The sequence below is a fragment of the Leiobunum rupestre genome, chromosome 3 (genome assembly GCF_980474605.1).
Source record: "Leiobunum rupestre chromosome 3, qqLeiRupe1.1.hap1, whole genome shotgun sequence".
In the NCBI taxonomy this organism is placed as follows: domain Eukaryota; kingdom Metazoa; phylum Arthropoda; class Arachnida; order Opiliones; family Sclerosomatidae; genus Leiobunum; species Leiobunum rupestre.
This window is the reverse complement of record NC_143386.1, coordinates 66,071,015-66,143,103: the sequence shown is the minus strand read 5'-3', so window position 1 is coordinate 66,143,103 and position 72,089 is coordinate 66,071,015. Positions and strand designations below refer to the sequence as shown.

The 72,089-nt window shown below is 37.4% G+C and overlaps 2 protein-coding genes across 2 annotated transcripts; one reads left to right on the top strand and one right to left on the bottom strand.

Moving 5' to 3' along the window:
- Positions 1-34,043: 34,043 nt before the first annotated feature.
- On the bottom strand, positions 34,044-36,171 carry LOC149954399 (huntingtin-interacting protein K). Its single transcript, XM_090170330.1, has 3 exons — positions 35,980-36,171; positions 34,308-34,415; positions 34,044-34,174 (listed from the first exon to the last, which is right to left on the bottom strand). The coding sequence occupies exons 1-3, from the start codon at positions 36,148-36,150 to the stop codon at positions 34,079-34,081; spliced, it is 375 nt and encodes a 124-aa protein (XP_090026456.1). The 5' UTR covers positions 36,151-36,171; the 3' UTR covers positions 34,044-34,078.
- A 302-nt stretch (positions 36,172-36,473) lies between these two features.
- Positions 36,474-62,582, top strand: LOC149954398 (receptor-type tyrosine-protein phosphatase R-like). Its single transcript, XM_090169046.1, has 16 exons — positions 36,474-36,599; positions 38,067-38,257; positions 39,214-39,318; positions 39,684-39,875; positions 41,896-42,033; positions 43,699-43,931; positions 47,347-47,424; positions 48,955-49,054; positions 49,115-49,193; positions 51,910-51,986; positions 52,302-52,439; positions 53,072-53,185; positions 59,361-59,524; positions 60,037-60,150; positions 61,201-61,286; positions 61,644-62,582. Exons 1-16 carry the CDS (start codon positions 36,494-36,496, stop codon positions 61,697-61,699), a joined length of 1,971 nt encoding a protein of 656 aa, XP_090025172.1. The 5' UTR covers positions 36,474-36,493; the 3' UTR covers positions 61,700-62,582.
- The last annotated feature ends 9,507 nt before the right edge of the window (positions 62,583-72,089 follow it).

The window sequence follows — 72,089 nt, the reverse complement described above, 5'->3', positions numbered from 1 at the left end:
CATAGTTCTTAGTTACTTCTATGTGTTCTTGATTTTAGTATAAAGTATGTATAGATTTCTGGGGGAAGAGAAACAGTTTGTATTTTTATTTCGACTCGTGCCAGCTTCTAATTGGTCGCACTAACACTTGTGAGCCGAAATATTGACGAGGCCTTATCCAAAAATATATACTAATTTAATCGTAAATGTTTAATTTTATTATTATATACTAATTTACCCGAATTTTTATACCATAACACGTAGTTATATTTTTCAGTTGGAAAATGCATTTTGAAATCATTCGATACCTGTTGCGTTCGCATTCTTAAGTCTCGAAGGTTCTGCAACGTCTTCGACCTAGATTGCCAGGTTCGATATAAACACTTCGTAGCGTTGCCATGGCGACGGCATCGAACGACGCCTCACGCTACCTAATATACATGTATGTCGAGGAACGTTTGTCCAAAATCCGTTTTCCGCGTTATGTCTAACCGAGCTCGTCGATACTTGGGTGAACTGTAGGAGAGCCAAATAGGTAAATACATATCACTGTAAAAATAATGAACTTTACATACTCCTTAATACAATACACGTCTTAAGCATTTCGTTATCATATGCATGGGCGAAGGAAAAATTATTTTAAAAACTGATCTTTTGTTTTGAAGTTTATAGATTATAAATCCTTTAATTGGAAGACGCGAATCTGAAATTACCATTAGTTAGTAATATGCTTACAAATTTGCTTATGAGGTTACTTTAATACATTAAGGATAATATTTTCGGAAAGTACATAGCACTTCTTCCGTGTGAAATGGCTTTTTACGGATTTATTTCAAAATTTAAATATATTGTTAAGCCTAGTCAAAGGACCAAAATTTTCCATTGTCAATTTCCTGTAGTTGGTTCAGTATCAGTGGTCAAAGTTGAATAAAACTTATTACAGTATTTTGTTAAAAACAATTAGTTCGCGTTGTAGTCTCGTGCGTTGCGGGTTCAGTTACATTACTTAGTTATCGAGTTATATCATAGTGACTGTGACGTTTGTTTCATTCCTATCAGTAGGTTTCCGAAACAGTTTTCTTTTATAACACATATTCCGATTTTTAGTAGATCTTCCATTTTATATTTTCTTATGGAAAAATAATTCCACGTACGCAAATTCATCGAGTAATAAGTTAAAATGAATGAAAAATAGGTATCGTAATTTGAATTTTAAATATAGCAAAGTTAGTATGACAGTCAACCTGAACCCGCGACGCACGAGACTACAACGCGAACCAATATACAGTTAATTGTTTTTATCCAAAATACTATACAAGTTTAGTAAAACTTTGATCAATGATACTGATCAAACTATGCTAGGGAAAATTGACAATGGAAAATTTTGGTCCTTTGACCAGGCTTAACAACATATTTAAATTTGAAAAAAATCCGTAGAAAGCCATTTCCCACCGAAGAAATGCGATGTACTTTACCGATATCTGGTCTACGGGTTTCTCTGACATGGTATTTTATTCATTATAATATCGAGATTGAATAACAAATTGCACGCGTTATGGCAGAAGTATGACGTAAAAATGAAACTTGTACCTTCGCCGACTCGAGTCACTTTTACAATGAACCTGATTTTCCCGACTAACTGCGGAAGCGTAGACCGCAACAAATGTACTCTGCCTAACGATGGAAAATGGGGGGAAAACGAGAGCCTGCGAATGTACATGTTTCAAACGAATAACTTTTAAGAGATATATCGTGTACTTCTGGTTATCGGTAATCGATTGACATAAAATGTGAAACAAAAATTCGATTATAAAAAAGTTACATTTTTTATTTAAATATCCAATCCGCTTTTTAATTCGAAAATATTCGTTAAGATTACCATAATATTTAACGATAATATTCAATTGTGTGGGTTTCGGTTCACCAAATAAGCATTGGAATTTACCAAAAATCTAAGAATTTGATAGAACAAAAGTGGTTTGCTACTCAAATATAACTCTCTTGAATTTGACCAAATACGTCCAATCTTTTCTCTTCGAGAAAATTGTCGATTGCGTAGTTTCATTTCCAAATAGACTTCATTTAAAAGGTCGGGATCTAACGTAACAAATTAACTGAAAATTGAAATAATATTGAATTTTTTCAATAATTATCAAACGTACAATGATAAAGTTGAATTCATTTTCTTAATTTTAGAACTCATTAAAACTGGTTGAATCATCTCGAGATAAAAATATTTTATCAATTTTGAAGTCTCCAAATTTTGCTGTTCCAATTTTAAACGAGTGAATTGTTGAATTTAATTAAATTTAATTTTATGGGCATCAATTACCTCGTCATAGTGCCAAATGAAACTACCCCAACTGGGTTGACCTCTTGGCAATAACGGTATAAATTTTCGCGGCTTCTGGAGAAAAGTCTAGTTATGGATTCTTCTAATCCTGAATGATATTGCAAATTCGCAAAAATTGGGTATTTTATGGGGAAAAAATAAATAATCAAAACTTGTTACTAATTTTACAGATATTTATCATGAAATACTTAATACTTTTGCTAGTTACGGCATATATAGCAAAATTAAATTGCCAAACAGTTACTGACATCGAACAAGGGAAAGTACTAGGAACTGTTAATATTTTTGAAAGTAAGTTACTTCTTCAATAAAGCTGTTAATTACAAATCACGCGTAATAGCGTAACTTCACGATATTATCTCCTTAGCGCGAGCAGTTGGTCGAGTGCCGATGTAAATAAGTTTGCAGAATGCCTATAATTTAATCAAATCGTTAGCCGCATAAAAATAGTAATTATTTACAAGTATTAAATTTTATAACTGTGTGAAAATCTGGTCTTCAAGTTGAAAATTAATAATAATAATAATAATAATAATAATAATAATAATCAGCTAGGCTAGTACCCAAGACACCACCTTAGGCCTAAGTCATCAAGCGACTTTTGAAGCCTTTAATTCAGGTGGCCGGGTTACAATGCGTAGGAGGGTGGTGGCAAGCCCTGCATGCCACGCGAGCCAACAGCTCCCTACACTAACTAACTAATTATTCCTGGAGTCTTTTGTAAATGGTTTTTTGTCCTACTTGAGTTAAAAATTTCTAATCGAGTCAGACGTGATTACAAAATATATTCCTAAGCTGTTTTAAATAAAGAAATTATTTTTAATTTCTTTGAACTAATTACTGAACTAATTACTAAATAAGAAATTTAACCAATTTAAAATGATTTAAAAAATTTAATTTTGTGGCCAACGTTAAAAATGGCCTAGAGAGCTTTGCCATAGAACCCAGGAACGAGGGGCTAACCACTCTTAGAAAGTCTGTACACCGGACTACGCTTAGATTACCACTGCCAAAGGCAGGGACTTCAAAGATTACGCGTAGTCCCATTAGTACAGTCAAAGGTACGGCTCTGTACACGGATTACGCGGAGTGATCAGCCCCTCGCCCAGGAATACCAAAATGGTGCTCTAGAGTCTAGTAGTTATTTTTCTGAGCATGGATAATCATATTATCGGAAAACAAATCCAACCTCTAATTTTTTGTAAAAACTGCATCCTCAATTTATAGCTTAAAATGTTTTTCAAGCATATTCTGCCTTCATTTAATAAGAGGTGTAACTCTTTTTATAATTTAACATTGTAGGTTTGTTTTGAGACATTTGATAATGTAGTTTTGAAAACAGAAATGAAGACAATTTAGTAGCATTTAACTTAAGGCTAAGTCGTTGGTGCGGTGTTTCTCCAATTGAAACTAACCCCAAGGCAACATTCTTAGAATGAACAAAACCTTCTATTGGTTCGTGTACAGTTTTACTTGTATCTTTAAACCTTGGTTTACCTAAAAATAAATAAAATTTGTTGCCGCGTGTATGCGTATAAGCCAGGGACGACTGATACTACGATTTTAATAACACTAATTTTCGGACGAATGCTTAGCTCTCTTATTGCGCACCTAACCCCGGAACCTTCGACGTGACTTTATTATCTAGTGTTTGGTTGGAGACCATGGAGAAGGGGGGTTAAAGGTACTAAACATGGACGCGCCTAAAACAATGTTGCAATAATCAAACATAACATGAAAAACTCATCCGCGAACAGGCGCTACGATTTGTTTGAACGTCACTATCTCCAGTTAGAACTTTATAATCCATTTAAATAAGAATAAATAATGCATTTCGAATTTTGACGCGGGCAAACTACGGATATGTACTTTTACAATAACGGACATGCAATCGACTGACAAGAGCTCCGTTGTATCTCTTTTGCATTTAGGATGTAAAGAGAAGAACGAAGAATGCAACCAGACTCAGTGCGAAGACGTGGCCGTCGAGAAGGCCATTTGCTTCTCATTCTCGAGGGTGTGCGGAGACGCCTTCTGCATCTGCAAGTGCGACACCGGAAGAGACCGCGAGAGACTCATGGCGGGCTACTACGGCATGTACGGAGGCTACGGCGGAGAACGCAAAGAAGTTGACGTCCGCGAAAAACACGAATTTTACGCCGAGAACGTGGACATCTCTAGGGTGCCCGAGTTGGCGGGAGATTGCGGGAAACTCAAGTGCAAAAACGGCAAAAAGTCCAAATGTACCAAATATAACAACATACCCATCGAAATGGAATACTGCCATTGTCCTGGGATAATGTAACTACCCGGAATGTTTATCCTCCGTCGTAAAGAAAAACCTGCCCTGATAACCATTCGTAATAAGCTCCTGCGAGCTCTTGATATAACTTTGGGAAAAATGTTTGAAATAGTATTTGACAAAAATGATCATAAATAGAATTAATTTTTAAATTTTGTATTATGGGTCCTAAAATAATTTTTAATAGCTAACTCGGTTAAATAGGAAATCGTTATTAACATTATATAATAAAAGTACTCACCGGCGTTCAAAAAACGATGAAACACCATTGCATTCTTAGAGTAATATTAAAATGCCAGAATGACCATATTTGGAGGGAATAAAATACGTACTAAATAAAAAAAATTGTTAAGTGGTTGAAAATTATATGATAATGTCTTTCGAATAAATGATGTACTGTACAAGTTGTGTACTCTCGATTGCAAGAGTGCACGCAATATGTTTGAAATGCACCAAAAATGATCAAATTTACATTATGTAAACCGCACAAAACCTTCGATGTAATGAATGCCTACTTTTTGATTAAAGGTTATTAAATCGGTTTTGGCGTTAGTTACTGAATCTTAAGATATTTAAAACAGCAAAATTCTTAATTCTTACTTAATATTAATCTAATGAAATATTTTTGAAAACAAAATTTATTTGTTAAATAAGTAAGATATATAAGGAAAAGAAGAAATATGTGAAACCAGAGGGAAGGACTAATCTCTCTACCCTGCTAATGTTATGCGTTTGAAACATGCACCTTCGCATGCTCCCGACGATTTTAAAAAAAATAGTGCTTGTCGAAATTCATCATTTAACGAGTTTTTAAAACAATTACATCGGGAAAATATTATTTATTAATTAGTAGATATTCTTATGCAGTGTCATTTTAACATTTTCGTGTCCAATGAAATCTGTGTCAATCCTCGGTAGATTTCCTTTTGGTGGAATGTGGCCTAGATAGTATAAACATCTGGTGAAACTCACCAAAAGATGTTGAAACAATTTATTAAATATTTCAGTAAGAAAACCTTTACGAGTTGAGCTTTATTTTACAGTATTTACTGAGAAATTTCATAAAATTGTGGTAATAAATCAGTAGTCAATATTCGCTAACCACCAAAACCTTAAATTATAGTATGAAAACTATGATTAAAATCGTTAATATCACTATCAGTGTTTATTTTAACGCAAGAATTAGGTGAATTTCAAGTATCAAATTGGTTTGATGAAATAAAATAAAGCAAGAGAACCACTTAATGTGTAATAATTTCGTTTTTATTAAAAAGCGACGACTAGTTTCGCTATCCCATTCGGGATCTTCATCAGGTCTAACTCTGGTGCGTCATAAAGCGGTTCTCTTGCTTTATTTTATTTTTATGTGCAAAAGCCGTCGAAAGTTTTAGATTGTTTGATTAAGTGATCTCTTTTGCGTTCAGGGTGTCAAGAGAAAGACGAAGAATGCAACCAGACTCAGTGCGAAGACGTGGCCATTGAGAAGGCCGTTTGCTTCTCGTTCTCGAGGGTGTGTGGAGACGCCTTCTGCATCTGCAAGTGCGACACCGGAAGAGAGCGCGAAAGAATGATGCACGGTTATGGCATGTACGGCGGCTACGGGGAGCAAGAAGAAATTGACGTCAGAGACAAACCCGAATTTTACGACGAAGACCCGGAAATCTCAATGGTGCCAGAAATCGCGGGTGACTGCAGCAAACTCAAGTGCAAACACGGAAAAAAGGCCAAATGCGTTGGATACCACAACATTCCCATCGAAATGGAATACTGCAAATGTCCTGGAATGTTTAAATAAATATTACATTTTAAGTTAGGCGGTAATTAATGGTTTCTTAAAAATTAGATGTTTTATTTTACTAAACTTGTGACGTCATTTCCCAGACGAACGTTGTAAAACGTGTTGCAATTTATGTGCACGACCACTTTTGCTTTGGGCAATAATTGTTAGAAGATGATAATTACGAATTTTTCGATTTAATTTCGTTAAAATAGAATTAAGTCTCAGTTTAAAAAATCATTTGCTTTAATTCGCTCATGTAATAGACCGAAAACGTTTTTTCAATTAGAAACAGAAAGTTAGAAATTGACTGGGAGATTAAATACCAAGTTCAAAAATTTTAAATCTTTTTGTTACGGATCAATGACGCAAATGAAAAAATGGCGGCCACAAGGGCGAGTTGTCTAAGCAGAATATATGCTATCCCATACAACTGAAAAACCTCACGTGATTACGCGTAAAAATCACGAACTCACCAAGACAAATTGATTTTGAAATCTTGTACTCTTTCGAAGGATTTGCTCGAGCAATCGGGTGAATTTTTAAAATTCATGGGTTTTATATTTTTATGTACAAAGAAAACATCGTTTAATTATCCTTTCTCAAATTCAAATTATTATCTAATGAAATTTCCATATTTAATTTTAAATTTAATGAATTTCGCCCCCTACTCTGAAATCATTTCTTTTTCAACATGATGTTAAAAAAAAATATTATCTATGATTACCTTAAGAAACTTTTGAATTTACGTATCTCATTTCGATGTGCTCATCTTGCACCAAATGAAAATAATGTAATTTTAATACAAATATATATATATATGTGTATATATTCTTTCTACTATCTGCTTACAGCAGAATTGTCTTTGGAGGTACATATTGGATTAGATTAGATTAATTTAATGGTTAAGCTTCCCTTTAAATGTTAGTTCCTCTGTATGTGTTCCTTCATGGACCCAGTGAAAGCCATGTTAATGTAAAACATTTTAATTTTCAATAAATATAAGTTCAGTCAAATAATCATTTTCATAATTATTTCACATGCTTTAAAATTACTTCCGAAATATAGGAAAATTCAAATAAAATATATTTGCCTTTCGAACCGAAACATAACCACAAAGTTTATAAAATTTTACTCTTTTTAATACTTAGAGAGCTGCAGCCTAAATTTTAAAATTTTAAATCAATAGAATTACTTTGGAATAAATCTCTTAGATGTTAACGAGTAGTTGAAATAAATATTACAGTTATATTTTGACCTTTTATTGACCTCAATGAATAGGGAGGCTATTCTCTGCAAATCAAATATGACAAAAAAATCATGATCCATCAAAAATGACAATGCGCGTGTGCCATCTGAAGAGGCTGCTATCGAAATATCAAACTATCGATAGTATTGGTCAAATTCAAAATCAAGGGGTCTGTAATTGATTTTAAAGAAAGTCTTCGATATACGGTCGATGGTGCCAATTTAAGCCTTGGGCACAAAAATAAACAGGTATTTTACGTCCGCTTAATCATTTAGTTTATAATTTGACTAAAATACCGGATATAGCGTAACATACTGCCACTACTTAAAATTGAACTTACACAATCTATAGTTTGATATTTCGATATCCGCCCATTCTCCACATGCGCATTGCCATTTTTGATGGATCAAGATTTTTTTGTCATTTTTGATTTTTACAGAATAGCTTCTAGGTCTACATTTATTCGCAATAGACGCTTCAATAAATCATTCTCCCAAGAAATCGCTCAAAAGTAAAAGTTCCGAGAGCCAGGACCTGCAAGCCACTGTTTATATAGTGCTTGTTAAAATAATGGAAATTTTTCACCGCAACAAGCGGTCCCCATGGCGGTCCCTTTTAACCAGGTAGCTTTAAAGACATATTAAGGCTTGGAAAAAACACGACGTTCTGTTTACAGGTGATAAATTTCCATTATTTCCACAATCACTATATAAACAATAACTTGCGCGTCCTGGCTTTCGGAAATATTACTTCTTGGCGATTTCCTGGGAGGATGATTTATTTAAGCGCCTATTTTGTCTTAATTTTGTAGAGCTTGTGCAGAATATATTTTTAAAAAGAGCATCGAAAGTGGGCCCGAACACAAGTAAAACACTAATTATGGGCCCAAAAGAGATTATTACTTAAAATAATACTATGTTTTAAGAGAGAAGGGAACAAACCCGAGCCCCAAAGGTTGCATGGTCCTGGTCATAGATAACTTCGTATATAGATAGGAAACTTCAATGGGGCAAACTGACTCTCACGAGATTGCCCTGACATCTATAGTGACTGCGCCATGCCAGTTGGCTGTGTTCTCAAGAGCGTAGAAAGTATCGAGGAATTTGAGGTCGGAGTTTTGTGAATAAACGTATTTTGCAAGGTAAATGTTTTCAAATATACAAGAAATAGCGTTTAAAACAAACTTGAAATCATTACTGAATGCTATTTCGTTTTTAGAATTTACTCTCAGTTCAAGAATAAAGTACTTTTAATACATATAGCTCGCTTAAGCCTTTGCAATTTTGATTGCGTTACACCAAGGTTCTAGTACGGACTTCGTGTAGTGCGAACTTCACCAAATAATATTATTCGGGTGCCGCCACCAGATGTCGGCCAAAATTCTGGCGTCACTTCTACAACATGAAGTTTCCTATCTATATACGAAGTTATTTTATCTATTTTCCTGGTCATTTGTACTGCCTTCCGCACCGATCTCTCTTCGGGTTTGGGAATCGGTAAAACTATACTATTCAAATTCCCTTTCCAACGAAACGTGGCATAAATTTAAAGAGAGGCCATTGTCACAGATAGCGTAATAATAAATAGATCAAGCCTCTACAGTAAAACTTGATTAAAGGGAATAGAACCTCCAACGCGTTCTTTATGGAAGACCCCATCAATTTCCTTTATTCCCTTCACAACTAGCGATTATCAGCGCCGCAGGTGTGAAAAGCCGTGGGAGGCAGCGGACAATATTGGAACCCTCGGAGGGCGACAGAAATACCAGAGGTTATATTCCCTTTAAGTGTATGCATATTTGACTACGTGAATGCTTTTATTATGATTATTTACTTTTTTCAACCCTCACGTCCTTTAAACATGCTTTCTTGTACAGGCTTAATGCATTTTAATCATAAGTAACAGAAAATATGTATTACACTGAACCAGATTGGTAAATGATAGACTATCGCAGATTGATTGCGTAAACGAAATTGGAAAGTAACTCTTTAATACACTCTTTGTTGGCAGCATAATCACTGTTTAGTTAGTTTGATGGCGATAAAGATGAACTGAAATGAGCTTAGAATATTTATGAGCTAAAAGAGTTCACAAATAGACAGAACTAAACATTTTCCCTTATCTTAGGAAAACGTTTTGTTCTGTCTATTATCCTGAATTATGCAATAACTATTTCGATTTAATATCCAAAATATATATATGATTTCTGATTTCTGTTGTCATTGGCGAAACCGACTATCATGAAGCGTTGATAGAATAGGATGATTCATACTAATAACTTCCGTTACTGATGCTATTAAGTATTCCACTGTACGGAGCACGATAGAGAGATTAAGAACTCGGTCTAAACGATCGCCAACATTAGATAAATAAGCTAGATCAGAGATATTTCTTGACGTCCGTTCATCCTACCGAACCTCTGTCATGGCACGCACTAGCACTGTTCAATTTGAAATATAGATTTTTGGGGGAAGAAAAAACGGTTTGTCTTGCTTATTTTGCCACGTTCCCGTTTGCAATTGGCCAAACCACGCTAGCGAGCTTACGGTAAGGTAGCTCGTAAAATAACTTAGTGCGAAATAATAATATTGTATTATATTAAAATGTAATTGTAATCGTAAGTGAGGTATTTTCGGAACATATAAATTAAAATGAACATATAAATATCAAAAGATTAATAAGGAAATAAATTTAAATCTGAGTGTGCATAATTATCTCTACGCCGAATCCGTTTGAGTGATCACGTTGCCATGGTAACTACATATAAAAAGGACGCCTTCGCATGGTGGGCTCAAAGACACGTTTCCTAGGATGCAATCCAAACGAGCAAGATTCTACCTTTTAAAACATTGGAGATATAATTAGGTAAACAATGTTCAAAAATAGCACACATTCCTGAAATAAAACAACTCATTTTATTACCACAAAGGTATCATTAATGCATGTTTACTTTCAAAGTTACCACGTTACGTTTAAAGTATGAAAGAAGCAGTGGCGTGATTTACGGGTGTCCCCCGACCGGGAAAAAAATAAAAACTTACACAAACTAGAGACTATAGTAAGTAGCGCACAATGATGTCCGCCCCGGGTGTCACCCCATGCTATGATATCCTCTCCGGGTGTCACCCATGCTAGCTACGCCACTGGAAAGAAGATGTTCTTGCACGAAGTCATATTGATTTTTGGTTTTAGTTATCAAAAGCTATATGATTACTTTATTACCCAAAGAAATAACTCGGTGTTATATATTTATTAATATTATAATTATTATTTTATTGATTTTAAAATAATTTCTCTCAATTTAAAATGCAAAGGCGGAAATGTTTTAAAGTAGCTTAATTTTTCAAGACCATTAATAATCACTACTGTAAACTCAAGTTTGGGATCAATACTGCTTGGAAACAATCTCGTGTTTGGCGATGTTAACCTAATTAAAAAAATTACCATGCGCGTTTAAACTAAGTTACCTTTAATAAGTGTTTCCAGAAGTATATAAATATATATATATAAAGTATCTCAGGGGTTCGTTTACCACACAACTGCTTAAAATAAGATAATTCTTTTAACACTGTACCCTTCTCTAAAAACGTTAAACAATACAGTACCTAAATACAGAATTTGGCAAATTATCTTTTAATAGGCCGTTAATTTATTCAATTCAATTAATTTTTTTTATTTAGTTATCAAGTTACAATGCCTCAATACAAAGAGTTGAGGGCCAAGTCAATAGTGACTTATATCATAATTTGTCTACCATGTGTTATTCCAATAACCGAAATAAGATTAATTATTTCCCAATTTTAAATAAAATCTATTGCAATTTTTTACAGATATTTTACTTTAAAATGCAATTGAAATACTTAACCATTTTGTTAGTTTTGGTGGTTCTTGTAAAAGTAAATGGTCAGACGATTTCTGACAACGAACAAGAAGAGTCATTAGGAACTGTTGATGTTTTTGAAAGTGAGTTATAAACTTAAGCTACAGTAACAAGCAGTGGCGGAGTAACTACCACCCGAGCCTCTAAGCCTGAGTCCTATTTCGGGTTTAATTAATCCAAGCCCACAAACTACATATTTTACTATGACCCAATTAAACAGAACTTACTATATTAATAACCCAACTTTAAACTGACAGTTCACGTAAGGGTAATAATAATAATCAGCTAGGCTAATACCCAAGGCACCACCTTAGGCCTAAGTCATCAAGCGACTTTTAAAGCCATTAATTCAGGTGTTCGGGTTACAACGCATAGGAGCGTGGTGGCCAGCCCTTCAAGCCACGCGAGCCAACAGCTCCCTACACTCCGTTAACCTCTACAAGTTTTTATGGAAAGGGAAACCGAAGAACTCGGGGAAAACCCCTTTAATCAGTGGGGAGATAACTTAATTGCATACTCAGCGCAGATGGAGTAGTCAAATATTTACTGAGAGCCATTTATGGAATGACCAGACATTTTTGGTGGACCTCAATCTAAATCCTTAGGCGTAATACGTACTCTTATTCCTTGTCCTTCACGTGTAGCTAAACATAGCAACGGTTTCCAATTTTCATTGGATAAAAATACTCTAGCAACTTTAAGTCATTTTTCAACCATAAGACCTTAATTTAACCTAACCTTAAACTAGTTCTAAACCTTAACCTAAACCTAACTCTGATCTTAATTAATCAAAACAGCACAAAATACTAGGTCTAGCCCGAGCGGTCTAGCCACCGATTTGCGAATTTCATAGACCCCGGAAGAGAAACAAGATGACGTAATCCGCAGCCAATGAAATTGGGAACTGCTGTTACGTTCAGTCCCTTCTTGTCGTTATAGTGAGCATGTGCTGATAGCAGTGTCGAGGCAGTGGGACCGGCGAGTAATAATTGGTTTTAAAATTGACTAATTTTATCGCTAGAGGCGTGATTTCAATCCATACATAGCTATCACTATCAGCAACTGACACACTTACGGAAAGTATGATAATAATAATCAATAAATAATCGATTTCGCTCAAGGTGCATTTGTTTTACAAAAATTAATTCGTGAACTCTATTACATCTACTGTAAGGTTCCTTAATTTTCGATGAAATTATCCACTGGGCGTTTCTCTCGCTTTCATGAAAATGTTGCGCTCTATATAATCAAGAGACATACATGTAGTCACATTTAAGAAAAAGAGACTGCCTCGACGCTGCGTCCGTGTGCCATTAATCTTTCCAACTTCAGAACTGGAGTCTTTTTTTTCTACAAGCTCTACGAGCATGTTGTGATTTTTTTTAATAAAATGGGATGGTTGAATGATGAATTTATGATACGCCATATTCGCCATTATTTATGAATATTTAGGTAAATTTTTCACTAGTGAAATTGACTAGTGAGCGCCAGATTTCGATTAATTTTAATAGTCAGAGCATTTATTTTAGTAGTAAAATGGCGTGACTAGTGCCTTATGTCCAACCCTGCTCTCAAGGCAGACTCTTTTTCTTCTATGTCTCTTGCTATCATGTTTAATGTGTTTGGCTGGTTAATAATATATCTTTTTCAATAAGGGTGTAAAGAGAAAGACGAAGAATGCAACCAGACTCAGTGCGAAGACGTGGCCATCGAGAAGGCCGTTTGCTTCTCGTTCTCGAGGGTGTGTGGAGACGCCTTCTGCATCTGCAAGTGCGACACCGGAAGAGACAGACACAGGTACATGCACGACTACGACGATATGTACGGTGACTACGAAGGCCGCAAAGAAATAGACGTCCGAGAAAAACCGGAATTCTACGACGAAGAAGTCGATGTTTCCAACGTCCCTGAACTCGCCAGTGACTGCAGCAAACTTCCGTGCAGAAGAGGAGGAGTTGCCCATTGCGCTAGATACGACAACATTCCCATCGAGATGGAATATTGCAAATGTCCTGGAATTTTGTAGCCCTAGAGGATCGGAAAGAAAATTCTGCAGCATTTCGAAGGGATTTGATTGCGGTGCATTTATTATTCAGTCATGGACACTTAATATTTTTAAATTTAGTAATGAAGGAACTTACTAATTTACTGAAGGAACTTACTAATTTACTGAAGGAACTTACTAATTTACTGAAGGAACTTACTAATTTACTGAAGGAACTTACTAATTTACTAATGAATGAACTTACTAATTTACTAATGAATGAACTTACTAATTTACTAACGAAGGAACTTACTAATTTTCCAATGAAGGAACTTACTAATTTTCTAATGAAGGAACTTACTAATTTATTAATGAAGGAGCTTATTAATTTACTAATGAAGTAAATTACTAATTTATTAATTAAATTATTAGTTCACCAATGAAGGAAATTACTAATCTACTAATGAATGAAATTAATAATTTACTAATGAAAGAAATGATTAATTTACTAATGAAGGAAATGATTAATTTACTTATGAAGGAAATGATTAATTTACTAATGAAGGAACTTACTAGTTTAATAATGAAGGAAATTATTCAATGTCTAAATGTTTACAATTACTAAATTACCGTTTCATTGCAAACTATCATGTTATTATTATTCCCAATTACTTATTTACTGACTTTGAAATGTACTAATTACAACATATATAATTTGTAAAATCAATTCGGGGTTCGAATAGTAAAAACAAGAAAAAAACACAAACATTTCTAATATTGAACCAACCATCATGTACCAAAGTCAATGTACAATTCTCAATGTCGTCTTTGGATTTCCCATTTGAATGTCTGGCTTCATTACCCCCAATCTTAGCAGCCACGTTGAAAGCTATGGGTATAGAGGAACTTTGAGATTAATTTGTTTCGATATCTCTAGGTCTTTAATGTATAAATACCGACAATACCAAACCAGCTCAGTTAATATTGTAAATATATATATATATATATATATGTTGTTTCGGCGTCGCACTTTTATTCATCGACTTCTTGATATGTTAGTATTGCGTGCTGCGCCAATTAGTTAAATGCGTATTCTCTCCTAATATTTAAAAGGCTGTAGCTCGCGAACTATTGGTTGAAATTTAAAAATTCAAACACTTTTCCTATTTAAATCGACCCAGAGGAATATGAAAATCACAATATAAAATCAAATTTCTAAGCGGCAAAAAAAGTTACTATTACACATTTTGGAAAGTTTAGACGAAAATAGGTCAAAACCTATAAGTTTCCTTATGTCAAAATATGTGTATTGTAGGGCTTTTTCTGTTCTTTTCAACAAGCTAGGAACTTTGTTACTAGCATTTCTAGAAAATAATTATCCCCATTTAAATTTTTAAATTATAGGACGAACAAACTTTTCAGACAGAGTGTACACAGGGCTCTCTTTAATATGTTGCACATTAAAGTTACATTAATATAATTAATTAACTAACCATGTGAGCTCAAAGAATCTGAAAATACTACAATGAATTTATGTATAAAACAGTTCCTGAATAACCAATTTACTTAGATGTAATACGCGTTTCCATAAAACAAAAATATAAAAAAATTAAAAGTATAAAATGTTTTTATCCGCGTCCCGAGCTTAAGTATCTTGTTTTTATTTCGACGCTAGCGTCAGCTGTTGAAAAAATAGCCAACACTTGTTTTAATATATTTTAGTGATGATAGCTATAAGCGAAAATTTAAAATTGGGAGAAGAAAAATACAAAGCGCCATCTAGTTATTTTGCGCATTAAACAATTTTAGAAATGCTACAAACAACCTTTGAAGAAATGGACAGGGTTGGCTTTCCTTTATTTTTCCTCCATTTTTATACATAATAACGTTTAACAAGAATCCATACCTCTACCTTTAATGCTTATCCGGCCGCATCGCGTATGGTAAGATCCGAGGTAAGATCACGCTGACGGCTTTGACGAGAGAAAAAATGTCCTCTGTTAAGTTCACATAGTGACGTCAAAAAAAAGTCAGCCACATCGATACAAAAATCTGCCACAATAAGCATTCCAAGTAGATTTATGGATTCCTGCGTTTAATTAAAAGGCTTTTAACTAGATCAAGCCCATTAATAGTTTTTCCGGCCTAAATGGATTCTTTTGTAAAGCTATATTATATACTTTAGATGAAACTAATCATCATTGATGGCTTAAAGTGTACCGCTCATCTTTACTACTTGGCTATATCCTATAATTTTCAATTAATTTTAACGATTTTTTTTTTGTTTTCAAATTTCTACCCTTGGTTTATAATATGAAAATGTATCTTGCATTTGAATTTGCCCAGATGTGAGGAGCTAACCATAGACCAAGTAAGGGTAGAATACCCTTACTTGGTCTATGGGCTAACCACTTCCTTAAATTATGTACACCGATTACAGCGACTACAGCCTTGGTAGTCCTAAATCTGTAATCGAATCACTTTAGTACAGTCAAAGCTACGGGCTTGTACACCGATTACTGATAGTGGTCAGCCCCTCGCCCAGATGTAACAATTACAGCTCCTCGCTAGATGACCCTACTTTCTGATATTAGCTAGCGTCGTCCCCTACATATAGACAACCGGCAAGAATCCCTTACAGAGAACCAGGCATAACAAGTATCTGAATAAAGTGCTATAATTTACTACTGAATCGTAACTATAAATAATTAGTACAACGCCAGAATTAGATTAGATATTACTACAGAGCCTGAAATTCTGTAAGCGTAAATGCCTTACAAAAGCGTGGGGTAAGTTTCTTTCTCGTTGAAAATTCCCCCCCCCCCCCTCAATAGGAGATAAGATTCTCGAGGGACGATGGGTAACGATACCGCCATCTAGCGTTAGCTTACGAAATAGAAATATCGTCTGCTATATCCAGTGCCATAACTAGGCACGGGCGACAGATGCGGCCGCACAGGGCCCAGAAGCTAAGGGGCCCATAAACGAGGCTAAAAACAAATATGCAAAAAAAAATTCGAAGCTGTGGTGGTGCCGAGATTATTTGGAAATAATTAAGTGGGCCCCCTCATTTTTAGTTTCACATCGAATATATATTCGAAGTGACACTTTTGCTATGGATGGAATGTCGTTAAGTGTTTGTTTGTTTGTTTGTTTGGCGTGGAAAAGCGACGACACGGTAGATGGAGCTGCGAAAAATAATAAACATAAATTTTATTAAGGGCGACACCGGGATTCGAACCCAGATAGCTGCTGGCCACATGACCTCCAAAACCGACGACTATACCCAGTGCCGTAACTAGGCACGTGCGACAGATGCGGCCGCACAGGGCCCAGAAGCCAAGGGGGCCCATAAACAAGGCCAAAAACAAATATGTAAAAAAAAATCGAAGCTGTGGTGGTGCCGAGATTATTTCGAAATAATTAAGTGGGCCCCCTCATTTTTAGTTTCACATCGAATATATATTTGAAGTGACACTATTGCTATGGACGGAATGTCGTTAAGTGTTTGTTTGTTTGGCGTTAAAAGCGACGACACGGTAGATGGAGCTGCGAAAAATAATTTTTTATATAATTTATACCTTCGGCGGCGCCGGGACTCGAACCCAGATAGGCGCTGGCCGCGTAATTTTCCAAAACCTACGTCTATTCCAACCTAGCTACGCCGTCCTCGTCAAATTGAATGCTTGAACTTTTACCGTTGAACAATGGCCCCGGAACTAGCGTTCTTTAAACGAAAATATTTAAAAAAATGATAGTTCCTGGGCGTAAAGATTTTCTTTATCCTGTTTACTGTTTACTCAAAGAAAAAACAAGAATAGTTATATGATAAAAACTTGCACTGCCTAAAGCTGCAGGTGATAGATCCATGTTCAACTTTCACCTAGGAAGGATCAATCATGGATTAATCAAACGGAAATAGAATAATAGATTCTTCGGGTGAAGTGTAGTACAGCGGCCTCATCGAATTTGATATTAATTTTGGTTGCGCCTGATAGACCTTGTCACGTAGATGTCGAGGGTATTTTTTATTTTGGCCGCAAATGAGTATTTAATTGTTTAATTTAATTTTTTTAATTTAAAGAATTTCTCATTTTCATTGAATTTTATATTAATTTTGGTTGCGCCTGATAGACATTGTCACGTAGATGTCGAGGGTAATTTTTATTTTGGCCGCAAATGATTATTTAATTGTTTAACTTAATTTTTTTAATTTTAAAAATTTCTCATTTTCATTGAATTTTATATTAATTTTGGTTGCGCCTGATAGACCTTGTCACGTAGATGCCGAGGGTAATTTTTATTTTGGCCGCAAATGATTATTTAATATTTTAATGTAATTTTAAATTTCTAATTTTTGGGCATTTGCACGTGTTTTGTTGTACTTATTTCCGTCGTGTGTTCGCCGGCAACACAGTTTCGGTGTCCTAATGAATTCCACGTGATATTCCCTTTTTGTATAAAATCAGTTACAGTTTTTGTTCATTTTCTCGGTGTTTTGTATTTTTGGGCCACAAAGTGATATTCCCGTACTTTATCAAATCTTTTACAGTTTTTGTTCATTTTCTCGGTCTTTTCTATTATTGGGCCACTATATACTTGATGCGTAAGGCTTGGTACTGTCCTCTAGGTCGCGTTATAGATGGCCCATCGCTTTTTTTAGTATGGGGTTGGGGAGGCGCTGCGCGCCCCCAGCGCTTGAGCGAAGCGAGTGCGCGGCGCCGTCAGGCGCCAATACGGGGAGTTTAGTAACGTCTTTTACGTGTTTTGGAAGTAATTATCTTCGTCGGGTTGTCGCCTACACCACGGCTTGTTACTGTTTGTTTAGGTTTCCACTCTACTAACTTTTTAACATTAAGTTAGTTAATTTAATTATCATTTTCGACCCAAAAACAAAAGTTTCGTAATCAACGCGTCAAGTGCTACACTCTCCGCCACCCAAAAATACAAAAACACGGTAATTTCCTACAATTAGTACATTTTTAACATTAAGTTAATTAATTTAATTATCATTTGCGGCCCAAAAAAATTGTTTCGTAATCTACGCGTCAAGTGCTACATTCTCCGCCACCCAAAAATACAAAACCACGGTAATTCCCTAAAATTAGTACATTTTTAACATTAAGTTAATTAATTTAATTATCATTTGCGGCCCAAAAAAAATTAGTTTCGTAATCTACGCGTCAACTGCTACATTCTCCGCCACCCAAAAATACAAAAACACGGTAATTCCCTAAAATTATTACATTTTTAACATTAAGTTAATTAATTTAATTATCATTTGCGGCCCCAAAAAAAATTAGTTTCGTAATCTACGCGTCAAGTGCTACATTCTCCACCAAAAAAAAACACGAAATTACATGAGGCCGCTGTAGTGCAATTTTGCCGATTCTTCTTAGGTGAAAGTTGAATTTAGTTCTAGCTCGTCGCATCGCGACGGTGGCGCCCCCTGGATTGTGGCAATTTTTCTTATGGAAACCGTGTGTAGTCAGAAGTAATAAATAAGTATGGCACTTTCTTATCGAAACCGTGTATGGTCAGAATTAATAAATAGGTGTGGCACTTTCTTATCGAAACCGTATATGGTAAGAAGTAACAAATAAGTGTGGCACTTTCTTATCGAAACCGTGTATGGTCAGAAGTAAAAAATATGTGTGGCACTTACTTATCGAAGCCGTGTATGGTCAGAAGTAATAAATAAGTGTGGCACTTTCTTATCGAAACCATGTGTGGTCAGAAGTAACAAATAAGTGTGGCACTTTCTTATCGAAACCGTGTATGGTCAGAAGTAACAAATAAATGTGGCACTTTCTTATCGAAACCGTGTGTGGTCAGAAGTAAAAAATAAGTGTATCACTTACTTACCGAAGCCGTGTATGGTCAGAAGTAATAAATAAGTGTGGCACTTTCTTATCGAAACCGTGTGTGGTCAGAAAAAAGAAGTCGTTTATGTGTGGCACGAAATAATATTTTCGCCTTCTTGGCGAGCTTGAATAGTTTGTATAGTTGGTCCAGAGATTTTCCGCCCCCTCACGCGTGCCGTTAATTTCCGTACTCTCGGACCAACCCCCTTAAAGGGAGAGTGACCGAAAAAAAGTTGGTCTCATTTGATAGAACTTTTTGACGCGCACGCAGTGCCGTTAATTTCCGCCCCCTCCGACCAACCCCCTTAAAGGGAGAGTGACCGAAAAAAACAAGTTGGTCTCATTCGATAGAACTCTTTGACGCGTACGCAGTGCCGTTAATTTCCGCCCCCTCCGACAAACCCCCTTAAAGGGAGAGTCACCGAATGGTACGATATCGTACGCCACGAAAATTGTAATACGCCCTAAAAATTGAGATGAAATCATCGCACAGAGCCACTGATGCGTCTTCAACTGATTTCCTATTTTCCGTAAAATTACATTCATGGGTATTTTTTGATGCATTTGCGAATTTACATGGCCTCAACAGCTTTTGTAATGGTTTGCCCACCCGGGTATCCTGAGGGTGGGCGGTGGCCACTCTTTAACATAGGATGGCAATTTTTATATCAAACGATTGGAAATCACATGGCCTAAGCAGCTTTTGTATTAGTTTGCCTGCCTGTGTCTTTAAGGGTGTATGGGTTATTGGGTTTGCCCACCCGAATACGCCGATGTGGAACTAATATTACTGACTTGTTATTACTCTTAAAGATCAAGATGGCGAGTCACCGTCTACATTTCAATTTCTTTGTCCATTAGAAAAATGTCAATTATTTTAAAGCATTTAAAAACTTTTAAAATTCTAGTTTAATTTTTTTGGCCACCTTTCAAATTACCTATTAAGCCGTCACTGAAAATCAAATGGACCACTTGGAAAGAAATGAAGCTAAATGTTTTGAGACAAAATTGAAAATTCAAATATGGTCAAAAAGGGAATATAACGTCAACACGTTATTTGTGGAAGATCCCGTCACAATTTGAGCAAGAATTCACGAAGTAGCGCCAAAATATTTAAACCCATACGAAGAAGCATGCAATGTTGGAAATGTTGGTGTTCCACACCTAATACCCGAGTTTTAATAACATATCATGTAATTTACGACTCAGGTAACACAGCAAATTCAGCTCGGCATTAGACATAAATAAGTCTTCGATTCAATTAAACTTCTCTTGATCGTGGTATTTTTTATTGTTTTGTTAACTACCGGTGCCCGGGTATCAAATTGATTTGATAGGACAACAGGACCTAGACAGTGGTGTAGCGCAGTGGCGTAGCTGAGAGGCCCCCCCACAAAAATCTCTATGGGGCCCCCCTTTTAATGTTTTTATGGTTAGCGGGGCCCCCCGAAGCTCGAGCCCCCCCCCCGTGCCGCGGGCCCTGTGTACCATCAGCTACGCCACTGGTGGAGAGCCCAAAATCTGCAGGTACGCTATTTTGCCTAGGACCCGATTTCCGAGAATGAAATTATCTTTGATCTAGTAAAATTGAAAATTCGCCTAGAACCCCCACCACATTCATATCTAAATCTGTGAAATTCAATTTCTACGTGGCTTATGGTCATCTTAGATTTTTCTATGCCTCGCACCAAGAGGAGCCGGGTTCGATCCCAGCTTGTGGCACAGTGTGAAAACTCGGAACAACTCCTTCTGCGTTGATTTTACAAGTTCTCCTTCCACTGGTTAAAGGGGTTTTCCCACGAGTTCTTCAGTTTCCCTTTCCATAAAAACTTGTTGGGGCTAACGGTAATAGTGAGTGTAGGGAGCTGTTGGCTCGCGTGACATGAAGGGCTTGCCCTCACCCTCCTACGCATTGTAGCCCGGCCACCTTAATTTATGGCTATAAACGTCGCTTGATGACTTAGGCATAAGGTGGTGCCTTAGGTATTAGCCTAGCTGATTATTATTATAATCATTAAATTTCAATGAAACTAACGGTGGCTATTAGAGTGGAACGCTGTCGTTTGAATTTTAGAGGTTTCCCGAGATGCGGGTCACTCTTTTGCAGGGTGTTCTAATAATCATGATTTAAAATTTAATAATGTATTAATAATTTTTAATTTTTGTACAGCCAAAGCTAAAGATTTAATTTTAACTATATTTAATCATGATTTAGTTATGTGATGGTGTCCTAATAATCAATGAAGTGATCTGCTCCTCGGATTTCCCTTTGGAAATAGTTCTGAAAAAGTGCGAAAATATTTAAGAGTAGTTACTGAATTTTTACCCATATTTTTGTAAACGTCGGTGCGGTCCTTGAAAATAAATTATGAATATTATTTAAGCCTAACACCTCGCTCTCTCGGCCAATAAACTTCAAATATTTACTAAATTCAGTAAATATCCAAAAACGGCAATGAAAATTAATAAATGGAAATATTACCCTCCATAATTTGAATTTATAGACGCTAAATGACCTGGAGCTCGGTTAAAAATGAAATAACAATTTCAATTGTGTTTGCATAGAACCACCTATATTACCGCTGTCGATTATTACGCTCACAAACTTGTACCATAAAATTTAAGATCTTAATTATTTTCCCTGCCCAATTGGTGCTGTGTGCTTTAGTAATTTAAACAAAAAAAAATAAAGGGCCCAAAAATTGAACTTTGCACAGGGCCCAAGAAAAGCTAGTTACGGCACTGGCTATATGGTACATTTTACAAGCCCTGGATATTAAGTGTTGTTAGACATGGAAGGGTGGGACGGGAATGACCCCTATTTACCTAAATTACTAATATATTTCAAAAAAGATGTTAATTTGTTCAGTCAAGAGCTGCGTTATTTAAAACATATGCTTCAATATTCTATACATTTTTCATTTATCTTTAATGCCAAAATTCCTAAATACAAATTTACCTACTTCATAATTTATTTCTACAGGATAATTAGAATTATCATCTTAGAAATATCACAAACAAATGTCCCAACTACCACTGATTCTGTAAGGGTGGATTAACTCTTTTTAATTTCCGGCTTAAGAAACGAATTTAAAACTTGGTAAAGGCTTTTCCGTTTTTTGGTTCTTATTTACCATTTTTTTTATTGAAATTACATGCTACAGACTTATTTTTCGTTTTAGATTTGATATTTAAATAATAGCTATATTGAGTTTATGCATCTTTCTCACTTTCAAAGCTGTTAATATCCATAATAGATCGCAAAGACGTTTCAGCGGTTATATTGGCTGCCATTTTCCCGTGTTTCTATACATTTCCACGAGGTGCCTATCTTGGTGTTACTCCCGTGATAGGGGGCCAGAACTGTAATCCCGCTTAGTCTTGTCCCTCTCTCTCTCTCTCTGGTAAGTCAAATGCGCCCACAGTGGGCTCTATGGCTCTATGATAACTTCCCCTAATCTAATTCTGACAACGCCCGAACGAATCATAATATGTTGTCAGAAGTGCCCGTTTGTTTACTTCTCAACTTCACTCGCCTTTGAAAATAGCTTTTCCCTTTTTAATTCAGTTTTCTTTCTGCCGTCGCTAAGCCTTTCCGTGCCCACTTGACCACCACTGGCCCAGAGCTTTTTGTGCCTGATTTGCATAACCCTGCTGCCTCCTGGGCCAACTACAAACCTCGCTTTAAGATGTATGCCACCGCCACCAAGCTATCTGATGCTTCCACGTCTCATGCTGTTCAGGTTGCCAATTTCTTGTATTTTGTTGGCCCTGCTGCTCACCAACTCTATGAAGCTTTGTATATATCCGTTCCTAACGGGCAAGAACTGACTTTGGATCTCATTTTCCGAGCCTTTGATGACTACTACGCCCCGTACAAGAATATTATTGCTGCGCAGTACGACTTAATGGCCTTAAACAACAACCTAACTGTTGTTGCTTAGGGTCAATCTTAACACAACACGATCGCAATGGCAAAGAATACATTGTAGCATTTGCAAGTCGTTCAATTACTGTCACCGAAAAACGATAATCTCAAATAGAGCGAGAAGCGCTCGCCATTGTCTTTGGATGCGAACATTTTGACCTATACCTCAATGGTTAAGTTTTCCACGTTCTCAACGACCACAACCCACTTGTCACAATCTTCAACAACCCACGCACTCTTACTTCTTCCCGAATACAAAGATGGATTCTCAGACTTGAGCACTATCAATTTGTCACAGAACACCAACCCGGAAAAACCAACCCAGCCGACTACTTGTCACGTCATCCAACTGCCATACTAGCGATAGAAGATCAGTTTTCAATAGTTTCATCGATATCCTCTTCTGGCGCAATCGCCTTTACTGTGGTACAAAAAGAATCATTAAACGACGTTGTACTACGGAAAATCAAAGAAGCACTCCACAATGCCAATCTGTGGGATAATACCGTATTCACCGAAGACAACCTCAAGATTTGGAATGCCTACAAAACTATTCGTCACGAATTAACTGAAGACCATGGAGTCATACTTCGAGGCGACCGAATTGTTTTACCTTGTAACTTGATAAATGAAGCTATCACCATAGCTCACGAAGGTCACCCAGGGCTGGTACGAACTAAGCAAGCACTTCGTGATAAAGTCTGGTTTCCCTATTTAAATCACAAGGTAAAAAAACATATCGATTCTTGCATAGCATGTCAAGCCACCGTTCACCATCAGCAACACCAGCCCACAGTTATGACCCCACTACCAGACCATCCGTGGCATTCAGTGGCCATCGATTATTTTGGACCCACTCCAAGAGGGGATTACATTTTGGTCATCGCCGATGAATATAGTAGATACCCGATAACGGTAGCTGTATCCAGTACATCACATGCACCCGCAGTGAAATCGCTTACAAATGTATTCTCGATGTTTGGAATAATAAAGAAGGTTAAAACAGACAATGGTCCTCCGTTCAATGGGGATGAATTCACAAGCTTTTCGAAAAAATTGGGATTCATTCAACACAAAATAACCCCGCGATGGCCTCAGGCAAATGGGATAATCGAACGACAAATGCCCATGCTGGCTAAAGTAATTCGAACTGCCATCATCGACCAAACCAACTGGCACGATATTCTTCCAGATTTTCTCATGAATTTTAGGGCAACGACGCATCCAACAACCGGAAAACCACCCGCTACCCTTTTTTATAATCGGAACATAAATACGAAATTACCTGGTATAATAAAGTCATCACCAACTCTAGACCCTGCTGCTAGAAACACCGATGGAAAGAATAAGGCTCGAATGAAAGAAAGGGCTGACGAAAATTGAGGGTCTACGTCACATGCTTTTCACCTCGGTGACAGAGTTCTCCCCAAACTCATTCAACGAAACAAATTTGATCCATTTTACGATATTCAACCGTGGGAAATCATCGAAATTAGGGGGTCAAGCATCACAATTGGGAATCACGGGAAACGACTAGTTCGAAACTGCTCATTGCTGAAACCTCTACCGCCCAGTTACCACGCTCAAAAGAAACCTTCACCATCTGACATATATCAAAACCAATATGATACAACTAGTAGGCCAAACCAAAATCCTCTACAAAGTCTACAAAGACCACGAATACAACCAATTCAAGGAGAAAATTCAGGAGCTGGAAGCCATCAAAGAAACAGTACACCTGAAATACAACAAACACAAACAGAGGAATTGAGTTACGGCCCAGGAATAATATCAAGCCACCAGTTTGTTTTATACCATTGCACTAATTTGTCTCCACTAACGATTAACCTTATTTTATTCTAATTTTCCTTTTTACCTCTTGCAAAGGGAGGAATGTAATGGTCTCGGTTTTTTACATTTATATTCATCATAGAAATCTTATAACATAGAATGATTCCGTATAAATACAAAATGGGCCAATTACATTTTCGGAGGTTTCATCATTATCAGCCAATCACGATTCAAAGAGTGACTACGGCAACGACTCGTTGCCATCTAGTTTGAGTTACTGAAAATAATAATTCGATTATGGATTACGTCACCTTAAGAACCCGCATTTGATTGGCCCACGTCAATCGAGTCACGGCCCCCTGCACGCGCTCACGTGAGCGCGTGCATGGGGCCGTGAACGAGTTTCATGTATTTTTTAAACATGGTAGACTGTTTCTTTACTCGTAAAGATTTTTCTCTTATATGCAAACGTATTGCGTGGTTGGTTGTTAAGGCTCCTCGATGTTTCATTTCCACATGTAGAAAACGATTTGTGGTGGACGGTAATGTGTCGTTGTACAGGTAAAAGTTTGGGTTTCCTTAAGCCTCGGGGCAATTTGAAATGTTAACAAACGGCGGGCTTTCAAATTGATGATTTAGTAAAAATTACTTCAGGAAGTTCAGTGAGCCTAGTGGAACAACAACTCAGGACTATAATTACTGCAATATCCGTTTTTTTAAAAACACTTTATTTAGCGTTGTAAATATCGGTCTTCGTTGAGTACTATCTCTTATGTTGTTTAACAGTGGAATGTTGAATTTAAGCAAAGTGCGAGACATTTATCTTAGCTAAGCTTCTAAGAGAAAAAGCATATTATTAATAGAAGGTAATGATTTGAAAAATAAGACAATTATCAGTGTGATTGCTGCTGTTTAATTCAATGACTGTCGTCAATTCGTCATAAGTGTCATTCTTTAGTGTAATGTATTTTTTCTGGGATATAATTACTCTTTCATAAGGTTTTTGTTTATCTAAGTTTCTACAAACATAATAATAAATATAATATTACTAACTTTAAATGTGAAATAAATTTAAATACAAAGGTTAATACTAAGGACCTTCAGTAACTGCTTCTCCCAAAACTGCCATTGACATTGCCTGCTATTTTAAAAGTTAGGCCTATGTCAGGCCTAGGCTTAAATATTTTCAAAGTGAACCTAAACGAAATCTTATTTATCTTCCTCACAATGGCATTTAAATATTCCTTATAATAAGTAAATATGACACCAAAACTTAAAGTTAAATCTTAACACTATTATTAAATAAAAATTCAAAAACATTGAAGTGGTTCATGTGAAAAACTCCAGCAAAAACCTATGGGAATTCTGCGAGCTTGGATAGGATGGATCCTGTAAAAATCGTCTGAGCTTCTACTATTTTTAACCGCCATGTTATGGCGCTAGCGGCTGGCCGTAGTCAATGAATAGCCGCTGATTGTCTGAAGCTTAAGCAAAGACTATATAATCATTAGTCGTTGCTACAAACTGTCTTCGCGTCAGGTTCTCCTGTAGACGGGAGCATTCTAGGTAGGAGTATAAGATTTCTATGATATTCATATACCACAAAATTGGAATATTTAAAAAAGCGCGTTTTGTGACACCATCAGGACGGTGCAGAAGTTTTCACGGGTCCGTCTTCTTCAAGTTTAATCGTTCTGATTTGCACCCCCCCTCGAGCCTCTCCGATGGCACCCCCTGCTGCCCTGGTACCCGGGGCGGACCGCCCCCTCCCCTTAGGCCGCCACTGCATGGGTGTCCCTAACGATGACCTGCGTAAACGTATCCTCGCTAAACTTAAGGTCATCCTTGACGAGGTCGTTTCCATGTGCCCAGCCAAAGAGGCCTCCCCTCGTCACGCTACCACGATTGCTCTAGTGCAGCCCACACCTGCTCCGGCTGATCATTCTGCTGCTGATGTCTCCCTCAATGCCATCCACAATTCCGCCTATTCACGGACTCCACCACATCCCGCCGGTGGTTCCCATTTTCGGGGCAGTACTGGAGGTCCGCCTGCTCCACTTTTCGGCCTTCGTCCTTTGGTTCCTCATCCTCGGCATGCTCACCCTCCTCTCCACCCTACTTATGGCAATTGTGGTACTTTTCATCACTCCTTTCACCAATGCCCCGCTGCTCAGGCGATATGCTATAACTGCCAACGAAGGGGTCATTTGGCTAGTTTCTGCCGTTACGCAAGTCGTTCTGCACACGAACTTACCGCCGCCACTCCTTAATCGCCTTACTACTTCCCTCATGATACTAACCAAGCTCAGGTAGCCTCCTACTCCGATCCCTCCTCCTAGGTGTGTGGTGATTCGTCTTACTATCCGGGTGCTTCATCCCATCTCGACCACTACTCTGACTCTTATTCCGCGGACCATGTTCCCTCACCGGATCGCAACCTCGATGCTCAAGTCCATTCCATCACCGCTACTTCAAACTTCACTGCCGACATCCCTGACGAATGGTATGACCGTACGGTGTACCTCACAAACATACCAGTTTTCAAACTGCACAGGGGTCCCAGGTGAACATCATTCCGCAAAGTGTATATGAGACTCTGTCTGTTAAACCTCCCAACACCTTTTAGGGTGCACAATTTCTTCGTACTAAGGCCACTCTGTCCCTATCTTGGGGGTCATCCATCTCCACTGTGCATTCACGTCGTTTCTATGTCACCCCGAATCCCACCAATCGACTCCAATCTTGGGTGCCCGTTCCACTATGGAGTTGGGTTTCATAGTCCGTGTACAAGCGGCTTCCGTGCCACCTGCTGTGCTTTCCACCGCAATCTGTCACAATGACTCCGCCGTTGTACAGTCAGCCAAAGAGATCCTTCACGAGTACTCCGACTGTTTCGATGTCATTGGCAAACTCCATGGGAAGCACTCCATCCAACTCAAACCCCACGGACGTACCATTCCTCAAGCCTACCATGACAAGGTCCTCCCCTCCACTTCAAGTACCATTGCACCAACATATCATGCCACATCAATCTTATATAACACCTGAATCTCAAAGCATTAACATACGGTACGCAATACCGCTACCGACGACACCGCACCAAACTGTTCCCACATGACCACCGGCCCCTTCACAGCCTGTCCGCTCTCCAGATTATCCCATTATTATTATTAATGAAGGGGTGAAGGGCTAAGGAAATGCCCGTTCGCGCACGTCGACCGGAGGTCCATTGTGCAAACCCGAACCTTAAGACTTAAAAAGTCCAATATCCGACACAAAATGGAGAATCCTCTTGGCCGGCATATTATAGAAATCAGAAGTTTCCAGTTGATGCATACCAAGATGCTCGAATCTTTTGGCTGCGTAGTAATCGCACCTACAAAGCACATGAGAGGCGGTTTCCTCCTCAGCCTGACATGCCCTACAGATTGGATCATCACTGATTCCAATCAGGTGAAGATGTCTGTTAAGGAGACAATGACCTGTTAGTAGGCCAACGACCAACCTGATATTAGATTTGGAAAGCGAGAGCAGCTCTTTGGCTCTCTGCCTAGAGGGGCCCGAGATAAACTCTTTAGCCTGCCTTTGGCCATCCATCTCAAGCCAAAGCTTGAGTTGACGGTCAGTCATGGAGTTAGAGATAAGGCCGCGAACTATTCTTAATTAAGCTAAGGTGTGAGGTATCGTGTTGAGGGCTGAGTGGTACCGGGGAAGCGTAAATACGGTATCATGAGCGATCCCCTCGGGGCACCAGGCGACACCCCGTTGTATTTTAGCCTTCCGCCCGGACAGAGGATTAAGGGCGGCGACTTTTTACTTTCCTCTTTTCTCGTGGGACCAAATATGGAAACACAAAAAAACAAACAAAAAAAACAAAAACTGGGCAAGGGTTCGAAAGAACCCGGCCTTAAGCAAGGGGAGGGTTCGAAAGGACCCGACCCAAAGCAAAGGGGAGGGTTCGAAAGGACCCAACGCAAAGCAAGGGGAGGGTTCGAAAGGACCCAACCCAAAGCAAGGGTAGGGTTCGAAAGGACCCAACCCAAAGCAAGGGGCGGGTTCATCATTGGATGTTACCCCCCCCCTGTTTCTAACCTTAAGGGTGAACTTACCCCTACAAGAACCCGGCCTAGCCTTCAAGGGTCTGCCTCTGTCAAGAACCAGTCGGTGAAGCAAGGGATCAAGGGGGATAAGCCCCCTCAATAAAACTCAAAAGCGGAATCGACGCCGCAGGGAAAGATTGATGCAGGAGGAGGTCTCTGGTAAGGACGACCCACCGCCATCACTTTTAAAACGTTCCAGGGAAAATGACTAACCCGATTCCCAGTCTCAGGTTTCCAAAAAGGTGAAGTCTCACGACCAAACCTATAGTGAAACCTTAAGCTCCACAAAGATGGACATCGTTAAAGAAGGCTATCCTGTGAAGACCATCTCCGCAGAGGAAATGGGCACCATCTAGCGTGAGATCCTGAAACGGATAGATGGGTCACCTTCGGGAAACCCTCTACCTCGTTTTGGGAACTTTCAGCTGGTAGGGATGCGTTTACAGTGGATTGGTTGGTGGGAGGATTTGACCAGAAGGAATTGGTCTCCGGGGGGTTACGGCTTTTAGTAATGAAGGCCGTCGACCTACCGAAGCCCTTCAAGGTAGCCTTCCGCACCAAGGACGTCTACACCAAGGATGGCAACGTCTTCCTTCGTAGACTCAGGACCTACAACAACGCGCTAAATACGCAATGTTGGAAGGTCGTAAATAAAGCCGATGAGCCGACTGCCATCCGCTGGATCTTCCAGGTGGATGGAGAGTCGGTTAAGGCTATCAAGGAGGCAGGACACCGAGCTTTAACGGGTCTGGACAGTGGTATCTTTAAGATACTTCATGAACCTGACCCGACAGCTCCGGTGGATCCTGTAAAGGAGGGTGGTTCAGTCGAACCCTCTGCCTTGGAGATCTCAAGGATGGAAGATGAGGCTCAAGCTGGCGGGGACTCCGGAGAGGACATTCCAATGGAAGATACTCTCGTGGAGGAGCTAAAGGCCTTTGACTTGTCTTACACCGACGAGATTTAAGAGGTTGCACCACTGGAGGGTGCAACAGGGGGGCAGGCTAGGGATGTAAGTCAGAGCGGTGGGTGTGTTGGGGTTTCCTTCCGCTCTCAATGCACACCTCCAGGGATATTGCCACGGTAAAGCTCATCACGGATGGTGGGGAGGTTACTATGGCATCGGCATACCTACCGTACGACGATGCTCTCCCCCCCCCCTCACAGGGGGTGACCAGATTTTTCAACTACTGTGAGAGTTCGGGGAGGAGGCTGGTCATCGGTTGCCATGCTAATGCGCACCATGAAATCTGGGGCAGCACAGACTGCAACCAGCGTGATAACGACTTAATGGAATATCTGGTTAGTACCAGACTTCAAATTTTGAATAAGAACAATGTACCAACTTTTGTTACTTCTAACAGAAGTGAGGTCATTGATCTCACACTGTGTACAGTAAATGTCACAGATAAAATCAAGAACTGGCATGTGTCTAACGAACCGTCTTTGTCGGATCACAGACACATTTGCTTTAATATTCTGGTCAAACCTGTATGGGCTTGTACCGCTATTCGTAACCCTAGGGGCACAGATTGGTCCGGTTACAGGGAAGACCTAAGCTTCTTCCTTAAGAGTGATAAGCCACGGCTGTCATCGGTGTTGGATTTTGATTTGGCTGTTGAACGCGTTCAACAGTCCATTATCGACTCCTATCACCGCAACTGTCCGGCAAAGCCTGCCAACCGGCCAAGGCTAGTGCCATGGTGGAACAACGAGATTGGCAGGCTGCGCAAAGAAACTCGTAGGCTCTTTAATAGGGCAAAGAAGGGGGGTGATTGGGATGCCTATAAACGCACCCTCACCACCTACCACAAGTCTATCCGCGATGCCAAGAAAGCTTCACGGAGATACTTCTGTGAGAACATAGCGGATGTTCCCAGTACGGCCAAATTAATGAAAATTTTGGCACACGATAATACTAAGCATCTTGACACCATTAAGTTGAAAGATGGTAGTTTTTCCACGTCCGGTAAGGACACTCTAACACATATGTTAGATGTACACTTTCCGGACTCTAAGCTCACCAGCAATGGTAACACTGACACTCGCCCTTTGAGGATCAATCGAACCAAAAGGGAAGATTGGGCAGTGGCGAATAAGGTCGTCACGCATTCCAGACTTATATGGGCTGAAAAGTCATTTAAACCCTATAAGTCCCCGGGACCGGATGGGATTTTTCCTATCCTCTTACAGGAGGGCGTTGATATTCTATGCCCTATGCTGCTGAGAATCTACAGGGCTTGTATTGCTCTAGGGCATTTACCTAGCACCTGGAAGCATTCTCAAGCAATCTTCATACCTAAGCCTGGTAAATCTGATTACCTGGAAGCTAAGGCATTTAGGCCAATTAGTCTTACCTCTTTTCTCCTAGAGAGGAGGTTCTTTGCAACTCTCCTCTGTCGGCAGCGCAGCATGCCTACCAGAAGGGCAGGTCTACTGAGACCGCCCTGCATGGTATCAGCAGCTGCCTGGAAAAAGCAATTGAGCACAAGGAACTTGCGTTAGCAGTTTTTCTTGATGTTGAGGGAGCCTTTGATAAGATCTCCAGCGCAGTTATACTTAAGGCTGCGAAAAAGTTTGGTATCAATGACACATTGTGCCTTTGGATAAAATCTATGTTAACTGACCGGAAAGTGACATCCTCCTTGCTGGGTGACTCCCTTATGGTCTCCACCAGTCGTGGTTGCCCACAGGGGGGCGTTCTTTCTCCCCTTCTGTGGTGCCTGAACTCGTTCGGAGGTTGAACAGGGGAGGATGCCGCTGTTTCGGTTACGCCGATGATATTGCTATCATCATTACTGGGAAATTCCCGGTAATAGTGAAGGACGTAATGAGGAGGGCCCTAGCATCAGTTGAGAGCTGGTGGTGGGAGGTCAACCTCATGGTTAATCCTAATAAAACTGTCTTGGTTCCTTTTACTCGTAGAAGGATAAAAGGCATGTTTGAGGGTATTTCCTTATTTGGAAAGGACCTTGTGGAGAGCACCGAGGTGAAGTACCTCGGGGTCATCCTGGATAGCAAACTAACATGGAAACCACACCTTGACTACATAGTCAAGAGGGGCAAAATGTAATTTTGGAGAACTAGAAGTGCAGTTAGCAAGACCTGGGGCTTAAGCCCCAGGGCTGTGTACTGGCTGTACACCATGATCATCAGACCTATCCTGTCTTATGCAGCTGTGGTCTGGTGGCCAAGGGTTACTGTAAGGACTGTGCAGTTTGATCTGCGCACTTTGCAAAGGCTGGCTTGTGTCGGCATTATAGGAGAAATGAGAACAGCCCCAAGCGCTTCTCTGGAAATACTCCTGAATATGCTTCCTCTCCACCTTTTTATTGAGGAAGCTGCCCTTTTAGGTGCCTATAGGCTTAACCAAAATGGCTGGTGGAAGGCTAATAATTGGGAGCATAGCCACACCAAGCTCTTCCGAGATATTTCCAATCAGATGCCGATTTTAACAATGGGTTCTGATCTGATGGTTACTAAACTCCACTTTAGTAAACCTTTTGAGGTCAACTTCCCTAGCCGTGCGGAGTGGAGTCACTTGACCCTCGGTACCAGAGGAGAGATCGTCTGGTTCACTGATGGGTCTAAGACCCAATATGGCACTGGTGCGGGGATGTATTGCCTTACTAATAATTTTGCCTTTTATGAAAGCCTAGGGATACACACTAGTGTATTCCAGGCTGAAATTTTTGCCATTTGCTCCTGTGTTGCTTACTGTTTACATCAGGGGTATCATGGGAAGGTTATCCAGATTTATTCAGATAGCCAGGCTGCTCTTAAAGCTCTCAGCCAGTATAGTATTCTTTCTAAACTGGTTTTTAGCTGCTTAGATTTCCTCTGCACTCTTGAGTTGCACAATAAAGTTCAACTTTGTTGGATACCTGGGCATAAGGGGCATCTTGGGAACGCCTTGGCCAAGGAAGGTGCGAGGGCTGGGTTCATTGGTCCAGAACCTGCTCTCCCCATCTCCCGAGGACTTGTACGCGGCTTGATCTCCAAGTTTATGTCAGATCGTCAACTCAGACAATGGTCTGAAATTGAGGGTCAAAGGCAGGCCAAAGAGTTTACTCTTGGCCCTTCTAGGGAGAGAGCCAGAGAATTACTCTCGCTCTCTAGGTCCAGTATTAGGATTGTTACTGGCCTACTTACAGGCCACTGCCATCTAAACAGACATTTAACACTTATTGGGGTCAGTGATGACCCAATTTGCAGAGCTTGTCTAGCTGAGGAGGAAACTGCCTCACATGTACTCTGTAGCTGCGATTCCTATGCAGCCCAGAGGTTTGAGCATTTGGGTATGCATCAGTTGGAGACGTATGACGTCTCTAATATCACGGCCGGGCAGATTTTAAGCTTTATGTCGGCAATAGGACTTATTTAAGTCACCCAGTTTGGGGATGCACAATGGACCTTAGGTCGAAGTGTTTGGCTTGCCACCCCACTCAATAAAAATAATAATAATAATACATATAGACAACCAGGCAAAACCCCTTACAGAGAACCAAGCATAACAAGTGTCTGAATAAAGTGCTATTTACTACTGAATCGTAACTATAAATAATTATTATAACGCCTGAACGTATCTCAATAGGTTTTACAAAAATGTGAATGTATACTGTATAGCTAAATAAAATTGTCATTTATTAAATAACTAAGCTAAAAACGGCACTTGAACATAAAATATAATAAACCAAAATTACAAGTTTACTTATTATAGAATAATAGGTTTTAGACAACTAGTTTTTAATATAAACTTTTATTGTACCCAAAGAGGACTTTTAATTTTGGTTTATCCTATTAACTGTTGTCCCAGCTCAGCAAAGAAAAGAGAAGTTAAGGAATAAAAAAACATTTATTATACAAAGTTCTTAATTAGTTAGTGCAACCAATGCTTCAACCAGATTTCCATGGTGCTCTCTCAGCTTCAGCTCAGCAACAGTTCGGGGTACTTCCAGTTCATTCATCTAAAGAAATTAATGACTTTTGTGACATGAATCTTATAATATGATGATCTTGAACATAGGCTCCGATAACAAAACATTTTTTTCCCCCATTAATTCTTGTTCACAAGCACACAATACAAATAATAAAACTTACTATTAATTCAACATCATCTCTTTTTATAACAACTTTTGCTAATTCTTTTTGGCGGGCTGCCTTTTCAGCTGTTTCTTTTGAATGTTTATCTCCAAATATAGACATAGCCTAAAATTAAAAGAATAATACAAAAATTATTTTGCTTAAGTAAATGTGCATATATGAAAATTTCTGAATTAAAAATTAGCACCCATTCAACAAAACGATTAAAACCTACAGGAAAAATATATATTACATGCTATGTATTTTTAAGCATTACTAAACAGTTTGAAACATTTTCCAGAATACATGAGGTGTTTTGCCATGGAAGAAATGGCAGTGAACCTTTTGTTTTTATTAAAATCTTAATTTCATTAACAAGGAGACGACCCGAGGTGATAATCACCGATTTGGTTCAAACTCGGGTATAAAGTACACCTCCATGTACCTTAAAAAACCTGCAAGGGAAAAGTTGCGACGGGCTTTCATTTTGCCATGGCAACCGAAAACGTTTTTGACAACATGATTTGGGATTTTTCCATTGAAAATAACATGGGAATCTGAATGATTTTAAGGGTCCCCCCTGTGAAACCTTTTAAAAAATGAAAAATTTAGAAAATTACAAAAACGTTAAAAAAATTTAAATTGATTTTAAAAATAAATTTAATCAAGTTTAAATGCAATTTGGTCAATTGGGGGACCCTTAAAATCCTTCAGATTCCCATGATATTTCCAATGGAAATAATTCCAAATCATGTTGTCAAAAACGTTTTCGGTTGCCATGGGAAAACTAAAGCCCGTCGCAACTTTTCCCTCGCAGGTTTTTCAAGTTACCAGGAGGTGTACATTATACCCGACTTTGAACAAAATCGGTGATAATCACCTCGGGTCGTCTCCTTGTAAGTGACCTAATATCATCAATTAAAAAAAATAGGGAATTGGGCAAGCAAACAGTTATCACCTTGAGCCATTACACTGATTATAACATTAACCAGGTAATTGGTGAGATATTTAAAAATTAGACCTATAGAATAAAAGATTTATTCTTTGGTTACAATAAAAGCTAGGAACAAAAACCAAAACATGTTAGAATATTTTCAATGACCAGTTTATAGTTTAATTTAAAAAGGTTTCCAGGGTGAAATAACTCAATTATGCATTACAACCATCTCTTAAAATTGTTTTACTAAACAAAATAATAATAGGCGAAAACTATTTGCTGGCTTCGGGACGAAAAGAATACACCTTTTACCCAAAACTACCAACTTCTTCCATACAATAACAACCAAACTGTATTTCGAAGAAATTGAAGTTGCTCGTTATTTCCTAAAAATTACTCCAAAACTAGCTAATAGTTTTCGCCTAATGGTTGCTGTATCTAAGTGCAGAAACCAGATATTTATTGCAGCGCTAATTGGGGTGTTGTTACACTGAACTTCCTCGCATGGCCAAAATTGATCCTTCTTTCCCACTCATACCGAATGCTAGCTCACTTTGAAAGTAGGGTATTATACGGAACGTAGGGAAAAGCGAGCATTTTACGTGACTTATGGAAAGTGACGCATTTCATGTGACTTAAGGGGCCTGCAGCACTACCATTTCGAAAGTTGGACTGTCCATCAGAAAGCGAGACGCCTGGTTTGTGTTACTTTATCATAAGGATATAAGTAAGCCTTTGTATTTTTACACGTACTTTTAATATATCCTGCTCTCCAATTTCCTTTTCTTCGGCATAGTCAGTAACTTTTTCCAGATCTGCTGCTCCACTATCGTGTTTTGCAGCTTTCTTTTGGGGTTTTTCTTCCACTGAATTTCCATCATCAACTTCCAATTGATCCTGATCTAAATTGCTATCGTCTGCCATTTTGTGGAAATTTAGAGCAGCCGATATGTCCATAGAGATAGATGGATGGATATGTGTACTTATTTAATTTTTGTGGTGTCAGCGCTAAGGCCATAGGAGCCACAATTTATGAATTCCCAGGGCATCTCATAAATTCTTTCTACATGGTAGAAGTTACACTTTATTAATTACCTAAAATGAAGGAATAACTTTTTTAAGTTACACTTCCTAAGAAAGTCCATTAAAATTAAAATTAAATCTCGAGAAGGCAGTAAAAAATTCATTCTCTGTTTGGGATATTGTAAGTGTTAATTTGGCAACCCTAACTGTCACTTTGTAGTTTGTTGTTTGCATACTTTTACGCATGGCGGCTGTTGGTACTTTAAGGACGCTAACACCAAATGTTATAAATAAATATTTTACTAAAGAAATTGTAATTATAGTTTTACTCAGTTGTGGGCAAATATCAAGTAAAGAGCTTTGTATTATCTAAATTTTTGAATTCTGCAATGCATAATTTTTTTCTTACATTTAGTAAACCTAGTCTATGGTTCATTGATCATTTGGCTATTTTTAAAATGCCCCTTGTTATGAATTTGAAATTGTATATCCCATTTTTTCCAAACAACTATGGCTAGGTTTAAGTTGTCTTAAAGATTTATTTGACAATTAGTTTTTTAGGCATTATGTATGTACTTAATTTTGTATGATGTATACGCTACATTTATTTATTCGCAAATATGCAGAGTACCCAGATTAGTAACATTTTGGTATTTTCAGTAAATTGAGTAACAATAAATAGGGTACGGAAATGATAGTAAAACCAAATACATGCCCGTTTTAAGTATTACCATTTTGTTAAACTGATCCATGGACTATAAGGGTGACAGCAGTCAGAATAAAATACTTAAGAACTTTAGAACTACAATGAGATTGGTAGTAGTAGCCTTCCTCAACCTTTGACTTGGCTTTTATACCATGAAATACATCTAAAAAGGCTATTTTACCATAAGAAGTGCATTATTTATTAATTTATTTATTTATTTAACATCTGCTCAGTGAGCCTAGAAAAATGAGGACGGGCTTTTGTTTGACCATCAATACATACAAGTTGAGTAAATTTTGAGGGTAATCTATATAACCCGAAAGGGAAGATACGTGGTTTCGAAAAGTGTGGCGATTGGGGATAGAAATAATTGCTTGGTGAAGAGAGTTCCAATCATTGATGACACTTGACCAAAAGTGATCTTGGCGCTGTCTGGAACAAACTCGGGGCTTGAAAAGTTTTAGGGAATGACCTCTAGTTTGGGAGAAATTGAGAAAAAAGAAATCATCAAAATGTAATATAATATGCATAACAATCTTGGAAGTTCTTCACTACCAATAAATTGGACATTGTAGCATAGTGAACATGTGAAGCAAAGCTCTGGATTGATTCATTCTATTGTGTTGCTCCTTTGTTGTGTTTATGTGTACATTTTAGGCATTATGCGGTATCTCTGACTCTGGTAAATTGTATGTTGCGGTTCCAAGGTTTCTCGTTGTATTAAAAATTTTATTTCACAATTTTTTCACGTATCCAAATAAACTTAAAAGCAATAAACCATTTTTTTTTTAAAGTTCATTACATTTAAGAACTTTAAAGCATGATTTTTAGGTAGAAAAAATTTTAAATCTATGATTTTTCATTATTTTGTATATGTATTTAGCAAAGACTGACAGCCCCAACCTATTTTCCTTCCAGCTTTTTTTCACTTCCAGTGCCTAATTATATCCCCCCCCCCCCTTTGTACAGTTCCTCACTCAATAAAAATATTTTACATTTTATCTCTAAATGAAGAAGTGTTATTTGTTCACTCCTACTATATAAAATTTAGTTCAAAAACTCAGTAAATCTTATTGGTAAGAAGTTTATCAACAATTTTTTTATTTAAAAGAATGTAGTCCTGTGCTAAATGTTGATCAAAGGGAGCAAGATGTAAGACTGGGTGTTACAGGGAAAGAGCTGCAACGCTCCAATATGGCCTATTCTGGAGATCTAGAGAAAATAAATAGTTCTGAAGTCAAAGTGCCAAATCAACATTATTTAATTACAGACCTCATTCCTCCTTTTTATAAAGTAGCAATTGTAAGTAGTCCCTTACCAAATTACATAAGAATATTTCAATTCTTATTTTATTTATTTCTATAACTTATATGACTAATAGCGTTTTACATTGGGCTGCTCTTGAGCGGTCTCGGGTGGCCCAAGAAACAAAATGTATTCCAATGGGGAGAAAGGAGCAACCCTGCGATGGATTCACGTTTTCCATTGACTCTGTTGCTCCCTCCCAGAAAGTGGCGTAGCGAGGGGGGGGCGGACCGCCCGGGCGCCACCATTAGGAGGGCGGCAAAATTGCCCCTTTTTGCAAGGATGATTTTGGCGCGTTCATCCCTTCGAATTCGCCTCTCTTACTATCCTCCTTGGAATTATGATTCCACCCCGGGCGACAATGGCCCACGCTACGCCACTGCTCCCGGATTGATACAAACTGCCCTGTCTCTCGAGACAGCAAAATTTTCCGATTGCCAATTGAATACGAGCCAGACCCAACTCAGGCCTGGAAACCAATTTAGTAATTGTGTCTCCAAGGGACCTCGAGGATTTTTTTATACATTCAGTTATTTTACAGTTTAAATTTTATTGTAGATGTTGAACAGCCATTTGTTATGATGGCGTCTCTTGGCCCATAAATGAAAACTCATACTATGTACTAACAACCAAATTCATTATTGTCAGTCCAGCACTTGGAAAAACAACCAATTCCTATCAAACATGTTTGGTTTGATTAGTTAAATTTGTATGACATCTCAAAAAGTAACAATCCAATGATTAGTGATTTTATACACATTGTCACCAAACCCTGTCACCAGATTAAACCCAAATGTTAAAATTAAAAAAAAAACCACGAAGAGAGAAATGAACTGAAACGTATCCTAATCTTAGTTAAATATTTTGCACAACAAATCCAAGCAGTGTTGAAGATTAATCTCGATGTTTGTTTTTGCTTATATTAATTATTGATTATTTTTCCTTTTATCTAGATTTTAAGTAGGAATGTAGATAATGAATTAATTGAAAAATTGAAAAAGTCATTTATGAAACAGTTGGATTTACCTCTGAAGAATATCGGACTCGGTAAAATCAAAGTAAGGTTTGATTTCTTGACTCCATGTTCATATAGAAGGGGGTGCTGTTTTGCAAATTAAAATAAATTATTGCAATTTTCATAAACCAAAAAAAAATTATACAGAGAAAACATTAAATTTCAATGCATGTTTTTTGGCTAAGCTGTAAGGGATATGATAAACAAATTTTAGTTTTAATTAGTAGTTTCAGGTCTAAATGATCAATGTGTTTCTTCCCCCATATCAAACGGACTCATTAAATATGTTACTAAAGACTGAAATCTAACATTTTACTCAGAAATCAATCTGTGTCGGAAAACTTCATACTAGTTGGCTATTTCTTAATAATTAATACTGACACAAATTATCAATATCTTTTTTTAAAGCCTGACGAGGGATTTGTGGAGTTTTACTTTGTCTATGTGATGGTAAATGATTTAGAAGACAATCGGGTTAAAGACGAGTTGGCAGTCCTCCTTCCAGCGACTGAAGTAGTGCGTGTTGTGTCCCGAATCCAACTTGAAATGGACATTTATCCAGTCAGTGTTTTGAAGATAGAACCTGAAGGAACAAAACAGGTAATTTTCAGATTTATAAAAAAAACTCAGTTTGACTTGTACAATTTGTACATATTACATTGTATGAATCATACAAGTCACCCTGAATTTTGTTTTCAAGAAATTAGTACATGATGCTTGAGAAATTTTTAATTAGTCCCTTGCCTGCGAGGCAAATATTTTTAGGAAGAAATAAAATAACTGCGTTAGGCTACAAAAATATATTTATGTATATGCTATTAAATTTGATTAAAAAGTATTGAAATATATTTTAAATATTGTTGTAATTCATTACTCAATTATATTTTAAGAGTTATCGTGTTAAAAATATTTTAAATACCTAACAAATGGCAGGCGAATATTAGAGGCATCAATTTACTAAACAATTATTAAAAAAAGACCACTGTTGCATAGTAAATTTAATTTTACTATGCAACATTGGTCTTAATTTTTAATTGTTTAGTAAAATAAAGACCACAGTTTCATTGTAAAATGAAAAATTTTACTATGCAACAATGGTCTTTATTTTGAGTGAGGCCTAATTGTTTAGTTTTTATGCATAGGGTTAGTCCTCTTATACTAATCAATTTAGTAAACTGATATAATTCACCTGGCATTATTATTCCAATATTATACAGGGTGTTAGCTAAAAAATGGACCAGGGCGAATATCTCAAAATGTGTTTTAGCTACGGTTTTGAAATTTTAGGGTGTTATAGAGTGCTCAGGAGGTCAACCGACTATGAAAATTTCAATGACCTTGAACCATGTCTTTAAGGTCATTCGAAAATTTTCTTGAGAACCGTAAGCGTTACGAAGTTGGTTCCAATTAGCAAAGTGTTCCCAGTCACATTTTATGGATAACTAGATTTGACCTGATCTGATTTGCGAAATAGCAAGTCGAGATCCAAGACAAGTAGCCCTAAAATAAATTGTGTCAGAGACTAGGTTGAAAGGCTAATAATCTAAAGGTTTTGTGTTTGCGATGTTTATGTGCAATTTCCATTACATAAAATTGGTCCGACCGCATTTACACTCTCATTTTCTCACGCTTGTTACCCTGTAGCACAGTCGCCATGGCAACAACTTAAAAATAAAATTTCAAAAGTCACTTAGGCCTAACAGAATTAGGTTTTTATGTTGAATGGTTGTTAAAAAACCAATAAGGTTAGGCATTCGCAATAATCAGAAATGTATTCTTCCCAAGATAAAATGAAAATGGTTCGAGTTTATTACAAGAATGGTAATAACGCACAAGTTGCTGCATGAACATTTCACCTACGTCTGTGGGGTTTTATTAAGGACAAAGTATACTACAAACCAGTACAGAACGTTGTGATTCTACGTGAAATAATAGTACGTGTATTTCGCGAGGTGACTGTAGAAATGTTTGAGAACACATTGAAGTCGATAGTTACAAGTGCTCAAGTTGGCGTAGTCTCCAACGGTGGCCGGAGTTTTCTAACAGTTTTTACAATTATCTTCAATAACTTATTATTTATTTCAATGCGTTCGTTATGTATCTAACTTATTTTAAATTAAAATAGTTAAATAAAAATGTTATTACACTTTCTAGGACCAATTTTATTTAATGCAAATGTTACGTAAGCATCGCAAACGCAAAATCTTTTAGGTTATTAGCCTTTCAACCTGGTCTCTGATGCAATTCATTTTAGGGCTACTTGTCTTTGATCTTGACTTCCTATTTCTCAAATGAGATCAGGTTTGAGATAGTTAGCCATAAAATGTGATGGTGAACACTTTTCTAGTTGGAACCTACTTCGTAACTCTTACGGTTCTCAGGATAATTTTTGAATGACCTTGAAGACATGGTTCAAGGTCATTGAAATTCCCATAGTCGGTTGACCTCCTCAGCCCTCTATAACACTCTATAATTTCAAAATCGTTGCTAAAACACATATTGTGATATTTGCCGTGGTCCATTTTAGTTAACACCCTGTATATTGACATACATCTGGAAGTTCCATTGGAAGGAAATAATTATTTTGAAACTATAATGGAAAACTATTTTTTTTTGTTAGCCAACTGTGAAGTTAAGATCAAGTCATAAAGATGTAAAGATATGGAACTTGTTAAGAAATCAGATTTGGTCATCTTGGCAGTTTCCTCTAATCATCTCTTCCAGCCTTCTGGCAGTTTTTGCCGTCTCACTTTTAATGGTAACAATTTAAATATTTAATATCTAGCTGATATAAATTTAAATTTATCTAGCACAAAACGTTAATATTTGAAGGAAAAAAAAAAGCTGCTTTCATCTGTTGACCCTTCTAAGGATTTTGTGATCTTATACTTTGCACATTACTTGTTGCATTTAATTTTTGACACCAATTACTTTAAAAAATTAGCAGACTTCATAGATTACAGAGGTATGATGTCAAAATTCGATTCTCATCTGCTTTATCGCCTAACTATTCAAATGTCCAACTACTCGTGCATCCACCGAGGACCACATGACTGCGGAAGCTCTGTGGAGCTAGGGGGGGCCTTCTCATTTCATATTTCTTATTTTTTCTCGTTTTTGAGTTAGTAAAGAAATATCTTAAATTTTTAATTCAAATGGATGCTTCCTAAATCTTAGTGGATATTCAAGACTAAATCGTAATTATACATTTTGGAGTTGAAATTGGTCACTCTGGGTATTTCGTATTATCATAATTAATGTTTTGTCAAAAAAAATTGTCATAAAGAAACCTATTTTATAACCTAGTTTATCACTACTCATAAAAATAAAATATAGTATAGCGTGGGGTTCTTTTCAAACCAGAAAAGGTGTAATGTTTCCATAAGCGCATGTAATAATGATATTGTTTTTGCTTGTAAAACAATTATGAATGCTCTGTTACAAGTGGAAATGAAGGTTTAGCTGTATAGGTGATTTTCCACTTTGTGACATTTTTGCCTTTTTGGGAAAGACCAGCATTGTATGCGTATTTCGAAAATTGGTCAATTGTTAGTGAAGTACATACTAATTCATTAATAAATATTTAAATTTTAAATTTCCATTGGCTTAGTAGTAATTTCCTTAAATTTGGTAATTAGAAAAAAAATCCCTTAAATCCATTGCTAATTGCAATGAAACCTTTCAAATGATACCTGAAATGGTGTATATTTTATGATAAACCAATATAACAGCTAGGAATTTGCATTTTAGAACTTTTTGGATTTGTCTATGGCCCACAAATCAATAATCCACTATGGTCCATTCAAGAACAAATAGAATTTGAATCTGTAATTAACACTCTTTCGCGTTAATAAGTTCGAGTAAAAATAATAAAATTTTAGGGTACCATTTAGCCTTGAGGGACCAGGGTTAGTATAGCCTTAGCTAGCTTAAATGTTTGAGGGTATGAAACGTTAGCTTTAACTTCAATGTTTGAGGGTATGAAACGTTAGCCTTAACTTCAACGTTTGAGGGTATGAAACGTTAGCTTTAACATCAATGTTTAAGGATATAAAACGTTAGCTTTTTTCAGCATCTAACTGGGAGGCCCAAAATTGGTCGCTTTGCCAATGCGTCCAAAATTATTGAAACTCGTTTAGTATATTTATCTTTAGAAGATTTGTCTAAATGAATTTGAGCAAGTATTATTATTATTATTGAATGGGGAGAAGGGCAAGAGATGTGCCCATTCGTAGACTTCAACCAGAGGTTCATTGTGCAATGTCCGACACTAAATGGAGCAAGTAACCTCTCTCTAATATTAGCGTCTCATATGCCATCTTATCTATAGAAGTAGAAATCTGTTTAACATTACTATTTTAAGCTACACCATAGCGTTTCTTAAGTGTTAATTATTATACTTATGTTTAATTTTTCTGTTTAGGTATTCTTTTGTTATCGAAGAGAACTTCACAAGAAATCCAAGTTCTCTTCGACAATTCCTGTGAATGATATTCGCCATATTGTGTATCAACCAATCATGAAACCGCGAGTTAAAAATGCTGATATGGTTCAACCTGATAATAGAGATAGCTATTTAACTGAAACAGAATCTGAACATAGTCAAAGTCCTGTTAGAAGTCCACTAAAAGTTAAAGCTAAAGGTCTTTTGGAAAGGTATTTAGTACTAATTTAGTTTTCTTTTACAATAGGATCATAAGGTCCCCCTAATTAGAAGATCTAAACCATATCCATTATTAAGTGGTAGTTATTATAAAGTAGCAACTCGTAGTGGTGCCTTTACTATTCATTTCTCTAAAGTATTTTGCGTGGTGCATTTTAAATTCACTCAAGCCATGCAAGAGTGTTTCTAAACTTTAAACAATATACTGCCAGGGAAACTCAATTTTTTTTTAATCTCTTAACTATAACCTGAAGTAATTTTTGTAACTAAGTTGGTTCTACTTTAATATCCTGGCACCTTAAATTTTTTTGTCATGGCCAATACCTTTTACTTAATGATTTAGCATATCATTACTGATCTTCCTCGCTTGCATTCTGACATTTAAAAAAAAATTAGTGTTCCTAATACATTTACATATCATCACTTTCTTAAAAAATGCATCACTTTTATTATTGTCAAGTACCTTAATTTTGGATATAAAGATCACAGCATACCCTTACCAAAAAATAAGTTGACTAAAAACCACTTAGGACAACTTGTTTTTCAACTTGGTTTTCAGTTTGTATTTGGGACAAATGCCTACTTAAAAATAACTTAAATCCTCTTTATTAATCAACTTATTTCCAACTAAACCAGAATCAACATTTACACTTAACTACTTAAAAGCAACTTAAATCCTACTAGGGAAACATCTAAAAACCAACTTAAAAATATTATGTAATTTCCTGACTACTAAAAACCAACTATTTATAAACTTAGCAAAAGCAGTATTTTCCTGCCAACTGAATAACAACTTATTACCCCTTTAATAGTAATTTGAAATATGCTGACAACTTGAGCCTACTTAATACCAACTCAATATCAACTAAATACAAACTGAAATCCAACTTATTTTTTGGTAAGGGTATAAACTGTAGCTTTAAAAATAGATTTAAATTAAAAAAGTCACATTGGAAGATTATTATTATTATTATTGAGTGGGGTGGCAAGCCAAACACTTCGACCTAAGGTCCATTGTGCATCCCCAAACTGGGTGACTTAAATAAGTCCTATTGCTGACACAAAGCTTAAAATCTGCCTGGTCGCCCTTACCAAAAATCAAGTTGGATTTCAGTTTGTATTTAGTTTGTATACACATTATTAGTTGATATTAACTTGGTATTAAGTAAGCTCAAGTTGTCAGCATATTTCAAGTTACTAGTTGAAGGGGTAATAAGTTGTTATTCAGTTGGTAGGAAAATACTTCTTTTGCTAAGTTTGTAATTAGTTGGTTTTTAGTAGTCAGGAAGTTACATATTATTTTTAAGTTGGTTTTAAGTAGTTAAATGTAAAAGTTGATTCTGGTTTAGTTGGAAATAAGTTGATTAATAAAGACGATTTAAGTTATTTTTAGTAGGCATTTGTCCCAAATACAAACTGAAAACCAAGTTGAAATACAAGTTGTCGTAAGTGGTTTTTAGCCAACTTATTTTTTGGTAAGGGCGTGATGTTAGGGACGTCATGCGGCTCCAACCGATGCATACCCAAATGCTCGAACCTCTGGGCTGCATAGTAATCGCAGCTACCCTCAATCTCAGACCATTGTCTGAGTTGTCGATCTGACATAAACTTAGAGATCAAGCCGCGTACAAGTCCCCGGGAGATGGGGAGTGCAGGTTCTGGCTCAATGAACCCAGCCCTCTCACCTTCCTTGGCCAAGGCGTTGGCCCTTTCGTTCCCAAGATGCCCCTTATGCCCAGGTACCCAACAAAGTTGAACTTTTTTGTGCAACCTAAGAGCACAGAGGAGATCTAAGCAGCTAAAAACCAGTTTAGAAAGAATACTATACTGGCTGAGAGCTCTAAGAGCGGCCTAGCTATCCGAATAAATCTGGATAACCTTCCCATGATACCCCTGATGTAAACAGTAAGCAACACAGGAGCAAATGGCAAAAATTTCCGCCTGGAATACACTAGTGTGTATCCCTAGGCTTTCATAAAAGCCAAAATTATTAGTAAGGCAATACATCCCCGCACCAGTGCCATATTGGGTCTTAGACCCATCAGTGAACCGGACGATCTCTTCTCTGGTACCGAGGGTCAAGTTACTCAACTCCGTACGGCTAGGGAAGTTGACATCAAAAGGTTTACTAAAGTGAAGTTTAATAACCATCATATCAGAACCCATTTTCAGAATCGGCATCTGATTGGAAATATCCCGCCCTTACCAAAAAATAAGTTGGCTAAAAACCACTTAGGACAACTTGTTTTTCAACTTGGTTTTCAGTTTGTATTTGGGACAAATGCCTACTTAAAAATAACTTAAATCCTCTTTATTAATCAACTTATTTCCAACTAAACCAGAATCAACATTTACACTTAACTACTTAAAAGCAACTTAAATCCTACTAGGGAAACATCTAAAAACCAACTTAAAAATATTATGTAACCAACTAATTAATAATAATTTGGTCTTTATTAAGGGATATCCCCTTCAGCAAAGCTGATTTTCAAGGGGGTCCCGGTAAAATATACAAAGCTTGTAGGTAACAAGGCAAATAATTAAAACAATAAATTAGTTAAGTCCTTTAAAAATTAAATTAATTAGTTAACACCATTTTCGTGGATGGCATTCTTGAATTAGCCTTCCACCAGCCATTTTGGTTAAGCCTATAGGCACCTAAAAAGGCTGGTTCCTCAATAAAAAGGTGGAGAGGAAGCATATTCAGGAGAATTTCCAGAGAAGCGCTTTGGGCTGTTCTCATGGCTCCTGTAATGCCCGCACAAGCCAGCCTTTGTAGAGTGCAGAGATCAAACTGCACAGTCCTTAAAGTAACTCTTGGCCACCAGACCACAGCTGCATAGGACAGGATAGGAAGAAAAACAACACCCAATGGCACATGAAAAATTGACTGGTTTCTAAATGTATATAGGTAGTGACAACATAATTTCCATGAGCCATTAAGCCGCACATCTACCCAAAATTATCATACTAAAAAGGAAATTTTTTAAGTTAACAATAGCTTTACAGTAAAACAAAAGTGAGGTTTGTGACAAACAAAAAATTTAGCATAGCATTTACACTTCCTGGTAACTTATCCCAGTAAATAGGCCATTCCATATGGTTTCAGCCAATCATGCAACCATTGGTCTTTATTAATATTCTGTAACAAAATAATTTTTTTTTAATTAAAAATCCTTACTGACCAAAGGAATAAGACTACCAATTTTCTTAAAAATCACACCACCAATGGTGGCATGATTGGCTGAAACCATATGGAATGGCCCAAATCGTTTTCTCTTGTAAACAAGTTTTTCTTCAAAACAAATGGATTATAGGAATACCTATAGGGAGTTAGGTTGCATTTGGGTTTACTATTAATAACTAAAAATATTTTGTGTTAATTTATAATATAAATTCTAATTTTAGAAGAGGATCAAATGCATCACTGACTTTGGACTTAAATAGGTCTCAGGAAAACATTCACAATTCTCACAGAAAAGAATGGTAATCACAGTTTTATTTACATCCTGAAGCAATAATTACCATGCATTTTCTTATCTCATCTAATTTAATTTTAGTATTATTAATTCGTGTGATATTATCAGAAATACAAACCGAAATTATCAGCGAGCGCTTTTTCTTTGGGGGCATTTTGCAATAGAGACCGGGGACGGTGAAAATCGAAGCGTTTACAAATTTTGGACCACCTGAGAGAGGAAAAGATAAACCCGAGGTATCACAGGTAGATTCGTTGGCCATCTAGTGAGGGACAAAGCGATATCTTAAAAAACAAAATCGCGTGAACGGTGAAACGTCATTTGCAAACTGAGGCTTACCATACCATACCAAAGAAATGGACTTTGCTGGCTGATTGTAGCACGATCGTTATTGTAGCTTATTTTGTAAATGATTAGATAGCACTGAGTAACCACTGTCCTTTTTTTTCTAAGGTTTAACAGGTATTGGCAATATTGTCAAATTCCTTTGGCTTTTCTTGTGTTTTTACAGAGAATTTAACTAAATTACATCCCACTGATTTATGTTTTAGTTTAGGCTTGTTCATTATAAACATATTACACTGCGTAAATACCTCTTTACTCGACATTTTGACTATTTATTTAAAAAAATTCGATTTAATATAAAATTGGTGTGTTTGCGACACGGATTGTAAAAAATACCTTGCGAAGTAAATTTCTGTTGGAAAAACCTACTATATTAACTTTCTCATACTAACGCACAGCTCCTTTACTTCTGAGCATAGTTTGTATACGTTTTTGTTACTCGTTGCGGTCGCAGGGTGGCACTACAGTCGCTGATCACGGGTATATAAACAGCTGCAGAGGAGGTATTATGTTCGCCCGACTACTACACCAACGATGTTTCCCGCGCTTCATAATGGTTGTTACTTATACTAGTCTCTTACAAGTATCTTACATTGCCCTTGTTTGTATTGTAAATATAATTTAAACCAGTTCTTATTAAACGTAACGTTTTCATGACTGTTTTGACCACCGTTATTTATCGTCAAGACAATCCACATAACAATTTCTTAGTCCATGTTTATTAAAATTTTACCGCTAGAAACGCCAGGTGGTGTACTTGAAAGCTCTTAAAGACCTGGAGGGGGGAATGATCGGGATTACCAAAACTCGTCTTTTTAGGGGGGGGGGGATGGGAAAATTAGCAATAAAAAATTTTACTTTAGATTAATAGAACTAATGAAAGTTGATATTGTAATAACCAGTGAAATTAGGATAGTGCATAGGCTCTTCGCCTAGAAACAAAACTGAAAAAATATTGTAATATTCAAATTTTTTTGAACTGAATTTGTCCATTTAGCCCATTTGTTCTAGCAAGTTATTCTTCTATTTATATATTTAGTATATCACCATTTTTTAATTTGTACCTGTTATCAGAATCAAATATTTTATATAAGATTTCAGTCTAAGCAAAACTTTCATATTGTTATAACACCAATGCAATTTTTTTAATTTTTTTTTCTATTTGTTGTACAATTTTCTATTCGAATTTAAGCACTGCAAAGGAAATTCTTATGTCAGCTGGTAACAGAATGACCAGACGACAATTGAGAAATTGTTTGAAAGATGTAAAAGCGTTGCACACTGAGTTTTGGGTAAGTACTCTTAATTTAGTTTTTTTTAATCTCTATTATATTTTTAAATCTATTCTTTAGGAGATTCCTATGAATCATCCAGAAAAGGTTGAAATTGCTGGATGTGGTACAAAAAATCGTTATAAAACTATTTTACCAAGTAAGTTTACAGTTAATAGTACTAGTCTAATATTTAACAATAGAGCGATTATAAAAAAAATCCTCCACCTAAAGCGTGTTTCATAATTTGAAGTAGATACACCACGCTTTAATATGAACTTAAAATTGTGGCTTATCTTGCAATTTTTTTTCAACAGTGAGCTATTCTATTTTCTTTGCATCATCCATAGAAATAATCTCTCAGTGGACAATCATCTTTTTTTTTTCCAAAATGGCAGCTTGTGCCATAGCTGTCTGTAATACAGGCCATATAATAAGTCAATTTTTTTTAAATCTGGGTCTTAGCTTCTGCATTTGATAACCACCAAATGTCGGTAATATGAAAAAAAAACCACCTGTGTGACGTCAGCTTGCTAGTCAACTGCTGCATTTAAACGGTGGCGTGTGATTTTTTAAACATTTTAATACATCAACCTAATACACATGTTATGCTATTGACCTGAAAGAATTGTCTGCTTTTATTTAATTCCACCATGGTTCCTTATTGTTTGATTAAAAATTGATTGTCGACTAAAAGTTAGTTTTCACTAATTTCTTCAAAATGAAAAACTTTGACGGAAATGGGAAGAAGCAATTTTAGAGAAGATTCGTAATGAAAATAAACCAGTTACCTTGAACTTAGACGGAAATCAGTGTATTTGTAGTAAGCATTTCCTATTAAGCGATTATGTTGTAACTGTTTCGCCTTCCCAAATCGTATCCCATTAAGGCTGTAACACGATTAGGGTAAGCGGTTACAAGTTAGGGTTCGGGCTAAGCCAGTCTTATAAGTGAAAATCACGAGTTGATTCAGTCAAAAACCGGTTTAATATTCAGAAAAATAATTACACTTACAATGTCATCGGAACTACCTCGTTCAGCCATAATATATCTAGGGGAAATCTTTATAATACAGAAGGGAGTTCTTGGGGCAAAGATTAAAAACATACCAACGAGGGCAGACAAAATGTTGACCCGGAATCCTCACTGGCAACCATATCCGGGCGGGACAAGGAGAAAGAGACAATGAAATCGTGTGGCGCTGGACATTTATACTGCCCACGCTAGACTGCTATCTCTCTAGCGACTGATAGCGAAAATATAACTAAAAAATAGTTTATAAAAAATAGGAGGGTTCACTGTAACGGATCCGGACGCCATCCGGCAACCGGATCTGTTACAATGTGATAACACCTGCTTCTAGAAAACGGCTTTCACCAGAAGCTATTCCTTCACAATTTGATGGCATTCCCGTGATAAAGAAAGCCAAATGTGTCTCTGCACCTACAGGATTAAAGCCAGTAGTTTCTGATTTAGTAAAAAGCCTAAATACTTGCAAACGCCAAACACCCCTGAGCTCAGTGATAAGTAAAGAAAATGAAAGCCTGACACCATTATTTAAAGAAAAAAATGAAAATTTTACTAAAAACCTCAGTGAAATTCAATATAGCCCTGTTTTACAAGAGAAGGGTCAAATCAATCTGGTCTCTAGTAGACCCTCTAAAGACATTAACCTTGATGCCACAATTAAGTGTTTTAAGTGATAAAGTACTTTGTTATATTTTCTTAATTACATTGATATTTTAATGCTTAGGGTGTAACAAAATTTAATTTTTGAAAATTCCTGCTTCTTACTTTCCCCATATTACCGCCATCTGTCGGATTTCAAACACCGTAATGCTGCCCTCGTGATTTTCTCTATAATATGGCCTGTGCAGATTTGTCAATTATAACTCCTGAAATTTTTAAATATTGATCAATGCGTGGAAATTTTAAAATTGAAACCCTTATAATTTAAAAGAAAATTGTTTATTTGAAAATGGATTGACTAGTGAGGAAGATATAAAACACCCAAATACCATTATTATGTGCAGCATTTGAACAAAGTGGGGAAACAACATAAAATTATGGGCTTATAACTACAAGTGAAAAGATAGAAAATCACACAAACTCTATGGTTACTTTTTTATTACCATTTTTTCTTGCATCAAAATAAAAGTGCAGATGCCAAAGTTTTATGGTATTGGTACATGTAGAATTTATTATCTACCATAGCCACTTAGATTATACAAAGCCCATGCATGCTCTTGACTGATAAATTGCGCACTTATTTATTATGCAGTAAAGGAAAAATCATAAAATCAAAAATTGCAGTAGTTTGCTATGCAGCATAACATTTCTAAAGAAATAAAACCATGACCAAATTAACAATGTAGCCTTCTCTGTCAATGTCAATTTAGTTTTTAATTGGAAATTAAAATCAATTTGAAATCTAGTTTTCGTTACTGCTGGCCTCTAATTATCAACCAAATTCTCCAGACAAAAACACACACAAAAATTATTAAAAATCTAATTTATTTTTTTTTTAAATTACCAAAAATAAACAACCCTGGCTGATGTGTTACAGCTCAGTTGCAATAACCACACTGAGATATCTCAGGGCGCACTCAACCTTTAATCGTTGGCATCCTTAAAAGTTTGAAAATAAAATTGGAGAAAGTAAGCGCGGATAAGTTTTGCATAATCTAGTTGACTCTGTTTCTACTCTGCTTCCTTCAGTCTTCCCCTTCACTCTGACTGACGGTACTCCTCCAAAATGTATGCTATATTTTTCTGTGAAGAGGGTGCCATCTTGACTATTCAGTGGTGACCCTAAGTGGAATTAACAATTTTAATACTTTTCTGCTATTTATTTTGGTTTTATCATGATTTTGTAGATGAATCAACCAGAGTTACGTTGGGAAATTCCAATGATGATGCTTTGGATCAGTACATAAATGCTAACTATATAAGAGTAAGTTAAAAATAAAATGATAAAATAGAGGAGAGACATTCCAGGTCAAATCAACCCGCCAAAAACCACTCAACTCGCAAATTTTTATGAAATTTGGTGAACTGGTGAAAGTGTCCAAAAATGGGTTTTGAGAGGTTATGGTGTAACCAAAAATTAGTCGTTTCTTCTAAATCTGTTGCCCCAATCACAAAAATTAATAAAACTATTTCATCAAAATCTGAGTTGGGTGGTGTTGGCATGATAATTTAAGCTGGAATACCTCCAGAACTAAAACTTGGTTGTCTATTGTCAACATTTGTGATGTATATTTTGCAGGGGTATGATGGTGAGCCTAAAGCATTTGTAGCTACTCAAGGTCCAATGGCTCACACTGTCGATGACTTTTGGAAGATGGTGTGGTATAACAAGGCTCCTATAATTATAATGATTACTAAACTTAAAGAAAAAAATAAGGTAAATCAATTTTTACAATTTTACTTTTTATTTTGAATGGTTTTTATTTTATAATGACAATTAAAGTACTGTTTGGGGCAAAATATTTAAAAAATTGGGCCAATAAATGTACAAATAATAAAATTTTTGCCATAATAGTTAAATAAATTAGACAATAATTAGACTTTTTCTAAGTTTCGATTAAAATTTATTTGATTCGGGATAGTCGCACTGTTATCTTGTGAGAGTGAAAGAGTAGACTGATGTCAATGTTTTTATTTAATGATTTCTATATGTCAGAGGGAGTTTAGAGCTCTTCGAATAAACCACTACATTCTAAAGCTGAATTGTCTTGGTTGAAATAATTATCTAACTTGATTAAAGAATTTCTTAATCCAAGTGATGAAAATTTTTAAATCTAACATGCTTCCTCTGATTTTTTTAAAACAAATATAAATTAATTTCAATTATAAGCAAGAAATATTAGATTAAAAAGCTGTCTTACTTTCATTCAGTTTAGACTAGGAGCGATATTTATTTATTAGATTTTAAAAGTATATAGTGGTAAGTATATATAGCTTTCGGGGGCCAAATTTAATTTATATTAAAAATTGTTCGATCATCGTTATTAAAAGTTTTTTACTTTTTTTCAGGTTAAATGTGAACCCTATATTCCTGTCCACAGCGATTGGTTTGGAGATATTCAAGTAACAGTAACTAAAATGGTGCATAGAGATGGATACACTATTAGGGAGCTTTACCTGAAAGTAGGTTTTTCCCAATGGTTTATAATTTTTATGGTTTCATGCAAATACCTGTATTTTGTATGCCAATATTCATTTTTTGATAATCCATACAAATTTGTAGTGTTCATTTAGTAGTGTTATCCTTGGTAAAATAAAGTCAGGTCAGGGTTTTGCAGGAATGGTGTTAATATTAATCACCTAGGCTAAAAACCAAGACAATAACTGGCAAAATTGCACTACAGCGGCCTCATGTAATTTCGTTTTTTTTGTTGGAGAATGTAGCACTTGACGCTTAGATTACGAAACTCTTTTTTTTGGGCCGCAAATGATAATTAAATTAATTAACTTAATTTTAAAAATCTAGTAATTTTAGGAATTACCGTGTTTTTGTATTTTTTTGTCGCGGAGAATGTAGCACTTGACATGTAGATGACGAAACTCATTTGACGGTGGCGAGATATCCAGGGATAAAATGCTTCCTCCTTCCAGATGGTGGCAAAGACCGTTTCGCATGAGCCCAAAGGCCCTCTATACTATTAGTATGTGTCCCATTTTCAAGATCTTTAAAGTGTAGCGAATGGTTCACTTTAAAGTGCCTGAAATTGGGATCACAATCTAATGCGTCGTAACTTTTCCAACAATCCGAATATATCGTTGTTCCCGGCGCAATCCAAGTGTCGATGAGAGGGATTAGCGTTGCGGTATCCCTCTTTTTGACAGGCACCATGAAAAAGGCTTTACTCTCCCGATCCACTCCTCTAAACACCCACTGCCCTTCAACACGATGCCCACGATGGAACTTCCGTTTACCAAATTTCGATTTGTCAATCTCAACGACTGCCCCTGGTCCCCCAATCCTTTCACTTCAAAGATCCTGAAATTGGGATCACAATCTAATGCGTCGTAACTTTTCCAACTATCCGAATATATCGTTGTTCCTGGCGCAATCCACGTGTCGATGAGAGGGATTAGCGTTGCGGTATCCGTCTTTTTGAAAGGCACCATGAAAAAGGCTTTACTCTCCCGATCCACTCCACCAAACACCCACTGCCCTTCAACACGATGGAACTTCCGTTTACCAAATTTCGATTCGGCGATCTCAACGACTGCCCCTGGTCCCCCAATCCTTTCTGTTGTTATATTGTGGTGTACTTTAGCATAATCGAAGTGTTGTTAGATTGGTGTGTATATAACAAATAATGTAGGCGTTGCTGGCAACTATGTAGGAGAGCAGACCTCCAGTAGATGTTCAACTGAACAGTAATGCCCCAGTTGCTCGCTCGTTAATAACTTGGCTATTTTTAAGAATAGCACCTTTTGTTTTTTTTTGGTTTTTGTTTATTTTTTTAGGTGTATTATTTGTCAAGGATTACAGAAATGCCAAAAGTTTTAAGCGCAATTTATTATTTAGAAAGATATGATAAATATAAAATTGTTACTTACCCCCAATATTTACCTCGGAAAATACATAATATTTCGACATTTTTGTACGTATTGGGTGAGGTAGGACTGATGACGAATTAGATTTAACGGCAAGATACTACTAAATTTAAAAAAAAGTGCTAAGTGAAATGTGTTTTTTTATGGCGAATTCAATTCGCTAGATACTAGGTACGTTTCCACTGGATATGATGTCCGTATGTGGAGTTAATAGAAGGAGAAAGTGCTAAGTTAAATGTGTTTTTTTACGGCGATTTCATTTCGCTAGATACTAGGTACGTTTTCACTGGATATGATGTCCGTTTGTGGAGTTAATAGAAGGAGGGAAAACTCCTTCGTGTGTGATCTATTCATCTCTCAGTCGCTATCCCTTGTTTAATTCGCACCACAAGAGACTATACTAGGTACTGTCCTCTAGGTTGCGTTATAGATGGCACAGCTTGATTAGCAAGAATGGGGCTGGGGTGGCGCCGCGCGCCCCCAGCGCTCGAGCGAAGTAAGTGCGCGGCGCCGTAAGGCGCCAATACGAGTCCTGTTTCACTTTTCGTTAGGAACTGCGCCCAAAGAATAATTCCCATTTTTCTTTATCCTTCATCAGTCCTACTTTACCCAAAAGCTTTGTATAATGCAGTACCATTAAAAAGCCCATTTTTTCAAGATTCCAATTTTTTGGCTTCCTTATTTTCTTGAAAAAACATGTTTCCGCAAAATAATTTTATTTTTTTAGATTAACAATTAGAAAAAAATTAATAAAAAAAAACAAATTGAATTCGCCGTAAAAAAAACATTTCACTTACCACTTTTTTTTAAATTTAGTAGTATCTTGCCGTTAAATCTAATTCTTCATCAGTCCTACCTTACCCAATACGTACAAAAATGTCGAAATATTATGTATTTTCCGAGATAAATATTGGCGGTAAGTAACAATTTTATATTTATCATATCTTTCTAAATAATAAATTGCGCTTAAAACTTTTGGCATTTCTGTAATCATTGACAAATAATACACCTAAAACAATAAACAAAAACCCAAAAAAACAAAAGGTGCTATTCTTAAAAATTCCCAATAACTTGAAACTTTAATTAACTTCAACTAATAAATTATTTATTACTTTGCATTAAGTCAGTAGTTATTATTCCACCGATTTACAATATTTTCCAATACTTTCGCTGGTGAGAATAGCCGCGTCGAAAGCCACCTCTCTACAAGCTCGGTACCAGCGCGAAACCGAACGTTTGGCAATTTGCAGTTCTTGAGCGGCAAAAGTTTGGGGTACATTAAACGCAAAGAAATAAATAGTAATCAAAATATCTCTAAACAGCAGTGGAGATTTCGCAAACCATGAATCTTTTCGCACGGAAACTTTCGTGTTGCATTGAATTTTCTTTTTCTGTTTCGGCACTGCGTTGTACCGGCGACATCTCCATACGAAGCGGTCAAGCGCTGCATCGTCTCTGTACAATTCCATTGAGTCCTTGCATTTAGGACAATCGACGCCCTTCGCCAAAAAAAAATTTTGTTACAGCCATTCTATCATTTCGGCGGGATTACGCGATAGGCGATCCAATTCGAATAACGTAAAGAATTAACCTTCGTACACGCTTTCGTCCGTCGATTCTTCACTAGAATCACTTTCACTAAGTGCCTGGTCTTCACTAGAATCACTTTCACTAAGTGCCTGGTCTTCAATTGTAGAAATTATTTAAATTTTATCTAGCTGGAAAGTAACACGGACTCAAAACTAAGTCGACTAACAGTAACACGGACTCAAAACTAAGTCGACTAACAGTAACACGAACGATAACTGAAACAAAGAGTGGTAACCTAAACAAACAGTAACAAGACGCGGTGTAGGCGACAACCCGACGAAGATAATTACTTCCAAAACACGTAAAAGACGTTACTAAACTCCCCGTATTGGCGGCTGACGGCGCCGCGCACTCACTTCGCTCAAGCGCTGGGGGCGCGCGGCGCCTCCCCAACCCCATACTAAAAAAAGCGATGGGCCATCTATAACGCGAAATAGAGGACAGTACCAAGCCTTAAGCATCAAGTATAATAAATCTCAACCAGAAAAAAAGTGGTCCAAAAATACAAAACACCTAGAAAATGAACAAAAACTGTAATAGATTTTTTATAAAGTACGGGAATAGCACTTTGTGGCCCAAAAATACAAAACACCGAGAAAATGAACAAAAACTGTAATTGATTTCATAAAAAAAGGGAATATCACGTGGAATTCATTAGGACACCGAAACTGTGGTGTCGGCGAACACACGACGGAAATAAGTACAACGAAACACGTGAAAATGCCCAAAAATTAGAAATTAAAAATTACATAAAAAAATGAAATAATCATTTGCGGCCAAAATAAAAAATACCCTCGGCATCTACGTGACAAGGTCTATCAGGCGCAACCAAAATTAATATAAAATTCAATGAAAATGACAAATTTTTTAAATTGAAAAAATTAAATTAAACAATTAAATAATCATTTGTGGCCAAAATAAAAAAATACCCTCGGCATCTACGTGACAAGGTCTATCAGGCGCAACCAAAATTAATATCAAATTCAATGAGGCCGCTGTACTTCACTTCACCCCAATAACTTAGGCCTAAGTCATCGAGTGGCTTTTATAATTCAATGCATAGGAGGGTGGTGGCAAGACCTTCATACCAGGAATGATTGCAAATGTTGGGAATCACTTATTTCAGGAACTTGAATCTGGGTACAACCACTACCCATTTGTTTCAACTTGTTACACAAATTCCTATGGAAAATTGTTGCAAAACCACAACCCCATTTCTTTAAGGATACCATTTATCTTCCAACTTTTTAACAACTCACTTATCTATCTTTTTATAAATTGTCACTATTAATTGATGTCAAAATTATATTGGATATATTTGAAGGATTAAAAAAACAACTGCAAAACTAAATGGCCATCTTGCTTAGGAAAAGTCTCAAATTCCCTTAAAATATCATGAGATTAAATTAAAACATAATATTGCTTTTTTTAAAAACCAAGCTTATATTTTCTTTAAGTTAAGTTAGAAGAAACCACCTATGGACTATGAGAAGGATGCTAAAATACGCGAAAAAGTAGATAAGTCCATAATTAAAAGGGATAATATAGCTAAATCCTAAACAAATTTGAAGAAAATTAAAAACTTACTAATAACTCGTACCGATAGGTCTTCGAGCAACGCGAAACTCGGATCAAATAGATCTTTGAGTAATAAACTAAATTAAAAATAAATAAAATAGCCAGAAATTCCAACGGTAGACCGGTTTCGTTCTATTTGGAACTCGTCAGTATCGTATATACTATTCTCCACCACACTCCCCCCTTTTCGGCTTTCCGTTGCTATACGCAACGCGTTTTGAAATTTTTAATGTTTAGGCTTAGTTTCTCTTTTCGATTTGATAGTCGCCAGCCAGATTTCCCGCACGGTACTGACGAGTTCCAAATAGAACGAAACCGGTCTACCGTTGGAATTTCTGGCTATTTTATTTATTTTTAATTTAGTTTATTACTCGAAGATCTATTTGATCCGAGTTTCGCGTTGCTCGAAGACCTATCGGTACGAGTTATTAGTAAGTTTTTAATTTTCTTCAAATTTGTTTAGGATTTAGCTATATTATCCCTTTTAATTATGGACTTATCTACTTATTCGCGTATTTTATCATCCTTTATTATATTTTCTTTGTCAATTTTAATAATATCAACTGTACTGAAACAATCTCAATCCCTTATCTCTAAGTTTATAAGCTATAGCTATTGGTTTTGTATTTTAAAGGGAATATGAACTTACATGTTTAGGGTGGATCAACCAAGTAACTATAGAGGTATACACTTGGAATGTCTAAGGTTCCATTGGGACGGTGATACGAAAAAGGCGGGGCTTAACTACGTCAAGTGTAAGACGTAACACGGCATTTCAAATTCATTGGCTCGAGGTTTGACGCGAAAAGAATACGCCGTCATGGTAACAAATAGGTTTAAAACAATGGATTTAAAAACTTCAATTTGTTATCGTACTTAATATTTTGAAGTAATTATAATGTTCTTCGCGAAAGAAGTGTAGTGATACCTGATTTCAGGTATTTGTATGGTTCTAAAAGAGATAATCAGGTAACCTAATAATATAATAACCATGACTAGGCTTAATGGCGAGTTTTCGTCGAATTAGGGTAGTGAGGCGCGAGAGTTTTTCTCGTGAGTTTTCCTGCTTTAAGACACGCCCATAAAAATCTTCCTTAGACATTCCAAGTGTATACCTATATAGATTCTTGGATCAACTAATTTCACATTTAACAGAAGCTATGGATGATTGGCGTTAGTTACATTAAATCAAATCAAAGCGCTTGTTAGAAGTTTATTTTTCAATTTACCTATTAAAAAAGTAGGTTTGTCTATTGGGGAATTTTATGCAGGCTTTTTTAAAAAACACAAGTGAAAGATCAGTTTTGTTTTGTTTCAAGCATCTTTGGAAACTATTAGTTCTCTTATTGAAGCAAAGCAGTCGAAGCTTTCTTGGGGTCCACTCTACTAAATTTCAAATGTAGTTTTGTAGAAAATATTTTACCATTTTTTAAGAAATTAGGAATAATAATAATAATCAACTGTATTTTAAGATTTGACCTTGGAGATATTTTAGGTTGAATAAAACTCATTTTCTCAACGCCCAATTAAATCAACATTAATGTTGATATCCAGAGGGTTTTCTCTTAATTATAATTTTTTCTTTTAGTACATGGAAGAAGCTCATCAGGTTCTCCATTTCTGGTACACTGCATGGCCAGATCATAAGACTCCTATCACAGCCAAACAACTTTTAGCTATGGGCCTGGAGGTTGAAGCATTAAGGCATGACAATAATGGCTCAGTTAAAGGACCAGTAATAGTTCACTGCAGGTGAGGTATTAATATAGACAAAGGCATTATGAACCAATGTGGTATACGCTTTAATTTAATCTTTGTAGTGTTATGTTAAGCTGTTTCTGATAAAAAAATCCAAAAATATAGCTTGTTTTTATTACATATATTCACCATCTATCTGACTTAAGATTTTGCATTACATAGTTATGAAAATTAAAGTCAATAAGGAAGTTGTTTGAAATGTCAAATTTCAGATATTTTTTAGCAATATTAAGGATTGAGTACTAGGACTACTTCTAATCTTCAAAGACTTGCGCACCTCTAGTTTGTAAAATTTTTAACCAGCCAGTTTAAAATTAGCTTTTTTCTTGCGCAAAGTATATTTTAAAAAGGAAAGAAATAAAATACGATATTCTCTTGTGCACAAGTTTGAGGGTTTATTTAAAATAAATAATAAACTTTCCAACTTGGGCACCAGACAATATCTTTAATTTCTTACCTTATTTTTAAAATATATAATAATCACTAATCCACTTATACTTTTTCAGTGCTGGAATTGGAAGAACAGGTTGTTTTATAGCTACAAGTATTGGTATTCAGCAGTTGCTAGAAGAAAGTATGATCGATATCCTTGGTATTGTTTGTTCACTGAGGTTGGATAGGTAAGAACTTATTTTAACTCTAGCTTTGATAGTTTAGGAAACAACGAGTCCTGTATCAATGTGTAATAGGATTATTGATTTGGAAAGTTTGAGCCAAATCCATTTGTTAAAATAGATTGTAAGTTAAGATATCAACAAAAAGAAATACAGACATAGTGTAATAATGCCTTGTTTCTGAGGTATAAATTTACTATTTTCCATAATAAGCACTGTCATTGCCAAGGTTTTCAAATTTGCAAGCATTTTCAAAGTTATTATACCTATGAAATATAATATAGTGACCAGGGGGGGGGGTGTAAATAAGAGCCTTCTAAATTCATTTTATATGCTTTAATAGTAAGCTAGGCTATGGGAGGGCCGGGCCATTATGCCTGTTGTTGAAATTGTTATTATTTTCCTTATCTTATTTGACCAAGTGGACGAAGCAAGTGAATTGCACTACGTAAACATAATAATATCCTGAATATATGTCACATTATAACCGATAGTTTTTGTTGTCAGCGGGGCAACCCTTTGCATATCAAAATCCGTATTCTATAAATCTGCATTTTTTGCTTCTGTTAAATATTCCAAATTTACAAAGAGTCAAAATATTACTATTACACATTGAAATGGTAAAAGAAGAGTAACTTAGCATAGTGCGGTACATATGCCTTATGATAATGATTTCGAGAAATTAATCTGTGGAGAAGTGGGTAGAAGACAAGCTTTTTTCTGTATTTTGTAAATAAATTGATATTTCTAGTTTCCATTGTTTTAGTTGTAATGGCTGTCATTTTTTATTGAAGTTGGACGAGATATTGTTTGGAAAGTAAAAGAAAAATTTGAAAATTACTTTGTAGCTAGAGGGCCATTTAATTTGTTGATTTCTCTAAATATATATGGCAACATAAAATTGACATTTAATCATGTTTGAAGCTTAAGTATGGGATGTTATTATGTTAGTGTATAACTCTACTTTGCTATCATCTTGTGTTAGGGATTTGACCAATTTCAACTAGAATGATATAAAGTTCATCAAGGTTTTATTGAATTTTTTTATTAATTTAGAGGTGGCATGGTCCAAACTGCTGAACAGTACGAATTTGTACATCAAGCTCTTAGTTTATTCGAAAGAAGCCTTCCTGAACAGAATGGTGAGTGAATGAGAAAGGCCACCACAAGATGATCGTCATTTTAAAAAAGTCTCCTGGCAATATGTATAAGCTATGAAAATGAAATTTGACAAATTTGTAACGCTGAGGTATCTTGGATAGATATACTGTTAATAAGTTGAGCAGCTTGATAGTTCCTGTTAAATGTGAAGAGAATAATTTTCATGGCTATTAAGGTTAATTGAATTGAGAGTGAGGTGTGTTTGAGAGATGTAATTGTTACAGGTCAAATTTGTTATTTGGGATGGTATTGAAATTTCTGACAGAAATCTTGTTGAGATCCTTCCCTGTAATTGCTGTTTTTAAGAAAGCCAACATTGCAAATGGTGTCTTTTTCAGTCTCTGGTAGCACCGTCGTAAGAGCTCTCAAGAAAACAATTCCTAATTTTCTGTGATGTTTCAACAAGTTGTTGAATGTTTTTGTCAATGTGCTGTATATCATGATCTCTTGCAGTTTCATCATTTTCACTTAACTTTTACACATTTACACTGTCAAAGAAAACTGTGTTTATATACCTTGAACTATTGCGTGTTTTATATTATACTGGCTTGTCACTATTCATTATGATTGTTAAATCATAGAATAAATTCAACATCAGCTACCAGTATCTCTCAATTTTAATATTTATGGTAGTATGTTATTCAACAAACTTCTGTCTATTCTTAATTAGATGAAAATGTAAAATTTTACTTTTTACATAAATTGTTTAAAGACTGTACACCTTAATGAATTTATCCTTGTAAGTTTTGTTTAATATTCCATTGGTGTTTCTTCTGTTTTAGTACCAATACTATGAAAATCATTTCATTTTCGTTGATAATTCTGCGGGATTAAATTTAACTAAATCGTATTAAATATATCAGTCAACTTAGGCTCAAAATCACTTTAGTCATAAATTATCTGAGTGAATTAATATTCCTGTAACAAATCCAACAATGGTATTGCGATAAGTACCCCTCTTTTTAATATATTTTTAGTATATAAATTAATTCCACATTTATACATTCCATTTTGAAGTGAAAGCTCAAATGGTATACACTGCACTTTAAATTTATTGCTTTAAACAACTTATTTTATTTTCTAGACATATGGTATACAAATGCTGATATTTACAACTACGCTTAAATAAAAATCTAGCCAAATAAGCACTGTTGTGGAATTGAGCTGTATAGTCTTCATAAACAATGCAGCTATCCAACATTAGGGGCACATGCACAAAAAAAATGGAAATGCAGTGATCCCTGCATTTTCATGGCTACATTGTTTATCAAACTAATTTTAAAAAATGCATTTAACTTCATTTTTTTACGCCTTTAATGTGTTAGAGCTAGCTATGATGATTATAATGTGTAATTCTCGATAGGTACGTAGTCAACATTTTCCCTTTTTCTTAAGTGTTTGTGCAAGACAGTCCCATGTGCACTTATAAATGCTCACTATTTAAAGCCCAGAAAGTAATATTAAGAACCTGCTACTGTACTCAAATTATCACAATGGTCCATTTTCATTAACTCTTTTTAGATATTGCACTTGTTAAATAGTTTGATTACTTAAAACGTATTGTATCAGACTACTCTGGTAGTAATTATGCTAATGTAATGATGATCTAGTCACAGTCCATAATCACAAGTTTAGATAAATGATTTGAGTTTAAAATATGTATCATACACTAGCGTTTCATAAGAATGATCTCAAAATAATTTTCATGCATGAAAAAAAATTAACATTTTGCATTGCATATTGAAACTACAACATAATGTTAATTTTTTAAAGAATACTTTCAGAATTATTTCCACTTTAATGAAATTGTACAACTAATTTTCACTTTGGATGTAATACAAATATATACAAGTTTTTAATTAGTAAATGTAATACAAATTATCCAGTTTGTAATATCTTTAGTAAAGTTTAAATGTTGTAATTCATATTAGTATTTGAAAGTGTTAATATAGGATACTTTGTACTAATTTCAATTTTTTAGCCAAAACTCTAAGGACTTTTTGTTGTTATCAGACACTCATTGGCAGCGATGTTAGCTTCCTATCTGGCTTTGACCTATTTTCACTAGTTTTTAAATTTGTTGATAAAGTGCATTTAGTACAACTATATTCATTAGTGGCAGGGGCGCAACAACAGGGGGTGTTCAGATACCCCCTCCCAAGGTGTCCACGCAAATGTCTCATGTGGTTTTTTTTAGTCATTAATGTAGCAACTTGATGAACACCCCCTAACTTTTGGAAGTTGTTGCGCCCCTGATTAGCGGATAAAAAGAATTACTTTGTGAGTGCTCTGGATAGCATTTGAGGGAAGCTAATTTCACTGCTAGGAGGACAACTATTATTAAAGTGGCAGCAGTGTTTTCTTGACAAACTCCTTACTCTTTCCATGCATGTAAATATTATTGTTGTATATGTCCCTGGAAATTTGGCTAATAAAATCGAAATTACAACACATTGCAACATTCTACTAAAGTTATGTACCTTAAATAAGATGATCATGACGTGTTTTATACAGAAAATATTTTATTGTTAGTCTGTTACAGTCTGTGTAACTATTCGTGAGACTAAATTACATTAAAGTACAATTGAGAGTTTCGTGGTGTAACAAGGATATTGTTACAGAGTAATGAAAGGCAATATATTAAAAATTTTCTTCTCAAACTATCCATTCTGTTTGTACAAAATTGAGAAGGCAATACAAAATGTACTGGTGTATGGTGCGCTTGGTTTTAAATTGTATGACAAAAGGATTGTTTAATTACAATAAATTTCTGATTTCAGTCAATTTCTTTTGTTTTGAATATGTACATTCATATAGTGGTATTAGTATTAGTAAGAGTTGGGGTGGTTGGACCTAACCTAGCACTTCGACCAGAGGTCCATTGTGCAGCCCCAGCCATTTAAACATGGAAAGCCCAGTCTCTGAAACGCAGCGCAAGATTTGCTTCGCCGGGATGTTGGAAAGATCGCTCGTTTCCAGCCTATGCATACCAAGGTACTCAAACCTTTGAGCCGCATAAGAGTCACAGAAACAAAGGACATGAGAGGAAGTTTCCTCCTCTGCAAGGCATGCCCTGCACATAGGTCTCTCACTGATACCAATCAGATGCAGATGTCTATTAAGCTGGCAGTGACCTAAAAGTAGTCCCGTAACCACCCTTATACTATTCTTAGAGAGCGAAAGCATTTCAATTGCTCTTTTCTTACAAGGCCCAGCTATAAACTCCTTGGCCTGCCTCTGACCATCCGTCTCAAGCCAAAGGCTGACCTGCCTCTCAGCCATAGCGCTATGCACATGTCTGCGAACCAGGCCATTGGGTATTGGAATAGCAGGCTCAGCACCTAAGAACCTAGCCTCCGCACTCTAATTGGCCAGAGTGTCGGCCATCTCATTACCTTGATGCCCCTTATGACCAGGCACCCAATATAGCTGTGAGCCCTATTATGGGTGCCCAGTTCCGTAAGGAGATCCAGACAGCTAAAAACGAGCTTTGAAGCAGTATGAGAAATAAGGCACTATCTCAGGCCAATCGCCAGTTTAAAAATTCAATGCTTGGGGTGTTAGTGGCCCTGGTGACCACTTAATTAATTCAAAGTTTTTCCCTTAAAGATTTTAGTTCATGAAAAAAATACTACATTAATCCCTAAAATTGTTTGGTCTTTGCTTCTATGCTGTGTGCTTGGCAAGCACTAACCTACTAAGCCTATGCCCTAACACATATTGTCAAGAATATATAATTTGACCATAAATGATGAAAGCCTGCTTTTGAAGGTTAAAAATGGTAAGTGGCCAGTGGCTGGTTTTTTAATTAAACTACCTAGACTCTACTGGCCACAGGTCCAGTTTAAAAAAAATCTTTATTTCTCAGTCTGCTTTGAAGTAATACTACACTGATTAAAGGAATCCCTCACTCACAACAGGGGAAGGCATAGGGGTCACAAAAAAACTGGTTTTGAAGCACACTGGAAGTCTGGATTTTGTTACCCTATGCCTCCCCCTGTTGTGAGTGATGGATCCCTTTAAGAGCGTTAAAGGCAGCCTGACTGTCTGAGAAAGTCTGAATAGTTTTGCCCCGATACTTCTTCTTAAGACAGAAGTCTACACAGAAGCAGATGGCTGAAATCTCAGCCTGAAAAACCGTAGCAAAAATGCCAAGGCTCTCAGAGAAGCCAAACTTCTTAGTCTGACAATAAACTCCAGCAGCCACCCCTGAGTGAGTCTAGGAGCCATCCGTGAACCAAACAATTTCTGCCTTGGTTCCAAAGACTGTGTCGCCAGAACAGTCTAGACGACTTGGAAAGTAGACATTAAACTGCTTTTCAACGTGTAACTTTGCAGCCATGTTGTCAGAGCCCATCAATAAGATCGGTAAGTGACCAGAATATTGCCGAACCAATTTGGTGTGGCTGCACTCCCAATTAGCAGACCTCCACCAACCATTATGTAGTAACCGATAGGCACTCATAATTGCAACCTCCTCTATATAAAGATGAAGCGGTAGAATATTCAGGAGCACCTCCAGAGAAACGCTTTGGGCTGTTCTCATAGCTCCTGTAATGCTGACACAGGCCAGCCTTTGCACAATGCGTAGTTCAGCCTGAACTGACTTAAGCACTACCCTCGGCCACCAAACCACTGCTGCATACGTCAGCATAGGCCTGATTGTCATTGTATAGATACAATACACAACCTTTGGGCTGAGACCCCAAGACTTGCTTATGGTACCCCTTACTCTCCAGAATAACATTTTTGGCTTCCTGATACTGAGATCAAGATGTGGCTTCCATGTTAGTTTACTGTCGAGAATAACACCGAGGTATTTTACCTCAGTTGATTTGACCTAGGAGCAACAAACACAAGGAGAACGCAGCTAGCCTTTAAACACGCTAACGAAGGGTTGTGTACGAATTTCATTGGACCAGCGTCACGAGCCTTTACGCTGAACGTTTTACGGGCGGGGGGGAGACAATTTCTGAATTTTCCCCTTCCGACGGCAGCAGGCGCTAAAGCGTCTGGCCAATGAAAAACGTACACAAGAAAATCCACGACTTTTGACGGGTTGCGTTCTCCTTGTGTGGGGTGTTGTGTTTGTTGCTACTAGATTTGACTAAGATGGTCCCAAAGAAAAAAATATCATTAAACAAGTCCTGTACCTTCCTTCGAGTGAAAGTAATCAGGCTCGTCTTGTCAGAATTGACGGTGAGGCCAACATCCCGACACCAGAATTCCACAGAGATGAGAGCTTTTCTCATCATAGCCGAAATGGTCCCTGGGAACTTCCCAGTAATAATCATTGCGACATTGTCAGCATAACCAAAGCCGCGACAGACATCCCTGTTTAGTCTCACTAAGAGTTGGTCCACAACTAGGCACCACAGCAGGGGTGAAAGAACACCCCCTGAGGGCAGCCCCGGCTAGTGGTGACCCTCAGCGATTCGCCAAGCAAGGAGGCCATCGCGACCCGATCAGTCAACATAGAATTGATCCAAAGACACAACGTGTCATTGATACCAAAACGTTTAGCAGCCTTAATAATGACAGCCTTAGAGACTTTATCAAAAGCCCCCTCGATGTCCAGAAAAACAACTAACGCTATTTCTTTGAACTCAATTGCACGTTCAAGAACCTCCTCTCTAATATATCTATCAACTAATTTCACCAAGACTTTTAGGAGAAATGAAGTTAGACTGATTGGTCTAAATGCCTAGGCCTCGAGATAACTGGTTTTCCTGGGCTTAGGAATAAAGATTACCTTTGAATGCTTCCAGGATCTCGGTATATGCCCAAGAGCAATACAGGTCCTGTAGATTCTGCACAGCACAGGACAGATAATATCAATTCCCTCCTGCAACAAGAGGGGTGAGATCCCATCCGGACCAGAAGCCCTATAGGGCTTAAATTATTTTATAGCCCACATAAGGTGAGTGATAACTTGTTTTGCCACTTCACAATCTACCTTTATAGAGGAGGATCATAAGAGTCATCTGTGTCAGTGACCTTAGAATCTGGAAAGTGAACCTCCAGCATATGTGTCAGTGTTTCCTTTCCAGAACTGGAGTAACTACCATCCTTCAACTTAATAGTATCCAGATGTTTTGTATTGCCATGGGCCATAATTTTCATTAGTTTGGCTGTAGTGGGAATATCAGAGATACTCTCACAAAAATCCCTCCAGGAAGCCTGTTTGGCTTCCCGGATGGCCTTATGATAGGAAGTGAGGGCCTGCTTATAGGCTGACCAGTCACCCGACCTCTTAGCTCTATTAAAAAGCTTGCGAGTAGTTTTGCGAAGTCTACCAATCTCATTGTTCCCCCAAGGAACTAACCTTGGCTGGTTGGTAGATTTTGCAGAACAGTTTTGGTGGTAGGAGTCGATTATGGACTGTTGCATGTGATCAACAGTCATTTCGAGCTCCAGCACCGAGGAGAGCCTAGAGCCACATCCTCGTAAATTGAGATCAAGGTCTTCCCTTTACCTAGGCCAATTGGTTGATCTAGGATTGCGTATTTCGTATTTCGGTAACTACCTGGGCAGGTTTGACCAAAACAGAAATACATATTTGCCTATGATCCGAAAGTGATGGTTCATTAGACACATGCCATTATGTCACAGAGTGTAATACATTTTCTGTGCACAGAGTTGAGTCAATAACCTCATTCCTGTTACTTGTAACAAAAGTTGGTATATTGTGTTTATTAAGAATATGTAGTTTAGTACTAACCAGATATTCCATTAAGTCATCACCACGTTGGTTGCAGTCCAACGACTCGTAATGAGCTTGTTGTTATAGAGGTGCAGCCTCTTTAGAAGGACTTCTGGATCCTTCGTCCAGACATCCTTAGTCCTGAAGGCGACCTTGACCGGTTTCGGATGTTACTAGCCTTTATTACTAAAAGTTTCGTTCCCTCCAAAACACAGTCATTCTGGTCAAAAGCCTTCCTTAACCACTCCCCAGTTGGGGCATCCCCACAGAGATATGTTATGGCACCTCCGACCAGCTGGAAATTCCTGATGAGAGGACGAAGAGGTTCACCCGAAGGTGTCCCATCAACTTTCTCCAGGATCCCACACTGGACGGCGCCCATCTCCTCCTCTGTGATAAGGCTGTTCGGAAAACCATCTTTTACAATGGCCATCTTAAGCAACCCTACTGCGTCACTATAGGACATAGGAGTTCGACGCTCCTTAGCCTTTTTGGCCGCAGATAGAGAAGACCCAGGTGAGAGATTGGAATCCTCCGACCTGAGCCTCTCAAGTGAAGGGGTTTCTTTGTCACCCGAGGATGACTGAACTTCCTTCTTAGCGATCCTTGCAACTTTGCGGCGTGCATTTCGTATCGACGTCAAGTGGTTAGGGTTTTTCCCACTATGGTGGTACCATATCAGTCGAGTGTTGCAACCGGTTGAGAAAAATTATTCTGCTACAGAGAAGGAATGTCTGGCTCAACGGGGTCTCGATCGAGAAACGGTTTGAAAGAATTTTTGGATTGCCTCCAAAATTCGTCTGTTGCCGACGTCACCCAGATGAGATCCCATTGATTTTCAATTGGATCTCATCTCAGTGACGTCACGATGTTCGTTAGCAACGAAGTTACCCTTAGCAACAACAGCGTATCTAGGCAACCTTTTATAGCCTAAAATTTACTAACCTTGTGTCTGGCTGTGGTGTGGGCCCTTAAAAATTTTCGACATTTTGTGGAGGGTACAGACTTTAAGGTTTTAACCGACCATAATGCACTTCCTTGGTTACAGAATTTAAAAGATCCTCAGGGGCGGCTTGCTCGGTGGGCTCTACAGTTACAGGATCTTCATCCGACTATTGAATTTAAGAAGGGTTGTACCAATGTGGTAGCGGATGCTTTATCCCGCTGTCCGGTACCCACGGTGGTCTTTCCTTACCCTCCCCGCTGTCACGAGATGAGCTCCGTCAGGCCCAAGAGGTTGACAGTCGTTGGGGAACTTTACGTTCGTCCTTGCTTGATAAGGACTTACAGGCTGGTAGTTGGAAGAAAAATGAACTACGGCAATATGTTCTGTTCGATCAGTTGTTATATCGGTATGTCTCTCCTGGTGTGGCACGAGTAGTTATTCCATCTACGTTATTGAGTAGAGTTCTTTCTTTATTTCATGATCACCCTTTTCCCGGTCATTTGGGGGTAAAAAAACCTTGGAGCGTATTCAGGCTCAGTTTTGGTGTCCCAAATTGCGAGACAACATCAGTAAATATGTTCAGTCTTGTTTGGTATGCCAGCAACGGAAATTCCGGAATTCTAAGATCCCTGGACTAATCTCCTCAACAACCGTGGATTTGCCTTGGTCTTTGGTCGGGGTCGATTTAATGGGCCCTCTACCTATCACGTCTAACCGTAACCGCTTTATTTTAGTATTTACAGATTATTTCACAAAGTGGATCGAGATTGTACCTTTGCGCTCGGCTACGGCTGATAGCGTTGCCCATGCAACTTCTACATAGAGTTGTCCAGCAGTGGGGTTGCCCGCAGAGGTTGCTGAGCACTGGGTGAAAAACTCGGAACAATTCCTTCTGTGTTGAGTTTGCAAGTTCTCTCCCCACTGGTTTAAGGGGTTTTCCCTCGAGTTCTTCGGTTTCCCCTTCCATAAAAACTTGTCTAGCTTAACGGTAATAGTTAGTGTAGGGAGCTGTTGGCTCGATCTCGTGGCATGCAGGGCTTGCCACCACCCTCCTACGCATTGTAACCCGGCCGCCTGAATTAAGGGCTTCAAAAGTCGCATGATGACTTAGGCCTAAGGTGGTGCCTTGGGTATTAGCCTAGCTGATTATTGATTATAATGGTCCGCAGTTCGTGTCCGACTTGTGGGATAGTACCTGTAAGCTTTTGAAGATACAGTGTGTTTTTGCTTCTCCTTACCATCCCCAGACCAATCAAACAGAGCGTGTTAACCGTTTCATTGGTGATATGATTAGCTCATATGTGGGCAACCGACATAAAGAATGGGACTTAAATTTGTCCCTTTTACAATTAGAATATAATTCTGCTACCCAGAGAGCACCGGGAAGACCGCTTTCTTCCTTAACCATGGTCGAGAGCCAAGATTGCCATGGATGGAACCTGCAGATGATCCCCACCTGTCTGGCTTGGATGCTGAGGTTCAGCAGTATATTTACGATGTCGTTGCACCTTTGACAGCAAGTTTGGTTGATGTCAGACGTAACATCAGGTTGTCTCAAGCAAAACAAAAACGATACTACGATGCCAAGCGTAGTCATTGGGTACCTGAGGTAGGATCTTTTGTTTGGCGGCGCACCCACCCACTATCCAATGCCGCTCTTGGATTTAGTGCGAAGCTTGCTCCACGTTGGGAGGGTCCTTTTCAGGTCATCAGTAATAAAAATCCTCTGTCTCCTGTCCTCCGGGATGTGGTCCGGGATGTGGATGTTGGTGCTTGGCATGTCAGCGGTCTTAAGCTATATTATCAGCGAAATAAACATTTACCTGTTTTACCTGATGATGCTATTGTTCCCGAGCCTGATGTGTTGGAGAACTCGTTAACTGGTAACGACTTACCTAGTTTGTTTGGTGACGAACCTATTTCTATACAGGTACCAATGGACGGAGAACCATCTTTGGGTGCTGCTAGTGATAATCCTCTGTTGCTACCTTTTCGTTATAATTATACTCGGGAGGTGGTGTACAGGAAAGATGGGCGCCGGTTTGATGTATATTACCGTCATCTGGATTACCAAAGACCTTTTCGTTCTGTGAATACTTTAAGGGAGGAACTGTCTCGACGCCATGCTGATGGCCTCGACCTGGGCATTTCTATTGACCACTTTGTATTCAATAAGGCGACACCCTTGTATCGGGGGCCTTTTGAAGTAATCCGCACTGCAGGGCCGTAGACCTTACCTGTATATTTTTAGTTTGTTCATTGTTTTTAATTTTGTTACTTTTTTTGTTTGTTTTTAGGATGCTTTTAATCCAACCATTCTATATGAGTTTTTACGGGTGCAGATCCGTGGCTCTTCGTTCTCTATTCCTGTTCTGCTCGAGGCTCCCGTTCTTAATCTTTGCGCTCAGATGATGGCCAGTGTTACGTCCTTTCAACTGAGTTCAACTGAGGCCGCTTTTTACTCTGGCCGTTTGGGATTTCCAGTTGTCGGTGTAGTTAAGCAGTTGGAACTGTTATGGCCTCAGTCAACCTTCGTCGTGCCATAGATCCTATTAGGTGACTTCCGGGAGGATGGCCCTGTGATTATTCTGGATCCCAAGACGTTGGCGCTGATGGGGTTACTGCTGGATTTCCGCCATGGGGTGTTTCGGCTGGATCCCATTCCACTAGACCATTTTCCTACGGTGCCATTCGCATTTGCCGGTAATCCGGTACTGCCAACGTGTTTTCGTTGTCGCTCCCGCCACCATGTGGTTCAGAACTGTCCAGTCTCACGGATTTGTCTACCTGCAACTGGTGTTGTCCCTTCTGGTATGCCACTCATCCGGATGAACTTGCCTACTTCAACTACTTCTACAGCCCCGAGTCCGGTCGCCCTGTCGACTTCAGCGCCGATTGTTACTGTGGCATCGGGATCCGCAGATGTCCTCCATCTGGGTGTGGATGTGTCACCCTTGTCACGCCGTTCCTCCTCTCCGTCCAAGACTCAGTTCATCGTGGGTCTCTTGCCTCGCCGGTTCGACCACGCCGTTGGTCTAGCCGTCGTCATGTGACGCCTCGTCCGTATCAGTCTTGCAAGAAATAGGACGTTTCCCCATTCACACTAGGACTGCTCAAGAGGATTTTTTGTGTTTT

Excerpts from the sequence above, each read along its gene's own strand:
- LOC149954399 (XM_090170330.1), bottom strand. The coding sequence starts at position 36,150 with ATGGCAGACGATAGCAATTTAGATCAGGATCAATTGGAAGTTGATGAT. Across the intron at positions 34,416-35,979 it reads GAGAGCAGGATATATTAAAA|GCTATGTCTATATTTGGAGA; the intron begins GTACGTGTAAAA and ends TTTTAATTTTAG. Across the intron at positions 34,175-34,307 it reads GAGATGATGTTGAATTAATA|ATGAATGAACTGGAAGTACC; the intron begins GTAAGTTTTATT and ends TAATTTCTTTAG.
- LOC149954398 (XM_090169046.1), top strand. The coding sequence starts at position 36,494 with ATGGCGGCTGTTGGTACTTTAAGGACGCTAACACCAAATGTTATAAAT. Across the intron at positions 36,600-38,066 it reads CAGTTGTGGGCAAATATCAA|AATGTAGTCCTGTGCTAAAT; the intron begins GTAAAGAGCTTT and ends TTTATTTAAAAG. Across the intron at positions 49,194-51,909 it reads TTATAAAACTATTTTACCAA|ATGAATCAACCAGAGTTACG; the intron begins GTAAGTTTACAG and ends ATGATTTTGTAG.